At 39.6% G+C, this 71774-nt stretch overlaps 4 protein-coding genes, 1 long non-coding RNA gene and 1 pseudogene across 6 annotated transcripts; 1 reads left to right on the forward strand and 5 right to left on the reverse strand.

The window, feature by feature from the left end:
• Positions 1-20203: 20203 nt before the first annotated feature.
• Positions 20204-21331, reverse strand: LOC103453098 (2-hydroxyisoflavanone dehydratase-like). Its single transcript, XM_008392636.4, has one exon. It carries the CDS (start codon positions 21246-21248, stop codon positions 20265-20267), a length of 984 nt encoding a protein of 327 aa, XP_008390858.1. The 5' UTR covers positions 21249-21331; the 3' UTR covers positions 20204-20264.
• A 955-nt stretch (positions 21332-22286) lies between these two features.
• Positions 22287-28569, reverse strand: LOC103453099 (ARM REPEAT PROTEIN INTERACTING WITH ABF2). 2 transcript variants are annotated; one of them, XM_070810481.1, is made up of 19 exons: positions 28076-28569; positions 27783-27934; positions 27008-27180; positions 26799-26919; positions 26638-26712; positions 26429-26523; positions 26244-26319; positions 25877-25984; positions 25358-25486; positions 25190-25258; positions 24980-25039; positions 24743-24866; positions 24487-24626; positions 23860-23923; positions 23676-23755; positions 23468-23532; positions 23265-23382; positions 23030-23154; positions 22287-22847 (listed from the first exon to the last, which is right to left on the reverse strand). In XM_070810481.1, the coding sequence occupies exons 1-19, from the start codon at positions 28554-28556 to the stop codon at positions 22754-22756; spliced, it is 2349 nt and encodes a 782-aa protein (XP_070666582.1). In that variant the 5' UTR covers positions 28557-28569; the 3' UTR covers positions 22287-22753. The 2 variants fall into 2 exon arrangements, with proteins under 2 accessions (XP_070666582.1, XP_008390859.2); XM_008392637.4 differs by having other exon boundaries at positions 27777-27934.
• A 4618-nt stretch (positions 28570-33187) lies between these two features.
• Positions 33188-37739, forward strand: LOC103424051 (putative leucine-rich repeat receptor-like serine/threonine-protein kinase At2g14440; annotated as a pseudogene).
• A 631-nt stretch (positions 37740-38370) lies between these two features.
• On the reverse strand, positions 38371-39516 carry LOC103424035 (uncharacterized). The gene has a single exon (XM_008362099.4). It carries the CDS (start codon positions 39197-39199, stop codon positions 38621-38623), a length of 579 nt encoding a protein of 192 aa, XP_008360321.3. The 5' UTR covers positions 39200-39516; the 3' UTR covers positions 38371-38620.
• Positions 39517-62078: 22562 nt separating this feature from the next.
• Positions 62079-64451, reverse strand: LOC139190751 (uncharacterized). The gene is made up of 4 exons (XR_011575119.1): positions 64245-64451; positions 63988-64109; positions 63168-63226; positions 62079-62305 (listed from the first exon to the last, which is right to left on the reverse strand). It is a non-coding gene; the product is annotated as an uncharacterized lncRNA (long non-coding RNA).
• Positions 64452-70151: 5700 nt separating this feature from the next.
• Positions 70152-71749, reverse strand: LOC103453100 (probable membrane-associated kinase regulator 1). Its single transcript, XM_008392639.4, has one exon. It carries the CDS (start codon positions 71568-71570, stop codon positions 70365-70367), a length of 1206 nt encoding a protein of 401 aa, XP_008390861.3. The 5' UTR covers positions 71571-71749; the 3' UTR covers positions 70152-70364.
• Positions 71750-71774: the final 25 nt, after the last annotated feature.

Consider the following 71774-nt stretch of genomic DNA (forward strand, 5'->3'; position numbering starts at 1 on the left):
GGAACAACGTACATCTGACCGTGGATCTGCAAGAAATGTAAATAACACAAGATGTATCGTGGTTCACCCCAAGGTTTGGGCTACGTCCACACTGATATTGTATTTCTCTGAGATGTTGAAGAGATTGAGAGGGGGAGAGCAGAGGGAGCTTCTCTACCAGAGTGAGAGCTTTGAGAGGGTGAGGGTGTGGCCTAAGAAATGGCATCCCCTAATTATGAGGGTGAGAAGTCATTTTATAGAATAAAGGATCCTCACTTATTACATATTTTCCCCTTCCTTTATTACATAATTACATTTAAGTCCCCTGAGTATTTATACGAGGTCTAAATACGGAGGCCCTAAGTATGGTATAAACAGTAGTCCTCAAAATCTTCAGTCAAGAGAGTCTTTTGGCCGGAGACTTGAAATTCAGTCCATGTGTGGGCTGAAGTAACTAGATGTCGTCTAGAACTGATACTAGATATGAGGCGGTGCCCAATCTGAAATGATGTTCAACTAGAAGTAGCACATGTTACGAGGTTGCTCGGTTTGTGGCTTATGTTGCCCTGGTTGGCTCGGCTTGTGGCGTCGAAGGTGAGGGAGTCCTTTTTATAGAATAAGGGCTCGCACCTCAATACATAAATGATGGGCTAGAGTTGATGCTCACGACGAGGCGGTTGCTCAGCTGGCGACGATGCTCTCTAATGATGGTGAGGGAGTCCCTTTTATAAAATAAGGGCTCGCTCCTCAATACATAAATAATGGGCTAAGTCCCCCAAGTGTTTTTTTTAGGCCTAGTTGAGGCCCAATATATGGTGTATAGTGTAATCCCCCAAGTCTTTGGTCAATAGAGTATGTTGGTTGGAGACTTCAAATTGAATCCATGTATGGGTCGAAGTGGCAGTTGTTTATAGGCGGTATTTGTATACCCTGCATTGAAGCTTTGTAGGTGAAGCTTTGCAAGTGAAGCTTTGAAGCTGGAGCTCTGTAAATGAAGCTTTTGAAGCTAGAGCTTTTGTAAATGAAGTTTTTGAAGCTAGAGCTTTGTAAATGAAGCTTTCGAAGCTGATTGACATGAGTGATGTTCATGAATGTTTATGTTGATTGACATGAGTGATGCTCATGGATGTTGACATGAGTGATGCTCATGAATGTTGACATGATTGATGTTCATAAATGTTTATGTATGATTGATATGAGTGATGCTCATGAATATTTATGTATGATTGACATGAGTAGTGCTCATGTATAATTTTGAGTACTGGGCATACTTTTGATCACCTGGTTGGTGGTAATAGCGGCAGGTTGCCGAATAATTTTGGAGTACTGGGCGTACTTTTGGTCACCTAGTTGGTGATAATAGCGGCGAGGTGCCGAATAATTTTTTGGAGTACTGTGTGTACTTTTGGTCACCTGGTTGGTGCTATTTTGGGTATATAGGCCTTTGCCTTCCACATAACATGCCATCCCATTTATTTTGGGCTTTGCCTTTTTTTTTTTACCCTCTAATGGGGTTTATACAGATGTCTCCGACAGATAAGAATTTTGGTGGGATGTTTATTCCTTGCTTTTGCTCTCCTCCCCGCTCATTCTCTGATCAACCATGTTGCTTTGTAAGGTATCTTTTGCTTGCTTTTGCTTTCCCACTGCGCCTCTCTCTTTTGCTTTGTCTCTGCGCTACTGTCCATTTGTAAAAAGCATCTTTGGAGGTCATCACTCATGAGCTCCGCAACTACTTCTTTGGAGGTCATCAACCCACCTTTTCAGGCCACAAGTGACAGGGGAATTGATATTGGAACAAACATCTTTGGGGATACCTGTAGGGTCTGGAAAATATATATTGCAGATAAATGGTGAGAGGAGAGGATCAGGTGCAGATTCCTGTGTATATGACTTTTTATTTTTCAGCAGTGCCTTCCCAAGCATTGCTGAACTACCAGGCCACAAACCACATTTTACGGTACATCATGCAAGCTCCAGGCACTACTTTCGGAGGATCCTTCTTCATATCAGGGGCACAACCGTACCACTGACCCTTGTACCAAACCAAATGGGGAAGCTTTGGGGCATTCAAGCCCCCATCGAGCAAATTTATATAAAGCCCAATAACATCACCTTCCTTGTACCCTTCCTCCCCATACTTCTCCCTCAAATCCTTATGCACCTTACTCCCGTCAGTTTTGTCAAGGAACCGCGTGACTGGAGTGATCAACACGGTGTCGTCCCCGGGGGCATTGTGGTTGTTGTTATTGCCCTTGCTCTTCTTTTTCCCCTTGCGGGTCGACTTAGTGACCCACACATTGTTGTTCTTCTTCGATTTCTTCGAATCGGCGGCCATTGGGGCGGCGGCGACAGCGATTCCCTTGGAGATGGGCAGGGGCGGTGGGGTTTGATCCTGGTCGGGAAAGGGCTCCGCAGTGAGGGAAGATAGCTGCTTTTGCTTCTTGGGAGGCGGGTCGTCGTCGATGTCGATTTCTTAGGATTTAACGGACTCGGAGAGAGATTCGGAGGCTTCGGTTTTGGTTTTACTACCGTTTTACGGGTCGTTGGAAGGTAAGGTTTCAGAAGTTGAAATAGGGGAAGTAGAAGTTGACGTTCTCGACGGAGCCATGGTGGAGGAAGAGGGCTATGAGGAAGAAGACGACGACCCATAAATCAAGAAGCTTTCTTGGAGCCATGGATGGGGAGATTTCGAATTCAAATGGATGAAAACTAATGGGTTTTGGATTTTTTTTGCAAAAGCAGAGGACTTGCAAATTATGATTGAGAACATGGGGGGGAGAGAGAGAGCTGATGAGTGTTTGAGATTTGGATCTTTTCTGTTTATGGGTTTTTTGTGATTTTGCAGATTCACGGTGGAGGTAAAAAAATGAAAGAGAACCGACACAACTTTTCGTATCGATTCCCACAGACGGCGCCAAATGTTGATGCACAAAACCGGAGGGGTCTTGGAACAACGTAAATCCGACCGTGAATCTACAAAAAAGTAAATAACACAAGATGTATCGTGGTTCACCCCAAGGTTTGGGCTACGTCCACACTGATATTGTATTTCTGATAGGAGAGGGAGAGCTTTGTAATGTGAGAGCTTTGAGAGGATGAAGGGGCCTTCAGAATTGGTCTCCCCTAATTGTGAGGGTGATGAGTCATTTTATAGAATAAGGGCTCATCACTTATTACATATTTGCCCCTTCCTTTATTACATAATTACATTTAAGTCCCCCGAGTATTTGTACGAGATCTAAATATGGAGGCCCTAAATATGGTATAAACAGACATCTTAAGGATTATATGGTTTTTCAAAAGGTTTTCACAAAACTTAATGAGTCTTGCATGTTCACATTCGATCTGGACGCCATGAACGGGTTACATGTTAGATATACGTTCTATGTTGGAGGTTCCAAGTAGGATATACTGTAGGAAAACCTAACCTTCAAATATGCATTTGTAAGTCATAAGTAATTGGAAGAATCACGTAGGATTGTTAAGGTGATGGCGGAACCCTAGTGCTCAAATTTATTTTCAAAACTATTTTCTTTTGTTTTCTTTACTTTCTCAATTTTATTTAATTATTTTTAATTAAATTCGTTTTTAATATTTTAGGTCATAAATCAACATCTTCCAAACTTTGTTTTTAAATAATTAATTAAGATTTGGTTTTAACATAAATTATTCATTCAATCACTGTGGAGAACGATCTTACTTGAGCTTCTATACTACGACAACCTTGTACTCTTACAAGTATTTTTAAGTGTTTTTATCCCTACTTTTACACGTGGTAAAAATTCCTATATCATAGACCAAGATGGGACGCTTTTGGGTTTGGTTTTGAGGGAGGTTTGGGAGGTAAAGGCGAGCGGAGATATTGGGGTTGTCTAAGATGGTGATATCTTTGGAGGAGACACCAGTATGCGGGTTTTGAGTTGGAGATGGGGGCACGTATGGAGAGCCCAAAAGGTGTTCCACCGAGCCATCTTTGTTGATTCTGATCATAGGAAGGAACTCTGAGGCTATTTCTTTGGTGTTGGAAGACATTGGAGAGACTTACATAAAGGAGGAGGATTCTCTACTCTCCTATTCCCATCCCCTTCCCTCCTCTCCTCTCACACATTGATTATTGTCTTATTATCTCTATAAAAGAAATCAATATAAGATGTTGACGTGGCTTAACCGTGACCGTTCAAATAGGAGGGGATGGAAGGGTAGAGAGATTAGGAGGGTAGAGAATCCTCCTCCTTAGGTAAAAGGTACATAAAATATTTCTCAAACTTCTTTAGACAAAACTCTGTTTTTTCCTCTTTTTGGATGGTAATTATTTATCAGAACATGAAGTGTGAATCAAACCCATGTGGCTAGGTGATAGGTGTGGGTTTATTGATAAATTTTAGTTTTATTGTTAATTTTATCATGTACTTGATGGTAATTATACAATAGTGTAAAAAAGACAATTCACGTTTAAAATTTAAGTAGGTGTAAAGAAAGGTTATATGGTTCAAATAAAATTTCCTATCTATAAAAAGTTTGGAATTGAAGTGTGAGCTAATAAAAAAGGATGCCTTTTTTTTTTTGTGGTAACTGGAAGTGCATTATCCGGGCTAATAAAAGGAGATGCCTTCTTTGACACTTCATCATTCAAACAGAATCATGTTCTTCCATTTTCAATTCAAACATTGTCTCTGCAGCAGGTGCACCAAAGACATTCGTTTAGGCAGATGTGGTTGCGTCAGTTTCTTAGAACATCCTTTCAAAAGAAATGTCAAATGTAAAATACTAAAACAATATTTGATGGCTTATGTGGTAATTTAATATTTGTAAAATTTTTTGCTCAACCCGATATGTTAAATAAAAATGTCATTCTATAATTTTTTTTGCATTTTTTTGTAGGTTCAATTATTAAGACAATCAATCAAATACTAAGAACACATATCAACATTTGTTATAAATTGCATCACACCTATTAAAACATTATTAAATCAATTTTATAGCAACTGTCCGAATTTGATGCCAAAAGGTTTGCCTTCAATTGACCCAATTCCATGTAAGAAACTAAAGGCAATGTTGGGAAGTTTGCTATCATTTTGTACTGTTGCATGTATATGTGTCAGTTTTAATACATCTTCTCTAGAGATGTTCATAGGCGTCGAGTTGGCCATTTTGTATTCAAATTCAAATAATCCTCCTGACATAATAATATGAACTAATAACAAAGCTAAGACCAAGATGACCTATTTATAATGTTTTGACCTTGGTAAGTACACTAACATTCTTGAGGTTTATCGAGGTTTCACAAAACCCCTCACGTTTGAGACATTATACAAAGACCTCCTTAGGCTTTAATTCTCTTCCATATAACTTCTTGAGTCAAAATTTTGCTTATAAATTTAGTAATTTACCCTTATTAATTACTTGAAACTAATAAAGAAAAACTTTATAATTATATAAAAAATTATAAATCATTAAACACTTAGGACAAGAAGAAGACCATGTGGACAAAAACAAATTAAGAAAAAAAAATTTTAATTATTACTTTGAGAATAATATTTTATTAAAAAAAGAAGTTGTTCATCTTCTTCTTCCCTTCCCACCCGATTGAGCAACCACCTCCATTTCCATCTCCTCATTTCTCCATCACCACAACCCATTCAAACTTTGAACAAAAAAAAAAAACGATCTCGGATCTCCAACCATGTGTAAACTATTTATAATTTTACACAAAGAAAATCGAGATTAGCAATAATAATGAAGAAAAAATTAGTCCCTCAAATATTATGTGGGTGACACATCGGATCGACGGTGTGAAAAAAACATTGTACAAGGTCAATGAAGCAAGTTAATGCATAAGAGCGGGAGAAAAAGACAAATTCGCACCAACAGTGTTTGCGGTGGCGGGTAACCTCTCTTAAAACCACTCCAAATTTCTCGTTTCTTCCAAACAAAAATACCCTAAGAGCAGTTCCACCGTTTCTAAGGCCCCATAGGGCTATCCACTATGCTATCCACACAGTGAACAGTAATTGTCTTTTGCATCTCCACCCCTACACTAAATAGCTCTGGCAATAGACAATAAAATATTAGTTTTTTTTTAAATAATACAAAATAATTTTATTTATAATTTCGGATAGGATTTTTAATCGGTCTCGTTGTACCACTTTCTATTAAAAAAATAATTAATTAAATATTAAAAAAAACAAAAAACCAAAAACCAAAATAAACACCCACACCCATATTTTCAACCCGTGTCGCCCCCCCCCAACGCACCCAAACCCTCCTCGCCTTTCTTCCTCCATCTTCACCACCCCACCGCCGCCTCTCTTCCCCCATCTTCACCATCCCACCCACCTCAGCCTCCATCAACGGTCCCGATCTTCCTCGCTCCCTAACCAAACTCTCCATCTCTCTCTCTCTCTCTCTAAAAAACAAATCCCAAATTATGCGATCTGGGCATTCCAGTGGAAGGAGGGGGATCGCGAGTGCGTGAGGGTGAAGGCGGTGTGGGGTGCGGCGGCAGTTGCGATGGATGAGGGATTGGATCTCTGCCATTTGTCTATGGGTGTTCATTAGTCTCGGCAATGAACTCCGGCAAGAGCCGGTGAATTCGAAGCCTGCTGAGTTTTACAATTTTTTTATTTTTTTTAATTTTACTTTTTTTTATTAAAATTATATATTTTTATTAATTTTATATTGTGGTTGACGTCGCCCTTTTGTCATCCCATGTCACGTTGCCTTCGGGCTCTCGGGCTGGCAAGAAAAGAAATTCAAGCGTTTAAACATTTTCTTAATATTCTCAGGCTTGGTCTCGAGCTAGAAATAAAAGCAATGATCCTCTTCTTCCACTACAAATAGCTCCACTTCTCCTTTCCACCCACTTTCCTTCACCAAATTGTAGTACCAAACACCTTGATCCCTCAACACATCCTTTTTTAGCAAAACACACGAGCAGCTGAGAGCACGCAAGTCCAGCAAAGCTTGGTGCACCCTCACCCACCGGATTCACCATTGGATTGTCAATACCTCTGGGAGCCGATGGACACATAAATGTCCCAAATCATATAAGGCATAGTCTTTTTAGAGTTTTCACCTTTGGGTTCTCCCCCAATTGGCTTAGAACTAAAAAAATAAAAGGGACAAATACGCACCCAAAATTTTCACACCACAATGCAAGCTCTCAACTCCTGTTTTCATAGCTAGGTTATGTGCAATATTTCCACCTGCACAGTCACCACCTATATATGTAAAGTCTATCAAAATCTCCATAGCAACAGAAAAATGAAGAATGCCATCCACATGAAATTCAATTCCTTGATTACATAATGCAACTGAAAGAGAGTACAATGTGGATGCAAATTTCTTCCTCCTTGATCTTGGACAAAATTGCACCTACAAAACAATTAACACCTTTGGTTAAGGCCAAAAGCCTCACGCACCCATGATGAATGGGAGGGGGCTTTGGTCGAAGAACCTCCAATGATAAAGTTAGAATTTAGAGAGAAAAGTGTTTAGATAGTTTTTGGAGTTTTGCAAGAGTGTGGACCTAGGTTTTTAGAGAAAATGGGGTTCAATATATAGAGCATGGCCGGCCCTCTTGGGAGAGAGAGTGGCCGGCCTTTTGGGTAATGTTTTAGTGTAATGGGTGATTTATTTGGCAATTAATGGATTAATTAGGTAATTAATCCATTAATTGGCCAATTAACTCAATTTATATGGAATGTTTTGAAGGCTATGGAATAATTACCTTGTAGGGAATATAAGATGAGGATGGATGAAATAATTTTGAATTTGTTACCTTTTTTGGGCACTTTTGACTTGATTGAGGGATGATTGTCCACTGCTCGCACGTAGGAAATCTGATGTGCCTTAAGGGTAATTTTGTCATTTTTACCCAAAAATCCACATGTCGCCTTGTGATTATTTTTGGCTCCACAAACGCACCCACACCTGTTGGGCTGCTTGCAGGAAATGGCAGCAGGTGTAGAGATCTCTTGCTTTAGGAAACATAGGATTGCTTCCTATTTTGATGTAAATTCCCTATTTAATTGGAAATTAGATCTTTCTAGAAAAGGGAAATAAATTTCTCTCAAAGCCTATTTAAGTCCACCTTAAGTGGATTATTAAATCAACTTTGGAGAACGATTTATTCTACCTTACAAGAGAGAGAAAGCTTAGAGAATATTTGTTCCCCCTCCTCTAGCAATCTTCTACATCTTGCCCGTGCAAAAGATCGTCTTTCGTTGCTTTCTTCGTCTTCTCCGCGCCGCACCGAAGTACGAAAAATTTAATTTTCCTTGTCTTCTTCTTGGATAGGGCTGTCTCGGGACAATTGTCGAGGTGGTGCGGCACGCTGTCTGGTAGGGGCCAGGAGTTGGCTCGACATGGACCAATGAGGTGTTGTAGCAGGGACCATTGCTTGGGCCGCTTGGCTTGGCTAGTGCCAAGGGTAGCTTGCACGGCTGGGTCGCGGATTGAGGTGCTAGGGCGCAGTGCTATACAATCGCATGGTTCTTGTCATTTGGGCTTTTGGTCCTGACGCAGGCCAGGCTGGTAATTGAGATAAATGAAAAGGTTGCGGGCCTCATGGGCTGCTAAAATGCTGGGCATACAGGCCTTCTGCCTGCTGATCTGAGAGAAAAAATAAGGGAAAAGCCAGTATGGGTTGAGCTTCCCTGTTGAGTACTGTGAATGGCATTAACTGCTTAGTTTTCTTCACCAGGAGAAAGGTGGGCTGCTCCCAAGAGAGAAGGTAAAAATGATCGAGGCGGATTCATTGGCTCGTCTGAACGTTGTCGTGGAGCTTATTATGAATGAAGGTGGAAAGAAAAGTTCTTCTCTGCCTGCTCAAGAGATTCCGGTTGAGAAAACTGAAGACTTCATTCGCTAATTGTGAGGGTCCGCCTGCTGCCGAGAGTCCTGTGATTGACATGACTTCTTCCAATGGGAAAAAAATGAGGCTGCTAGATCTGAGTATGTGACGCCTGCCATGTCGAGAATGGCTTGTACAATTGTTGATAGTATTGCTTAGCATAAAGGTCATATTATGTCCCCAGTGCCAAAGTCTGTACCAAGACGTCTGTTGGGAACTAAGTCTAGTTCACCTTTGAAGAGGCTTTCTATTAGGAAGAGCGATAAGGTGGACTCTGCTACTAAAGCAGCGTTAAGGCCCACTCCCTTTGCTGCTGAGATTGATTCGCCTGCTAGGAAAGAAGTGACTGCTCGCATGGGTAGCTGTGAGAAATCCACTAAGCCTGCTTCTGGGGAGGCTACTGAGATTTGTGTGCTCTTGAAACCAGGTCTGCTTGAAGACATGGACACTTGTGCCAAGTTTGTTGATGGAGTTTAGAAATGCTTGTTTGCCTAAATTCCTTTGCGAAGCATATAACCCAATATAGAACGACTGCTCTGTTTGCTATGATGCAGATATAGCAAGGTTTCCAAGGAGGTGGCGAAGACTATGGCAACTGAAGCTTATTCCTCGACCGAGGAGATCAAGAGGCTGGATTCTGAGCTCGTTGTTCTGCCCCCCCCACTTCTCTGCAGCTTAGATTCAAGATCTCGAGTTTGCAGTTTTTGAGCTTCGTTTCGTTGCTTATGCAAAGGATGAAGAGTTGATTGTTGCTTATAATTAAGTGATCCACTTCAAGAGAATCGTCGATAGGCTTGAACCCCCAAGTGTTGGAACTTCAAGGTGTACTGAAGATTAACGAAAGTCTAAAGAAGGAAGTGGATGAGCTGCAGTGCGTCTGTGTTGGTTTGCTTTTACTTTTGAGGTTTCCATTGGTGACGTAGTTGAAGAAGTTGGTGCCTAGGCTGGGGTAGCCGAGGGTGAAGTGCTAGATGATGCCACTGCTAAGAATGTCATGCATGCTGAAGGTGTGGCGATCAAGTACTCGTGGGATGTCCAAGCTGCTGAATTGTAGTCTTCTAGGTAGCCTTTAGGATTTTCTTTGTTTTTCCTTGTAGCTCTTGTTTTGCTTGAACTCCTTAGGCCTTTACTAGTTGTTTATAAACATGCTTCCTTTGCTTTTCTTCATCTTCACTTCTTTTGTTCATGCCCTAACCTTTAGACTTTATAGACCAGTGGCAGGTGTGCTACTTTTCTATAAGCAGACAGGCTCGCGTAGCCTATGCAGCCGTAGGTGTTGGTGTAGAACTTTGCAAAGTTGTTAGCCATAAGGTTGGCAGCCTGATGCCTTACTTACAGAAGTAAACAAGTCTACGTAACCACTAGGCTGTTAACCTTGGCTTTCTCCAATTCCATAGGTTGCGTAACAAGTATCACAACACTTTAGAACTTGGTGTAAGTTGTTCTGCGCTTGGCAGAGGTGAAGCTTATCCACTATGTAGCATGTCGGCAGTGGATAAAGCTTCATATATGCACGCTAACTTGTTTAACCTTTCATAAGAATGTGCGGTTGTATAAGTCTAGCGTGGTTTTACTGCTCAAAAGGCAAGCTGTAGGCAGTCTTTCAGAAACCGTAGGCTACCTTAGTGCACTCGGTAGCAGCTTTAGGGTTCCAGGGCAGCCGTCTGTAGGGCGTACTGCGTAATGTGCCCCTTCTGTCTCTAGGGCCCGGTTCCCAACGGATTAGGCCAAGAGACCCAAAACCCTTCAGTTAGCTAAGCCTTGAAAAAGACCATTGTGGCTACTTCTAGGAATCCCGGTGTTTGTACCATACTTAGGGCCTCTGTATTTAGACCTCATATAAATACTCAAGGGACTCAAATGTAATTATGTAAACAATGAAGGGGCAAATATGTAATAAGTGATGAGCCCTTATTCTATAAAAGGACTCCTAACTCTCCTCATTTAGAGAGGCCAAAATCTTAAGCCATGTGGCATCCCAATAAGCATCCGATGAGGCAGGATTGCCCTGGTCAGTTGTATTAAGGTAACATTTCACCAGCTTACATTGGAACTAGATGTGGTATATCCGGGGACTTCCTCTTATCACGACTAATTACACAACTAAGCCGAAAAGAGATATCTGATTGGAGAGTCAATGTGGGACCTTAAAGCAGGTGAGAATCCGGTTTGGTAGTAGTTTACCAACTTTGAATTGGAATCTTAAATAGCAGACGATCTGCTACCCTATTTCCTTGAAAGAAGGTGCCCCTTTTGAGATAAGCAGGTGGGTTGGGCCAAAGGGCAAAGGATCAAGCGCAGAAAGAGCACAGAAAGTAGGCTAGAGAGCACACTGCCTCTAGCCTTCTTGTATATTCATCATTCAGAGTGAAACAATATCAACATCAGTGTGGACGTAGCCCAAACATTGGGGTGAACCACGATAAATCTTGTGTTCTTTACTTTCTTGCAGATTCATGGTCGGATTTACGTTGTTTCAACATCCCTCCGGTTTTGTGCATCAATATTTGGCGTCGTCTGTGGGAATCCACACAAAAAGCTATGTCAGTTCTTTTTCATTTTTTCACCTGCACTGTGAATCTGCAAAAAACCCAAAATACACCGAAAAGCGTCTCACCATTTTCTTTAAGAAGCAGAATCAGTACCTCCGGTCTGATTCCTTCTTCTCCAAGATCCACTAGCTAAACTTTCATACACACTTTAAACCTCCAACTTCAACCCCCCTCTATTCTCTATTCTCTATTCTCTATTCTTTCTCTCTCTACCTTACTCTCTGTAACTCTGCTTTCTCTTTCTACCACACTATCTGTCTCAAAGTGTCCTTAAAATGTTTGGAAACTCGCTCGCTGGCGGCTCACTCATTCATATTGCCTCCTTAAGTTTCGTTGGTTCATTCCTTTCGTGCGTTTGGCTATGACGGATGAGATTATGGTGGGGTCCGCTGATTTGCCTATGAAGAGGCCCAGGGAGGACGAAGAAAACGGTGCGGAAGCTGCTACTTCAGTCGTGTCTATGGAGACTGACGGTGGCAATGAGCTGAATTCTGTCTCCGCTGTTATTCCTAGATGGTTATCTGAGATTAGCCTAATGTGGCCAGACTCCAGACATTGTTCAGAAGACCAGAGGAATAAGAACAAGCCAACTAGGTTTTCTCCAAACCCTCCAAAGAACCCTGTGTCATGGGCTAAAAGGGTATTTTCTGACGCCATTGATGGGTGTTATGAGAAATGGGCTTTTACCATGACTAATGGATTTGAGGTTGATGTGGGTAAAGTAGCAGGCTTGAGTTCTCCATTAGCCAAGAATGAGGTTTCTTCTATTCCTCTATCGCCAAAGCCAGCAGCTCAGTTGGAGAAGAAGAACACTCAGGCCTCTGAGCATGCTGCTGCTTCTCATTCTTACAAGTCCATTGATCTTACTCTCCTCCACTTCACCACCGACTGTCTCTCTCTTCAGCGTCGGCAGCAGCGGCGCTACCACCTCTAAATTTTCTGCCTTTCAACCGAGGCCGGCCAAGCTCTCTTGTCTTCGTCTGAGCTCACTCCACCGCAACCCTCTCAGAGTTTCGATTGGTGGAAATAAGGAGTTCGTGGTGATGAAGGGTAAGAGGAGGGGATCGAGGGGATCGAGTGCGATGTGTTACACTTACGCTGCACTTTTCTCTGTCAACACCCTCCAGTTTATCTCCACCATTTCTACTACGGTTCTGTTGCTTGCAAAAAGGACTGCTGTTCAGAAATCATTTCTTGTTCCCTTATTTCTTCTACAAGCGCCGACTGCCGTCATCTCATGGATTAAGGGTGAATATGGTATCTGGGCTGCATTCCTAGCCCTTCTTGTCCGTCCCTTCTTCTTTATTCCTAGTTTTATTCAATTTACCAGTAGGGATCAACCAATTTCTCGTAATCCACCATTTTTCTCGTAATCTACCCACCGTTGAGGACGAAAGGGGTTTGGATCAGGTGCATGCAAGCACAAGTGGGTTGATGACCTCCAAAGAAGTGGTTGTGGAGCTCATGAGTGATGACCTCCAAAGATGCTTTTTACAAATGGACAACAGAGTAGAGACGGAGACAGAGAGAGAGGCGCAGTGGAAAGAGAAAAGAAAAAGCAAAATGATGTCTGGAAATAGAGTGGGAAACAAAAGCATAAAACAGAAAGAAAGCATAAAGTAAAAGCAGAAAGTAAAAGCAGAAAGCAAAAGAAGATAAAAAGAAGCAGACATAATTGCAGTGGTGATGGCATGCAGAAAAGGGAATTATGGGCGTGACCCATTGAGCAGAGGGTCGGATTTATTTTTTAATGATGTGATTTATTTTTCTTATCTTTCAGAGACATCTGTATAACCCCATCAGAGGGTAATCATAAAAATAAATAAATAAATAAATAAATAAAAAATGGCAAGCCCAAAATAATGGGCTGGAATGTTATGTGGATGGCGAATGCCCATATGCCCAAAAGAGCCAGGCCCTCTATTATCACCAACCAGGTGATCAAAAGTACGTTCAGTACCACAAAAAATTATTCGGCAGCCTGCCACTATTATCACCAACCAGGTGATCAAAAGTACTTTCAGTACTCCAAAATTATTTGGCAGCTTGCCGCTATTATCACCAACCAGGTGATCACAAGTACGTCCAGTACTACAAAAAATTATTCGGCAGCCTGCCGCTATTATCACCAACCAAGTAATCAAAAGTACGTCCAGCACTCCAAAATTATTCGGCAACCTGCCGCTATTATCACCAACCAGGTGATCAAAAGTACATCCAGTACTCCAAAAATTATTCGGCATCCTGCCACTATTATCACCAACTAGGTGATCAAAAGTACGTCCAGTACTCCAAAATTATACATGAGCATCACTCATGTCAATCATACATAAATATTCATGAGCATCACTCATGTCAATTCTACATAAACATTCATGAGCATCACTCATGTCAATCCTACATAAACATTCATGACCATCATTCATGTCAACATTCATGAGTATCACTCATGTCAACATTCATGAGCATCACTCATGTCAATCAGCTTCGAAAGCTTCATTTATAGAGCTTCAGCTTTGAGAGCTCCAGCTTCAAAAGCTTCATTTACAAAAGATCCAGCTTCAAAGCTTCACTTGAAAAGCTTCACTTACAAACCTTCAGTGCAGGGTATACAAATACCGCATCCGAACAACCGCCACTTCGGCCCATACATGGATTCAATTTGAAGTCTCCAACCAACAGACTCTATTGACTGAAGACTTGGAGGACTACACTATGTACCATATATTGGGCTTCCGCAACTGGGCCTCATGAAAAATACTCGGGGGACTTAACCCATTATTCATGTATTGAGGAGCGAGCCCTTATTCTATAAAAGGGACTCCCTCACCATCATTAGAGAGCATCGCCGCCTGCTGAGCAATCGCCTCGCCGTGAGCATCACTTCTAACCCATCACTTATGTATTGAGGAGCGATCCCTTATTCTATAAAAGGGACTCACTTATCATCATTAGAGAGCATCGCCGCCTGCTGAACAATCGCCTCACCGCGAGCATCAACTCTAGTCCATCATTCATGTATTAAGGAACGAGCCCTTATTCTATAAAAATGAATCCCTCACCTTCAACCGCACAAGCCGAGCCAACCGAGGCAACATAAGCCACAAACCGGGCAGCCTCGTAACATGTGCTACTTCTAGTTGAGCATCATTTTAGATTAAGCACCGCCTCATATCGAGTATCAGTTCTAGACGACATCTAGTTACTTCGGCCTACATATGGACTGAATTTCAAGTCTTCATCCAAAAGACTCTCTTGACTGAAGACTTGGGGGACTACTGTTTGTACCATACTTAGGACCTCTGTATTTAGACCTCATATAAATACTCGGGGGACTCAAATGTAATTATTTAATAAATGAAGGGGCAAATATGTAATAAGTAAGGAGCCCTTATTCTATAAAATGACTCCTCACTCTCCTCATTTGGAGAGGCCAAAATCTTAGGCCATGGGAAGAGAGCACATAGAAAATAGGCTAGAGAGCACACTGCCTCTAGCCTTCTTGTATATTCATCATTCAGAGTGAAACAATATCAACATCAGTGTGGACGTAGCCCAAACATTGGGGTGAACCACGATACATCTTGTGTTCTTTACTTTCTTGCAGATTCACGATCAGATTTACGTTGTTCCAAGACCCCTCCGGTTTTGTGCATCAACACCCGGTACAAGCCATCGTGCATCTAGTTATACTAGAGCAGCCAAACTTATCCACGTCTGGATATTCAGAGTGTAGAGTTTATCCTCCCGTCTTATAAAGCTGACCCATGTAGGTGTTGGGGAATTGGTTTACCCTCTCGCACTGAATAGCGTGGTTGGTCCATCGGGGGGCGCAATTCCTGTGATGAGTCCCTAAGAAAGGCATGGTCTTTTTTTGAAATGCATGAGTGATCAGTTGTTGTAAGCATGCAGCAGAGCCAAATTGTGATTAATTCTAAATTCCTAATTGAAAAACGAGTGGAACGAACGAGAACTTAGTTGTAAGGTAAGAACTGCATAACAACCGGATAGTCCTTGGCTTGTGAGGTGGTGCCCGTCGAGCTGCTTGAGTCTTCGGGCTCTGATGTAGCGGGAGGTCACATATAGTACTTCCTCATATTGTAAGCGCTCCACTACTTTTTGATCTTTTTATCGTTTCATGGTGGCGAGGGTGTAATTACTCTTGTCGTCTACTCTGCTGATCTTGTACGGATCTTTCCAGATGAGATCCATCTTTTTGGAGCATTCTTTGTGGGCAATGATGAATGCCTTTCTTAGGACTAGATATTCGGGCTGGAACTGCTGGATCTTGGCCCTTTTGTTGTAGTTGGAAATGAGTTGTTGCTGGTAGGCTACAATGCAGGTGATGGTCTGCTCGCGCTTCTCCTCTATTAGATCTAGGCTTGTGGCCATCTCTTTACCGTTCCGCTCAATACTTAGTAGTAGAGCGGTGATACTTAGTTTGATGACATTGGGTTGAATGATTGCTTTTGAGCCAAATACTAAAGCGAAATGAGTCTCACTGGTTGCTCGTCTTTTGGTGGTGCGATATGCCCATAAACATCCGAGGAGTTCATCTGGCCATTTTCCCTTCTTGTTGGTGAGGGATTTCTTGAGGCAGTCAAGGATCATCTTGTTGGATGTTTCGGTCCGCCACTGCCTTAAGGATATCTTGGCATGGACATGTGCTGCTTGATGCCATATCTTGGCCCATGAATTACGAGCTGTTATCGGTGACGATGAACTGAGGGATTCCAAATCGGCAAATGATGTTCCTCCATATGAAGTGCTCTATGTCTGTCTGAGTCGTGGTTATCATGGGCTCTGCTTCTACCCTTTTGGTGAAGTAGTCGGTTGCCATAATCATCATGCCTCTGCCCCTAGTAGCAGGCGGCATAGGTCCTACCAGGTTGATTGCCCACTACATGAACATCTAAAGACTCGTCTGTGGGTGTAGCTCACTGGCAGACAGTGCTGATACCGACTTGTAGCGTTGGCAACAGTCGTTGTACTAACTCCTTAGCATCTTGGTGCATGGTAGGCTAGTAGTCGACTGAGTTAAGAGCCTTCTGTGCTAAGGATCGACCTTTAGAGTGATTTCCACAAACGCCTTCGTGAATTGAGCTTAGAACCTTCAAGTCATCGGGAAGCGCTAGGCAACGGAGATGTGGTCCGGTGTAGGATTTTCGGATGAGAATATCGTTCCACATGTAGTAACGTGTTACCTTGATTTGGAGCTTCCTAGACTCCAATCTTTTCGTGTGGAATGTGCCAATGACCAAGTAGTCTACGATGGAATCTTGTCAGTTTGGAGTTGTACTAACCTGTGACACATCGGCTGCTGGCTTCGCCTTTATGCTTGGCTCGTCTAAATACTCCACTGAAATAGAGCATTTGAGTTAGTGGTCAAGGACGAAGCCTAAGCCGGCTAGTGTGTCCACGTGAGCGTTGTCTGCCTGTGGAACTTGAGTGAGGGTGTAAATCTAAAATGCTGCAAGCAGTCTGGCTAGTGATTAGCTGGGAATCATAATGAATTGCAAGCTTTTTCACTGCCAAGTCTTTTACCATTCGGAAGCCTACTAGTAGGGTCTCGTATTCTGCTTCGTTGTTAGATACTTTGAAACCTAATGGACTACACCTACTTTTGAACCTTTGTAGTTGGATGCGCTGTAGACATGCAAATGCCAGAAGTCTCCATCGAGTGGAACAGTCACGGCTAGGGCGTGCTTGACTACCTCAGGGGCGTCGTTGGGCCACTCTGTTTCGTCATAAATGCATGGTAAGGAGTCATGGAGCTAGGGCCATGTTACACGCAACAGGAGATGCTCAACTGCCGGTATTGGACCACTCTAGAGTGGAATTATAGAGCAAGGGTCGGCTGGGATCGTGTGACATGTAGCAAGAAGTGGTGCTAAACTGTCGGTACATGTTACTCCTATGTAGAATTTTTTGGGGCAACAAGGACAAAACTTACTTTCGAGTGTGTCATTCCAGTATTTGTCTGCCCTTGGCATATCTTTTGGGCTGAGTTGTTGCGTTCGTAAAAAAACTTTACATTTACCAAGGTCTTACGCCTTTATCGTCACGTGTCTGGATTGGGCAAAATAGTGCGTCATGAGGATGACTACATGCGTTTGAAGGTAAAATTTGAGCTTCCAGGTTACAATAACTATCGCCAAAGTTAGCTTTTGAATTTTTAATAGCATCGAGGAGAGCTTTTAAACTGTAGAATAGAAGTAGTCAGGCCCCCAACTCTTCTCGCATGATGGTAGAGCTTATTACTACTTTAGATACCGTCAAACATGTGAATAAGTCATCCGCTGCTTCCGGTTTGGATAGTAAAGAGGTGATGTCGAGTACTTCTTCAAGTCATTGAATGTGCATTGGCGAGCCTCGTCCCAAAGGGCATGATTCTGTACCAGAGCGAAAGAGTCTGCCATAGTTAGATCTTCTTTCATGATCAATTTTCCAAATAGCAGGTGGTATGCTGGAAGTCCTTTTTGGAAGGTTGCTCTAGCTATCGAGTCGTTGCATCCAACTATCCTTGCCTTCTCTGCTTGAACCTCTTCACATAGTCGCGAAGCGACTCCTTTGGGTTCTTGTTGACGTTGAACAAATGGTTGGACTTCTTTTTGATCGAGCAATAGGATGAATATTCTTTGGTGAAAACCAAAGAAAGTTCGTTGAAACTCCGGGTGAATTATGGGGCAGGGTGTAGAACCAATCTTACGCCTCGCCTTGTAGAATGGTGGTGAATATCTTGCACATGAGATCATCGTTGTTTCGATAGAGGATCATTACGCTTAGGTAGTGCTTTAAGTGTATCTTCGGGTCTTCATCCACTTTGAAAGATATGAAATGTGGCATGCTGAACTCATGTGGAGGCTCTGCCTGCTTGATCTCGTCTGTGAAGGGTGACCTCCTTATGTTGGTCATGTTCCGTCATATTGCCTCGTCGGTGACCTCGTTGCGTTGGAAATTATGCAATCTATTGGTCAAGAGTCTCTCTACTTCTTCTTGAATTTACCTTTGTTAGGGTAGCGGAACTCTCGGTTGCCCTCAGCTGTAACTTGCTGGTCTAGGTTGCTCTTCCATGTGCTTGGCTCATCTATGCCCCGGATGCGGTGCATGTGGTGTGTTCCTAATAGGCTAGCGAGTTATTCGCAGGCTGCCTATTGAACTTAAGCCGGATTGAGTGATTGCTTCTCTCCGTCCGTCATGCTACCTACTCCACGTGAGGTGGATGATGCTCTTTGCGTGCTTAGCCGCGAATGAACACTTCACCTAGAAGGTTGCTTATGTTAACTATCAGAGTGTGACCCTAACCGCAAATGTATGCTCGTACATAGGCCTAGTCGATAATGCACGCTCCTCTGCGCGCTAAGACGAGAGTAAACGCTATCTTGGGGGCCCAATTGGGAGTGTACACTGCCCAAACACTCGGTTCGTGGCTGGTCGAGTGGCTGCTTACCGGGATACTGCTGGAGAGGTTCTTTGTCTGCCCTTGTCCTACTTCGAGACACATCGTCTGAGGCACATTGCATCTCGATGAGCTGCAAAAGCTGGTTCACCAAAGTCGTCTACGGTGATAGGGCGCTCGTCAACTTTATGACTTGTTGAGACAAGTGTTGTTCTCTATTTAGATTGGAATAGCTTGGAATGAATGCATCTCCTTAAGCAGTGGGAGTGTGGTAAACTCCGGGTGCGAGATTTGAGTTGGGAAATGTCAAATCGGTAGAAAAATGTGGTGAAAATGCTCCCGGTTCGATCGTTTGTCCAAAAATTTAGAGCTGGGACAGTTGAACTAATCTTGAATCGATTTAGGCTGTTTGGAAGGCCACGAGAGTGGGCTGCTTGGAGTGTGATGCACATGAGTGCAAGGCTTGGGCTCGGCTTGGCAAAGCGTTTAGTTCGCGTTGGGCTTGGAGTGACATGGCTTGGGTCGTGGCCTTGGTGCCGTGAGCCTTGGATGGCACATCTCGGGCTGTGGTAGTGATGCCATAGACCTCGCCATGGGTAGTGGTGACCGTGGTGGCCACCGCGGTGGTTACCATGGTGGAGCCCCGTAGCGATGGTGCCGCTCCTATAATCACATTTTGCCTCATGGATCGTCGTGGTCCCATTTCTTGAATATTGGAATTTTCATTTGTGGATTTTACGTTTTATCAAAGAATCTTTGCAAATAAAAAATTCTAATAATAAGAAAGTACGAAAAATCTACAAATGGACAAGAAAATAGAAAAACCTTTTGATGCGGGAGTCTTCTATGAGTGTGTGACTCTTCTCTCAATGAAAGCACCAATTTGTAGATGCAAATTTCTTCCTCCTTGATCTTGGACAAAATTGCACCTACAAAACAATTAACACCTTTGATTAAGGCCAAAAGCTTCACGCACCCATGAGGTAAGACTGCACCACCCTTTGATAACCTTGTAATCGTCAACATAAAAATCCTAGTATGAGTCACCCCCAAACACCAAGCTTCCTCCTCATAGTCATTTGCTAAGAGCAGAAACCACAAAACCACCACCTCAAATTTGACAATTGTCGCAGCTTTAAGATCCAAGATCCAAGATCCAAGATTTAGTAGTAAGTCATGAATCCAAGATCCAATATTTATTGGGGTGTGCTATCCACACATCCCTTTTTACTTCTCTCACACTCCTTATTAATTTCTATTCTTTGGTCTTCTTCAACTCATCCGATCTAACGACCGAATATTAAAAGAGTGTGAGAGAAGTAAAAAAAGGTATGTGGATATCACATTCCTATTTATTATATATTAATATTAATCAAATACTTAAAAAACACAACAATATTGAGACAACCAATAAAATACTTGAAAAACACAACAATATTTATTAAAAACTTATTTTATAAATTTGATCATACTATTACTAGACAAGAAAAGAAGCCAAGCGTTTTATCATTTTCTTAACATTCTCAGTTTCACTCTCACAGAAGATGTGATAGCAATGGTCCTCTCCTTCAACTTCAAACAGCTCCACTTCTCCTTTCCATCCACTCTCCTTCACCAAATCGTAATACCAAACACCTCGGTCCCTCAGCTCATCTTTTCCAGCAACACACACGAGCAGCCGAGAGCACGCAAGTCCAGCCAGGCTCGGTTTTCCCTCACCCGCCGGATTTAACATCGGATTGTCGACCCCACCGGGAGCTGATGGATAAACAAAGTCCCAAATCAAATAAGGGACAGCTTTCTCAAAGTCTTCACCTTTAGGCTCTGACCCAATTGGCTTGGAACTCCAAAAATAAGGGTGGGATAAAAATGCACCCAAAATTTTGACACCACCACACAAGCTCTCAACTCCTGCCTTGATAGCCATATTATGTGCAATGTTTCCACCTGCACTATCACCACCAATGTAAAGCCTATCAAAATCTCCATACCTGACTAACCATGGCTCTTTGTCACCGCCTGAGTCATTGTTGCTTGAGTGAGAAGCAACCCATCGAAGACCATCCCAACAATCTTCATAAGCAATAGGAAGTGGGTTCTCCGGGGCGAGCCTGTAGTCAACAGAGATGGCTAGGACTCGGGCTTCTGAGACCAAGCGGTTGAGATAGTGGGTGTCAAGAAATGAGAAGGCGGATTCAATGCAAAACCCACCACCATGGAAGTAGACCAAGATGGGAAGCTTTTGGGATTGGTTTTGAGAGAGGTTTGGGAGGTAAAGGCGTGCGGAGATATTGGGGTTGTCTGAGATGGTGATATCTTTGGAGGAGACACCAGTTTCAGGGTTTTGATTTGGAGATGGGGGCACGTATGGATAGTCCAAAAGGCGTTCCACCGAGCCATCCTTGTAGAATCTGATGAAGGGAAGGAACTCCGAGGCTATTTCTTTGGTGCTGGAAGACATTGCAGAGACTTTGGTAGAAGATACGGAAAAAGTATGGAATTGAAGTGTGAATCATGGAATTCCGAGGCTTTTAAAAGAGATGCCTTTGATTTAAAAATTGTGGATCATTGCCATTTTCAATTAAAATATTGTGGGCACTTTGAGCCCGCAAACTACTTCTAAATTTGTAAATATTGGAGTAGGTGCACCTAAAACATTTGATTATGTTTAGATGTGGTTTCGCCAGCTTGTTAGAACATATTTTCAAAAGAACCGTCAAACATAAAACGTCAATATAATATTTGATGATTTTGGTAATGATTTGAAATTTTGTATAATCTTTTGCTCCACTCCACTTGATATGTTAAACAAAATTGTCATTCTATTATTATTTTTCCATTTCTTTATGGGTTTAATTATTGAGACAACCAATCAAATATTTGGAACACGCAGCAACACCTGTTATATATTGCATCACACACAGCAACATTTGTGGGTTTAATTATTGAGACAACCAATCAAATACTTAGACCACACATCAACATTTGTTATACTTGGAATAAACGATATTATCTAGACTAAGGGAGGTGGGAGAGTCGACTAAACCTAACACTGGGCTACCTATAACAATATGGTTCAAATTCACATTTGACGATAATCAAACCTAAAACATTTCACTTACAAGTAAAGAGGCATCACACCTATTAAAACATTATTAAATCAATTTGATAGGAGCTGTCAAATTTGACGTCATAAGACTTTCTCGTCAATTAACTCAACCCCACATAAGAAATTAAAGACAAGGTTGGATGGAGTTTGTTGCTATTTTTTATTGTTGTATGTTTATGCAACAATTTTGATATCTCCTTTAGAGATGTTTTGAGGCAGCTAGTTGGCCGTTTTGTATTCAAATTCAAATGCTCCTCCTTACATAATAATATGAATTAATAACAAGGCTAAGACCAAGATGACCTATTTATAATGTTTTTAAACCTAGTAGCCTTAGGTATCTAAATAAGAAAGGAAATAGAAAAATAGAAAAATAGAAAAATAGAAAAATAACAAAATATGAAAATTGTACTATAATAATATAATCCCGTTTTCATCAATTACAGGCTTCATTCGGCCAAATTCTGTTCGAATCCATATATTACAGCTATAAAGTGTTAATAGTAAACAACTCACCAGCAATTTTAATAACTTTTAGATGATTTTGGATTCAGCCTATTTCATTTCCTATACGAACAGAGTTTCAATCATTCTAGCTTCGACTGCACTGCTACATCCAACGGCTCAGAAACTTTTGAGATTGTTGAAGAGACCATGCGGGCGAAGATCATAAATATTCCGAGAAATGTCAGAATTGTACTACAAAGGTGGCGTCGTTTTTACAAGTAATCATGACCGATTGTAAGCAAACTACAATCAAAGAATTAGAGAAATCTCACGGCTCGACAACAGCAAGAGCATCTAGTACCGTTTTCTGTACATCGGGGTGTTAGAACTCAAGGGTTGAAGGCAGCGACTTATAGCCGCAAGCTATGTGGGTTAGGCTTCGTAAGCGCTTTAGTAAAGTAAGTGCTGATCTCGGGTAATATACGCATGATCAGATGAGAGTGCCTGCAGTGTTGCAGCATCGACACAATTTCAGTAGATGAAAACAAAAATGAGGATTCGGCCAAAAGAAGCAAAGGCGATGCCAATTTTCGCTAAGAAAAAACAAGACTAAATCTAGGAACTCAGGCGGACTATACGTAATTAATCTCTTTGAATACGAACGAACAGTTGGAGGGAGCACATACCCTGGTCTGGCACTCAATTTTTCGAACTGCTCCAAGATAAACAAAATGCATGTGTGCCTTAATGACATTCCATGGAAGGCTTCTGAAAGTTCATACATGTTTGAAACGTTCTCCAACGATATGTCCTAAGTCAAAAAAGAGTAGAATTGTAATTAGGTGGCTGCCTTTTTCAACTCAGAGCAAGACATGAGCAGAGAGAGAGAGAGAGAGAGAGAGAGAGAGTCTGTCAGGTCACCTGTGCTATTGTGTACTCGCAAAGCCGCTTGAGTCCCTCCAAAAGATACTGATCTGCAGCTCTGAGGAGATCTTGAGCAATATCAAGAGTAATGTCGACTGATCCAGTGTATATAAATCTGTGTAAAGTCGGAAGTTTCTGAGTTATCAAAGCTTGCCCGACAGCTTTTTTGAAAGACAAAGAAAACACAATCTTCACTTTACCTCATCATCAACTCGAAAACTTCCCATCTAATATTTGGTATCTCTATGTCCCTCGCATCCTTCTCCTGTAATAGGTTATCTGGAAATTATAAAGATATTGCACACTACCGAACATGAAGACAACATTTTTACTCTATTACTTGCACTACAGTGTTTAATTGTAGGTAAATTGTGATCTAGGATGAAATCACTATATGCAGATACCCACCCGGTAACCACCATCAAACATTGCACGGAACGCATCTGAAGAAGCAAGCAGGCAAATTCTGTGAGCATAGAACCGTTTACCTGCAATTGGTCAGTAAACAATCAAATGTTTAAAGAGGTCATTTATGTTAACAATACAATCACCCATGCTAATTAAATATTCTGTTAGCATAAGAGATTTAAACCTTCAACTAAGAAAATAACATCGGACAGCGTAGGATTGTTTACATACTGTTCCCCCAGATACACCTGCACGAAGATTTATCCACCATCACACGAAATTCATGCCAAATAAATACTTTAATGCTTAAGATGACAGTACTTTTAATTGCAAGAAAGCAACCATTGAATAGGAATTTAGAATTCAATTCTTTCTGGAAAATTCTTTTAGATTGCAATCGGTATGTGAACTTAAAAAGAAAAGATTCCACTTTGACAACTTACGCTTTGATACGTTTTGTTATATTTTAATCGGTACTTCAAATGCATCAGAAAACACTATTTGAATTGTATTCTTTTAAGGACAGAGAATCTTACAGTACTATCATATAGTATAAGCAAAGTGTTGTATAACATGCCTTAAGAAGGAAATTTCAAAAAGTTCAGGAACTGTTTAGAGAAGTGAAATGATAATGAGCTGTGTGGTTATCTTCCCTTTTGTTTTCGAGGTCCAAAATGGCCAACAAAAATGTGAATAAATTGGAAAACAAAAAATATATATTTTGCTACCAGACTTTATATTATGTTCAAAAACTTAAAGAATTCATTCCGCAAGCATGAAAAAACCAGCAGTTATTGAACAACACCCCAACCTGTGGTGTTGGAGATGGGGGAGCTGCATCCACAGGAGAAAGAGTCATGGCTTTGTTAGCCAACTTATATAAAGCCGTAGCACCATCAAGTTGCTGTTTATGGGTACTGGAACCAAGAAGCCCAAGAAGCAACTCCAGACCTGCTTAATAATATCAATATCAGAAAATCCAAAACGAGCAGAAGTATATAAAGAATATAAGTTCCTATGCAAAAGCAACCATAAAAAATATGATATAAACAGAGGATGTGACATGCCATTGTTGTCAATGAATATTGTTCTCAGATCATCTGGTGAACAAAGATGAGCAAAAGCCAAAGCAACTCGTCTTTGGACTGCCCTCTCTGCTACACGCATCAAATATAGCAAATGGGACAAAACCTACATTAAGAAAATAAGAAATTACAATCTACTGGATTTAATACTTAAAGCATACAAAATGCTAGAAATTACAAAATAAAATAAAAACTAAAAATAGACATGACAATGCTCACTCGTCCACGAATCTTCTCCTCTAATCTTTTCAATGTTTTGGTCACACAATCCTTTGTTGCCTGATAATATGACTCGTCAATTCTTGCAGGTTACAATTATAATATGAAGCAAAGAGAGAAGAAAAATGGAAGAACTGAAAACATCCATTGTATATCTAAGGAACTACAAATATAAATTAAATCTTTAGTGAGAGCGAGAGAGAGAGATACTTGAAAAATAAATTCTCCATCTTGCAGCTTCTGAACACCTCCAATCCTAATATAATCGGAGACATTATCCTAGCAGGGAAAACGAATCAATAAATTACATCACAGTAAAATGATGTTAAATGTCTACCTTGACACAATTTTCATGAAAATTCATTAATTATACCATACCTCGTTATCTGCAAGACCATAAAGAGTAAATGCAGCATTATGTTGTAAAGAACCATTTTTCGAATCAAGAAGCTTCAGCAATGGCACTAAAGCACCATTATGTGCAATACCAGCTTGGTTGTTTGTGTCCTGAATTAGCAAAAACTTGAATCATTATTACCAAAGAGCATATCACATAGCACCAAAAGACAGAAAAAGCATTATTTCAATAATACATGAAAATTAATTCATCAGATCTCTGTCAGGAAACCTGAGACTAGTAATGATATTAGTGACTAAAAGAAACTCCTCAGGAGTTGAATTCTAGAACTACTGCTCAACTGTCAAAACATATGACCCACAAATTCATCTTCATTTCTAGCGGAACATGAAATAAGTCCATCAATGGTTAAGTAAATTCTCAGCACAAAATCAAAATCCATCCTTGAATGGCAGAATACATCCACTGAGATAAAGACAATATTGACCAAAGAAATGTAATTTACACAAAAGAAACAACATATGTGAAGAAATAATAACCTGTGCGAGTCTCCCCAACGCAAAAGCTGACATCTCCCTTAGTTGTACGTCAGGGGACTGAAGCATTTCAATCAGAGGCTGAATAGCACCCCTCTGTACAATGTGAACCTACAAAAAACCTGACTATTTCAGTGGAAGGGCAAGGGCAATGTCCCCAAAAGCAAGGAATCAATATGGAAGGAACAAAGCTCTATCTACAAGGATAAAGCAAAGATTGCAAGTAATAGGATCATTATTTGAACAAAGAAAAAGAAGCTTAATGGTGTTTTGATTCCTAACATTTTTGTGGTGCCAAACGCAAAACATGGGTGAGAAATTGACTCAAATCATGGAAAAATATTGAAAGAAAGAAATATAGTTAACCCACCTTGCAATCTGAATCAGTTGCAGCAAATTGTCCAATTAATAAAGCTGCCTCTCTTTGGCTCTCAGAGCAGCAGGAACTGTAACCCAATATAAAAGATTTCAGAAACCTCTTCAATGTAAAAAAAAATGGATAAGACACAAGAAAAGTTTAGCTATATCACGTGACATGACACTACTGGGACACACCTAAGCAATCCAATAACAGGTTGTAAAGCTCCCGCAAGAAGAACTTCTTTCTTTATGTTCGGAGATGAGTGTACCAGATTTCCAATAACACCAACCTGCATCACATTATAAATAATCTGATGATGAGAAACATGAAGTGCGACAACCTAATTCTGACCAACATAAGTCCAAAAGTGCATAATATAAATTCAAGTAAAATAAGATCCTACTGCTTCGTAATGTATTGCAGCATCCTCAGACCGAAGCATTAGAATGAGAGTAGGAAGCGCATTGCATTCAACAATCTGCAAAGCCATAAATTGACACCATCAGGTTCCTCTTCAAACCAACCTTTTCCCATAAGCAACTTAAAAAAAGAAAGATCTATGACCTGATTCTTATTCTCGTCATTTTTAAATGCCAGAGTTCGTAGTGCTCCAGCAGCTGCTCTTTGCACCTTGGTATCAGCAAATTCAAGCAACTCAACTAGAGGTGGAATTCCACCTTCCATTCTGTATAAGCAGTCCTGATGATCATTAGAATAGTGTTGCTACCATCAAAATTTTCATTTGAAAGAAGGTACTTCAGACATAAGCGAACCTGACACGGGTTTTAATGCTGCTATTCTCATGAGCAAGGTTGGTGATGGCATCAGCAGCTCTACGAATGACGCTATACAGAGCCCGAGATACAGGACTATCCTTGTGCCTCTTTAACAAATCCACAAGATGAGCCAATGCACCAGTGTCAACAATGAGTTGTTGATGCTCAGGCTGTTGACACATAAGACAGCAAGAAAGAAGAGGTTCAGCAATTACACGTACTGTCAGTGTGATGGTGAATTATATCCTATCCAAGAGTGTCTCATATAAATATCCGCGCAACATATAGAGGGTCAAGAGTAATACTGGATACACCAAGAATCAAAAGCAAGCAGACATATTGGCAACCATGACACGCCGACTTGCTATAACATACCAGCAACTAAGAAACTACCAAACACCCCGACAAAAAATAATCGCAGTAAACCTCCTTACATGTACCACAGACAAAAAATATAACTTTTACCGCAACACGCAATCTATTGGGAAATCTTAGATTCATAGTTCATAAAGCCGCACTGTCTGTGTGCTTTTTGGGAGAGAATATTATTTCGGATTTTCGAATTGTAATTTCCCCAACACTAATTGTACTTGTATACAAAAGTTTGAATTTTTGCAACTTCAGTTAGTATCCAAACCAACTAAACATAAATTCCAATTCTTGAACCTCTGTGAGTAAATTACACGCTCAAAAGGAAAGTTCCAAGTCCACAGAAAATTTGACCACAGTGGACTGAAATTTTGAAAAACAGTAAGAGTAAAGTGACCTTAACTGCGAGAAGGCCCAGGGCAAAGGCACTTCCCTTCTCGACCTCGTGTTCGAACGGCTTCGAACTCCGGTCGCCGTCGCTTAACGGCGGCGCTTGAAGATGCTTTACCAGAGACGGAACCGCGCCGCCTTCGACGATCACGTTCACTACCTCCTCTGCTCCAACACAAACACACAAAATCGTCAATTCCGAACAATTCAAGAACCTCGAAAACTCCATAACCGATGAGAAATAAGGAAAGAAAATGAAATTGAGGCGAGATCGGAGGGTTATTTGGGGATTTTGTTTTAACTAACCGTTCTTGGCGATCTCGGCGAGAACGTGCGTGGCGCGCTTGGCCGAAGCTCGATCGGCTTCGCTCCAAGAGAAGGTGGAGTTGAGGACCTTCACCTGCTCGCTGACCTCGCTCAGAAGCGCCTTTCTTGCTTCGCCGGACTTCACCGAGATCTCCCGCTCGCCACCGGTTTCCTCCTCCAGCTTCCGCTTCTGCCCCTTCCGCTCCGGACGGCTCTGATCCTGGCCCCTCTGCAATTCCATCAACGGCGACGGAAGCGAAGCAGAAGAAGAAGAAGCAGCTATCCGAATTGGAAAAACAAACTTTGGATTTGAACAGGTAAGAGACAGAGAAACAGACAAGTGAGAGGGGAAGATCCAAGGGTATTTTCGGAATTTCAGGATTAACAAAAAAAGAAGTAAAAGCTTTTTCTTTTCTGTTTTGTTGCTTTTTCCTTTTCTTTTCTTTTCCGGTGAGCTGTGTCGGGTCAAAACCGGCCACATGATTTCCGGTAAATCTACATATCCATTTATTTAATATTTTTTAGTAAATATGAAATATTTAACGTGCGCTCCCGTTGGAGAAAGTACAGAGTGGGACGGCGATATCAGCTAACGTGCGCGTGGTGCGTTATGGATGGGCCCGCCAGAATCCAGGGACCCGCCAACTGCCATGCTAGAGCCGTCGTGCTTGCTGGTAGTTGACGAAGTGGGACGGACTTTCGTTCGAGTTGTTGGATCGGGTCGACCCGAATGTGAATAAACGAGCACGGGAAAGTAGGGGTGGGTTCGGTTTAAATCGGTTTGGTTTTTTGCCAAAATCGAAACCAAACTGAAATTTCGGTTCGGTTCGGTTCGGTTCAATTTTTTTTCGGTTTTTTTCGGTTCGGTTTTTTTTCGGTTCGGTTTTTTCCGGTTCGGTTTCGGTTCGGTTTCGGTTTTTTGTTTTTATTTTTTTTCAAAAAATGAAAAACATTGAAATTTTAAATTTTAACATATCCAACACAATCATAACATAAACATTCTAACTAGAATCAAAGACAATGAAAATAAACATTTAAAGTTGAACTAAAATCATCAATCAAGTCTTTCAAAGTCCAAACTAACAACCTCATAACACAAAAATCACACAAAAATCGTACAAATGACTTAGAAAAGTTAAATTGTATGATGTTGTTCAAAGATCAGTGTTGTTTGCTTGTAACTGCATGTTGACAACTTGATTAGTAAAGATAATGCGTGGGTGGATTTATTTAGTGTGTGTTGGATTCTTTTCCATCACAAATTACCCAAGTAATCTACCCGAAATAAATGTTTATGGATTATGTTACATGTTATATGAGAGTAGATTTGGAAAAGAAAGCTGGCGCAGAAGTAGACAGTGCTATGGAGATGGATGTAGGTACTTCGGGAAGAGGTTTAGTTCCGGAACCTTATATGGGGGAGAAATAATAGGTTAGGGTTTAGAGTTTTTATAGGCCTTTTTTTAATATTTTGAGCTTAAAGTTTGGCAACACATTGGGTTAGCACATTTTAACTTACAAATTGGGTTTAGAAAATAATACCCAAAACAAATAATTAAATAAAAAAATTAATTTAATTAATTCGGTTCGGTTCGGTTCGGTTCAGTTTCTAGATCACTAAAACCGAACCGAACCAAAAGAATTCGGTTCGGTTCGGTTTTTTCAATTCGGTTCTGTTTTTTCGTTCGGTTCGGTTTTTTCTGTTTCGGTTCGGTTTGGTTTTCGGTTTTTTTCGGTTTTCGATTTTTTGAACCCACCCCTACGGGAAAGTAGCACTCTGAAAGTAACGTCTTGGGAAAAAACACAAGGTCTCACACATTTGCCATCCACCCGACCAACCAAAACGACGGGGAAGGTTTCAGAACACCATTGCCATTCGAGTCTCTAATACAAGGTCATTGACTCAACTATGATTACGAGTTTGAATTCGCTGTTACTGTGACAATTCGATTCACTTATATAAATTTATGTTACAAAATCACAATGATAGTAAAAATGTTCTTACTCTAATACACTTTCATTTCATACAATCAAAATCACAATGATAGTAAAGATGTTCTTACTCTAATACACTTTCATTTCATACAATCACGGTGACAGGGAACTTCTTCTCTTAAAAAAAAGTGTTTTTTGACACACGATATACTGATTACGATGGTTTTAGTTTTCATGTAGCGTATCACTTGTGTTTTGATTAGGGCTGGGCACGGGCCGGGCCGGGCCCAATTTTGAAGGGACCGGACCGAACCTAGGTTCAAATGAAACGGGCCGGGCCGGGCCGGGGATTACATTTTGTAATATAGGAACCGGACATTACCCGGCCCGGTTGAAACGGGCCGATTCGGGCCGGGTCCACGGGTCCCTTTTTTTTTTTTTTTTTGGGTTTGAAAAAAAAAATTGTACAGATTGCAATCTGCACAGATTGCACAGATTTGCAAATGGGCATAAAGAGTGAACAATTAAACAGAGTGAACACAAGCAGGCAGCACAATTAAACAGAGTGAACACACAACACACAAATTGTTGACCGACAAAAGACCAAAAAGGCTGAGAAGTTTTCATTGCTGTTGGTAAGTCAATGCCATCGTCTGAAACTTTATCACTACCCTGAGGGGGTTCCCTTCCCAGGACCAAAAATCAGGACCTGGAGTCCTGGTTCCTGAAATTTCCGATTGAGGCACTGGCACAACTACACTCTAATCTGTGCTCCTGCTGAAATTAAAATTTTTTGATAACGAAATGCTCAAATTACTGACATGCTAGTTATAAGAAACAAAAACAAAAAGTATTCAATTCAATTTGATCACAAAATTCAGATGCTCATCCACTACCTTCTGAAAAAATACCAAATCAGCATGCCATTACTTACCACCCCACCATAACTTAAAGTTCTACCCCGTATATGTTACAAATTCACAACTCTAACTTTTACAAAGCCATTTACAATTTGATATAATGCGATCTCCGTGAAACAATTAGGCCATTTACATTTTACAATTTGATATAATGCGATCTCCGTGAAACAATAATCCCATCAGCATCCAAAACATATGCAGGATATCAAACTCTAACTTTTTTGTTCTTGGAAATTCTGGATTTCAATTAACAAATAAAACTATACATATCTTTATCTTCATTACCCCAAATTAAAATCCCATATTTAAACAAACAATCAGAAATTCAAATTGCCTAATTAAAAATCAAACACAATGTCCAAATCTTTACCCGGTCCCTTTCCTCCTTCGAAACCTCCAGAATCTTTTGGAACTCCTCGCTCCTCTTCTTCTCCAATTCCTCAACAGGCTCCACACTCTGATCATCAACATCGATTTTTGCAGAGTCGAGGGAAGATAACTGTCGAGGGACTGAGGTCTGACCGTCTGAGAGTTTGAGAGACAGTAAAAGTGAGAGTCGGGAATCGGGATGAGAGTCGACCAATATGTTTGATTTCAAGTTAAGAAAAATAAATAAAATCAAAGTTTTAGCTAGGATTCTGAGTGAGCAGAGGCAGAACCGAACAAGCGCCGCGGAATCGGCCGATTCGAACAAGATTGGGTGGTCAGTGCTGCGCAATCTTCGTCTTCTCCGATGGTGAGGTGATGTGGTGTCGTGACTGTCGTCGTTGTCGAGGGGGAGACGAGTGTGAGTCTCGGCGGCCCTGTTTGGGATTTCGAAGAATGAAATTTGGGGGTGGGTTTTGGAGAGTGGGATGGAATCGATGGATAATGGTTTAGGTTTAGAGATTGTATATAGTTAGAAACGGGCCATCCGGGGCCCCGTTATTTCAAATCCTAGAACTCGGCCCGCCCCTTAAATCCTAATCGACCCGCCCCGCCCCGCCCCGTTTCTATTCTCAAAAAATTGGAACCGCCCCGTACCCGCCCCGAACCTGAATTACCCGCCCCTACCCGCGGTTCCTGTACCCGTTTGCCCACCCCTAGTTTTGATCCCAATAACAAATTTATCTTGCTGGTAAGTCAAAAATTGAGGTCCACCAAATTTTCATTTTCCGAGAGAAAACAATAGTTGCAGAATGCAACCGTAGAGGATTAGAGAATCCGATGATGATTACATGGACCAACACAACCAAGTTTCGGGCCCATTTTTAGAAGTGTCACGCTTTACTTTGGGCTTACTCTACCACTAGGCCCATTTGTTGTCCCAATACTGTTTTTTCAGCTTTAAAAAGGTCGGTGCTTTCTGTTTCTTTCTGTTTATGGAATGCAACTGTTCAAAGGCAAATTAAAAATGAGTGTGCAAAAATTATTCTTGTATTTAACTAATCATGCGTACAAATAGAATGATAGAAGTTTATGGCTCAATTGGTTAAGATAACATTTTCTTTAAATTGTATCGGTAATTTTTGAGATAAAATATCACATCTGGAAGTCCATGAGAATGGGGCTCAACCATGTATTCAACTTAAGGGTTAAGTTGTGAATAATATTAATATAATTCGAGCAACTGGTGATGATCTAAGATTACATGGGTCCAAAATGTGATATTGGAGAGCCAGTATCAACTCGTGACAAATGAAACATCATCATCAATCACATATAATCGATTGGCTAATAGATGGAGGATAGGGAGGATAGATGAAATACAGTTGTCCAAACTCGGAGAATTGCTTGTTCATAACATTATGTATTAAGTGCATCAAGATCCTTTTGAGATAACATGTCAACTACGTTACGCTTAAAGTTACAAAAGTTTTGAGGGCCAAGCATTTGTTGGATCTAAATTATTACAAAAATTTATACAACTTTGTATTTTTGTAACGTTAAATGATTATACACAAATCAGTTATTTATGTCCTTTGAACTTTCATAAACCTAATTTAGCTGCTAATTTACCTTAAGCTGATTTAATTTCATTAATCTTCAATTTGCGTTCGGCTCTGCAGTTTACTATTGGGCTTTGGTTTGAGTTGGTCTAATTTTGCTGGCTTCACTTGTTTACGGTTTATAAGTGGTACCCCACAAACCAACCTACCCCACCAAATTCTGATTAAAATTAGTTACTTTAGCAGTTAAACTACCAACTCTGACCCACCCAGCCCTCGTTTTCCCGTGCTTACCCAATCGAAATACCTTTCGTCTCCCCTAACTCCACCTTCTAGACTGTCGACTCCACCTCAACTCTCTCTCTCTCTCCCTCTCTCTCTCCCTATCTCTCTCCTCTTATTCCTTCCTTGCTTAACTCACTCACCCAACCAAAACCCTTCCATTCTCTCTCTCCTCACCCTCTCATGCCTCTCCCTCCTCCCCCTCCTCCTCCTCTCCCTCTCCCTCTCCCTCTCTATCTCCCTCCCCTCCCCAAAGGTAAGCCCTTTAGCAATTGCATTCCTCAAAGTTTAATTTGGAAATGTCAAGTCCTGTATAGTAATTATATAATATAATATTTATTTTCTATTTGCCAATTGATTTTCGGGTTCGATGCTGGCGTTTGAATTTCAAATTTTTTAAATTTTTGAACAGGTACTCTAATCAACTGCGGCGCCGCCGTCAAATCCAAAATCGATGGCCGCGAATGGCTACCAGATACCGACTTTGTATCCGGTGGGACCTCGCTGAACTTAACGACCCCGAGCCTCGTCCCCATCCTCTCCACCGCCCGATTGTTCCTGAACTATCCCTACCGTAAGTTCTGCTACACCGTCCAGGTCTACCGCAATGCAAAGTACATGGTCCGAACCACCTACTACTACAACAGCAGCGACTCGCCGTCAGTGTTCGACCAGATTGTGGACGGCACTTTCTGGGCCGTCATTAACACGACCGAGAACTACTCTAACAACATGTCGTCATACTACGAGGGGTCTTTCTCGTCCAGGGCAAGACCATGAACGTGTGCCTCGGGTAGAACAATTACACCGAATCCGACCCGTTTATATCCGCCCTAGAGTTTGTGATACTCGAAGACTCGCTTTACAACTCCACCAACTTTAAGTCGTACGGCCTTAGCTTGGTCGCCCGAAATGGATTTGGGTACACCGGACCCATCATTCGGTACGTGCCCTTCTCTTTGTTTTAACTTGTAGAATCCGTAAATTCAGTGACTTTGAAGTCAAAATTTGAGTTTGTTTAGAATCCAAAATTGGGTTATCATTGTAGATGCAAATTTTCGCCTTCTTCAGTCTTGACAAAAATGCATCTGCAAACCAATCTACACTTTTGATCAAAGACCTAAGCCTCACGCACGCATGAGATAGGGGGTTAGGTCAGCGGATCTCCGATGCCCTCACGCGCCCACGAGGGGGGGTTAGGTCAACGGATCTCTAATGCTAAGTTAGTTTCTCTGAGAGAGTAAAGTGTTTAAAGTTTTTTAGGGTTGCAAAAGCTCTAATGGTAGAATACCGGGTTTTTATAGGGCTAGGGTCAGCCATATAGTGTTTAATGGAGAGATATTCTCTAAATATTCCCAATATATTAAATAGGAAATAATATCTTGAGATAATGGTGTGATTATTCGTAATTTATTTAAATTATGACTACTTAGTTGATTTGAGTCAATCTTAAATTAGGAATGTATTAAAGATAAGATTTGGGTAATTAATCAGACCTTCAAGGGTGTGAGCTGCGCGTAGGAGCATCTGGAAAGCCTGCCCATTTATTGAGCGCAATCTTGTCTTTAGGGCAATCTTGTCTTTTTGAATAAAAGTTTACATGTCGCCTCTAGAATATTTGGAGTTATTTTAGGCTCCACAGTCATCAGATAACAGATTAGGAATTCGATCAGCTTTGGATGCCATTTGGAGGGCACAATCCGATGAATGATTTTTTACCACCCCAATGATTGCAAGTTTAAATTTCGAATTTTGTGTAGTTTATAGATTAATTGGCTTTCATCTAACGACAATCAATGCGATGATAAGCAAAAATGCACCATTATCTTTTGTTTACGTTCAAAATTTTGTGTATTCAGTGACTTTGAGGTCAAATTTGTAAAGATTTTAGAAACTGGAATTCGGTTATTTTTAGATACCCTGATGACCAATTTGATCGTTTTTGGGCGCCATTTGAAGAGCATAATCCGCTGATTCCGATCAATGTGAGCAACTCAAATGCGTCTGTTTCTGGCATGTGGAATATGCCCCCTTCGAAAGTTTTTAAAAGCGAATTGACGACAAGGCAAGCTGAGGCCATGGAGTTGGATTGGCCTCCTGGGTCGGTTCCTGAATCGAATTATTACATAGCTCTATACTTTGCATCAGGGGATTCCTCGGGTTCAAGGGTGATCAACATTAGCATCAATGGTGTACTGTATTACAAGGATTTGGATGTGAAGCCAGGAGGGCTTGTTGTATATGCGACGCAGTGGCCACTTTTTGGTTTTACTAGGATTACTATGACCCTTTTTGGGAGGTTAAGCGGTGGTGCTCTGATTAATGCTGACGGGTTGTTTGATGTTCTGCCCCTTGGAGGAACAACTCTTACTCGAGATGGTATGCTTATCTTTTGATGTTATTGGGATTATATTTTAGTTTTGAACTAACCCATGTTAGAAATTTGTACATAAGCCCACTCAAATTGCAAAGTTTAGATGCCATTTGTACATAGGCTTGATGCAAGACTTGATGGTGTTCATTTTAGTGATATCAATTCTGAATTTGTAATGGGAGTGGCCATTTTCTTTTCACAGTTATTGCTTTGCAAAGAGTAAAACAAAGTCTTCAGAACCCTCTACCTGACTAGAGTGGTGATCCTTGTTTGCCCCGTTAGTACTCGTGGACAGGCATTACATGCTCTCCAGGCCCTCGGGTTCGAGTGGTCTCTTTGTGAGTTGAAATTGTCGTAATCATTAGAAGTCTGCTTCCCTTTCTTTTTTTCATCTCAACATGGCCAAAACTTACATCTATTTCCTCATGCTTTCAGAAATCTGACGAGTATGGGCATTTCAGGATCGCTATCACCTAGCATTGCCAATATGACCGCATTGTCTAATATGTAGATTTCTGAAAATTTAATTGTATTTAGTTTGTTCACAAGTGTTTGTTGAATGCCTGATTGACGATTTAGCACTTCTGATAGCTTGCTTGGGAAGAATAAATTTACAGGGCCTATTCCCGATCTAAGTTCATTGAAGTTACTGGAGAAACTGTAAGTTGTGACAATTTACTTCCCATGTTTTGCCTCTGCCTCTTGATCATTTTATTTTTAAACTTGCAATGAAACACATTGTGGCATATGGAAGCATTGGCCACTATAAATGGAATTCTGGAAGTCAATGGCCTGAAACTGTACTGGTGTGATTAAGTGATTAATTATCTATTTTAGCGGTTTTGTGATACTTTCACATTGCATTGATTGTCTCATCTGAAAATTCTGAGTCTCCTTGTTGCATGAAATGGCTTTCTCTAATCCAATTTTTCTTTTTCCCTCATTTAAGGCACTTGGAAGATAATCATTTTAGTGGAAATATCCCTTCATCGCTCAGGAGCATTGATAGCTTGCATGAACTGTAAGTGATGTCAAACAGTCAAAGCCGGTTCTTTGTTCTTTCTTGGTATCAATTTGAGATTTTTACTCACAGTTTCTAAAATGTCTATTTGTATAGAAAATGGATGAGAAGAATTTGGTTCTCAAACAATTTTATGTTCTATACTGTTTAATTGTGGAAATGTTAGCATTTTAATTTATTTGTCGAAAAAAGTTAATTGTCACTGATTTGTGAACTTTATGGATTAGAGTTCAAGTTATGGTATAACCCCAGTATTGATACCTCTCGATTCTCTTGTTGTTGGAAACACCTACTTTTTAAAGCATTTGAATCTGAATGGTTGCTACAAAAATTTGCACGTTCAGGGTGCTGTATATTACAAACAAATACTTCAGGGCGTCCACATGTTCTGTCTGTTTTGTTGGTCAGAAGAAAATACCATTAGAAGTCTATCATGGTCTAAACCTTGTGATTCGACAAAGGATTCTCACCAATTTCAGAAATATATGCACGCACGACACATTGATCTTAGTATATAAGACTAATATGTTATGAACTTATGCGGGCATATTGTTATGGTTTCAGATGTAGATATTTATCTGACTGATACCTTGTTTTCAATTCTTATGGAAGATATTCTACATCTTTTTTTTTCTTCTTGTTGGATAATTCAGGTTTTATGCCGATTTTAAGCTCACAATGCTGTTAGATGACAGCACAACTGGGCAAACTATCTTTTTTTTTTCCCTTTCTTTCGTCTTGCACATGCGTTGATTCTGCCGTGAGACTTGATGTTTCCAAGTCCTAACTTGCTTCCACGTCTCTTTCAGTTTCTTACAAAACAATAATTTGACTGGTGAAGTTCCTGATAGCCTTGTTGGAAAATCTGGTATGGACCTAAGGTAGTTGAAATTTCACTGGTCTTACCACTCAAACCTTACGTTGCACCTTAAGCTGATTGTTTTTCCTTGCGTTTCAGGACGTCTGGAAATTCTTTTTCAGCGCCGCCGCCTACTTGAACAGCTAGTATTATGCATTCAAAGGTAAATATTTTTTCCAAGAAACTTGATCCAAACTCTAAACATAAAGAGCTCTCCAAAATTTGGACTGCAAATTTTCCCTTTGCCAGCTCTTTGGATCTGTAGTCCAAAGCTCTCGTGCCTATGTTTCTTTAGCTTTGGTGGAGTTTGAGATCTTCAGTGAAATTTTACCCTACATTTTTGTACCCGATTGTTCATATACAGCCACGTTGATTTGTCGTGTTCTTTATGTAATTAGTCGATGTTGTTAAGTTGTCCATATTAATTTTTCTTGTTCTTTAATACACATTTTCCTTTATCTACAGTGTATTGTTTGTAAATCTTATTTGAAGTGATTGGTGTTGATCTGTTTTTACTTAGGTCTATGGTTGACATTCTACCTCAATTTCTTCTTATGGTTCTAGTCAAATGTCCCTATTACATTTACAGATGTGCGCGTTAGGCCAATTGGCAATATGTCCATCTCCTGCACCTAAGTTTGAATCTCCCTCCCCGTAAATTAAAATCAGAATTTGAATCCCTATTACATTCAAACCATGTTCAAAGAGAATCCTACCAATGTGGTCCTCTTCCGTTTCTTCATATGCTAAAAATAATTCAAATATTCATTGGTGGTTAAGGCCAAAAATCAGATTCCAAGTGCTGCAATGGCTCACATGTTGGACCGACTGAGTCACAGATGTGCAATGTCTTCTCCCTTTCCTACCCACTTATTTGGGAGAGCCAGTTGGCAGATAATGTATGTACTTTTTGGACAATACATTAAGGCAAATAAATAAATAAATCAGACAAATTTTGGTTAATATTGTGGCAAAATACTAGAAAAGTTAGCATTTACATTATGATTATTCAAATCCAACATAAGTAACACTCTGAACATGAGACAGAAATTTTAAATGAAATAAAAAAAAATATTGCGAAAATTGCGAACATCTTGGAAGAGGATTTTCTAGTATGCACCGGGATCCTTGGTTGTTGGATTCTTAGCTGGTGCATGTTGTACAGTACTGGAGCATGGTAAAATTCTCGTATTGGACAATTAATCCTGCAGATCAGACCAACATCTCTACCTCCCTAGCACTCTTCCTTTTCTGAGAGGAAACAAAGGTGGCAAGGCATTACTCTTCACTTGTGTGCAAATTGGCACATTTACCATTGGCCTTATTCTTATGCTTGCTGATCTTGTTCTTTCCAACCCTTTTTTTATCTTCTTCATATACTTCTCTTTGTTCCCTTCCTTCTCTTGATCCGTCCTTGTAGCTACATCCGCCAACGAGTTCAAGGAAGAAGAGGAAGACGAGGATGAGGAAGACGGGGACAATGATGAAGCGCGTTGTTTCTTCAGTCTTAGTAGCTCCTTCCACAAAACTGTGCACTTAGGTGGCCTCGGAGATGGATCATCGTCCACAAACCAACTCCATCGGCTCTCCTCCTTGTTCACCACCTCCTCATTCTCATCTCCCTCGACATCCTTGGTCTTGAGGTTAAGCTTCGCGAGCTGTTCGGCGTGCTGCTTTTGCCAAAAGGGTAGGAGCTTCCCATCGAAAAATAGCTCATCTGCAAACAACATGGCATGGCTGCTCGCATTGCTCGAGAGAAACTCAAAATCCGGGTTACATACCTTTTGGTGATCACCACACTCCATTTTTTTATCTTATACTTCGCCGTGCGAATTCGGGGTGATGGAGATGAAGTTCTCATCGTCGAGAAACTCGATCGAGAATGAAATCCACGGACTCAAAATCGAGTCGACAGATATAGGGGTTGCCAGAACAATTTCTAGGGACCCCATTTTTGTGGTAGTGAAAGAGTGTTTTTTGAGCAAATGCATGAGGGTATGTAATATATAAAGGGAAGGAAGAGATGCTTTATTAATGTTAATGTTTGAGTAAATTGTTAATCTGTGTGATTTGTGATTGCTAATTGGGTTAGTAATCATGGTTTCGACGGTGAGATTATAAAAGTTAGGTGGTCTGGCGGAGGCGAAACATGAAAGCTCAAGTGGTGTTTAGAATATAGAAGCAGGCACATGGACAACTTCACCTTTTTGGGAACTTAATAAAAACAACAAAGTTTAACCGTAGTTTATTATGCAATTCTAACTAGTGTTTTCTTTCTTGTTCTTCTAAAACCCAAATATGATTAGAAAAAGTAAAAAGTAACTTCTTGGGTAAGCGTTTAACCTACAATATTATAAAGAAAAGAAATGATTTTTGCACTTCCGTTTTTTCCGTCTACACTCTTTCTTTTGTTTTGAACTATGAATTTTCTTTTGGTTTATTTAATTCGGCGGCTGGAAAAAAAGAGGGGAGTGTTGGAAATTATTTCCCTATAAAGTATACACTGTGACATTGATGAGTTGGGCAATTCATTATGCTAAACATATAATTTCGATTCATAATCTCACAATATAACATATCAGATGTCAGAATTGTAATTCTAAATTATTTTCATGCTTTGTCTTGTATTATTTTCTAGCTTGTAGACTGGGGTAAATCTTGAACTTTGCAAGATACATGTGATTATCTTTGAGTTTGAGAGGGGGATCTTTTGCTTTCCAAATTATAAAAACAAAACATTTGGTTTAGGAAACTTTAATTAGGATTATCTCATAGATTAGTGGCAATTAATCTAATGAGTTTGGATTAGTCAAGGAGAGGGGTCCCAAGCATGTGGTCACATGAGAGTTATTTCCTTCCATGTGAAATTCTGAATCATAGATACATTTTATGACCAAAATACCCTTCTATTGGTTTTGGCCTTTCCTGGTATTTCATGTGAATTGCCCATCTTGGGTTGGTTTTCCAGTAATTTTGAAAGGCTTATGAAGTGGTAGATATCATGCCCAATAGCTTAATAAGCTTCCCTTAAGATTTGGGTAGTTATGGTTAATCACGATAGCTAATGAACATTTGAGGGTAAATCTTATTTGAGAAATGCTAGGGAGATTCTTTCAATAGTGGGACTATTCATAGACTCTCTACTACCTCATGTTTTTTGTACAATGATTTATAATATTGATCTGAAAATTGCTGTTAAATTATGAGGTGACAAAAAATCTATAAAATGTTTCAATTTGAGAAAGTCTCTGTAACATTTCTAACATTTCTCATCTTATTATTATTATTATTATTATTATTATTATTATTAAGGGTAATTAAATATTGCAGATGTTGAGTGGTCCACCCTCTGTCCTCTCTTTGTATAATTTCTTGTTTGGTGTGTCTTTGTTGTATGACTTTTAAGGGGGGCAATAATGTGTCCAGAGTGCTTACTTAATCTAATAAACAACATTAACCATCATGTGATGCCCAAATTATTCTTGGTTTTAGCAGTCATCAATTAATGCTAGCATTTTCATTACAAACCACTCTTGGTGAAAGTGTAAACAAAGAGAACTAAGTGTGTGGATTACAATTAAGATTAAACAAGTATGATTATGTGTAGAAAATGTAAGACAAATAGCACAATTTTTTGGAATGAATTCCTCGAATACGGTTATTTAAAGTATCCCTTAATTAAAGCTCCCTCATATTTTCATAATAGGTTGATTACCAAAGCACATATAAGTTTGACCTTACTCAAGCTTTATCCTAACTTTAGGAATTAGCCTAAGTTTGACCTTTCTCAAGATTTTTTCAGGAAGCACTTTGAATTCTAATAAAAATTTCAACATGTTTCTACTAAAACCTCTTTTAGTAAAAGTGTTTATGATTAGAAATGCTTCCTACATAAGTAGCTCTAAATAAGCTCAAAATCATAAACAGTTTATGGTGTTAGGCATGTGATATCCTGTCTCAAAATTTATAGTTTATTTATTTTACAGTTTTAGGAAAAACGATTTTAAGGGAGTTTTGACCATTTTAAATTTTACTTTAGTGTTTGAAGGTGGTTTAGAATAGACAGTAGAGATCAATTCTACGAGCGATTAGGCACAAACCGTTCGTGAATCGAAGTTGAAACAAATAAGTTATGAGCATTGAAAGTGAGGGGCATTTTTGCTTTTTTTCTACTTACTATAATAGTAAGTTTCCTGTTTCAGAAATTATGAACCTGCCAAATTTGAAAAGTTACGAAATCAGGAAAGTTAACCCGGAAACCCATAACCTAGCTCAACATGACCTACCGACCCGTTTCCTTTCGAATATTTTGACACAAATTCCAGCTATTTCCAACAAATTAGTCGATGCCACCACCACCAACTTCAAGCTCTCATTTCCCTCTACAAAACTCATCCAAAAATCACTTCGATAGACTACCACACGTGGCGTTACGAGGCCACAAAATTTTATGGATTCTAGCATAAGTTTTTCCTGGTGTTAAGCTCTACATGCTTGTAAAATTTGGTGAAACTTGAAGTGTCACATCCCGGCCCGGGGCGGACCACTTCCCGGGCGCGTTCCACCACCGTAGCACGATATTGTCCACTTTGGGCCCCGACTACGCCCTCACGGTTTTGTTTCTGGGAACTCACGAGCAACTTCCCAGTGGGTCACCATCTTGGGAGTGCTCTGGCCTCCTTCTCGCTTAATTTCGAAGTTCCTACGGAACCCGAAGCCAGTGAGCTCCCAAAATGCCTCGTGCTAGGTAGGGATGGGAATATACATTTAAGGATCACTCCCCTGGGCGAAGTGGGATGTTACATGAAGTTAGTCGAAATTTTGAGTTTTCATTCGCCGGAAACCACCGCTCACGGCATCGTGTGAGAAATTCAAGTGACATGGATTTTGGCCAAAACGATATGCTCAAGGTCTTGAGCCTATATTCAAGGTTTTGTTGAGATTCGATGTGATGGTTCGATTATTCAATTTTTGGGATAATAGTACCGCTGCTTGGTTTTCGTAGTAACAACAATCTAACCGTTGGATCGTCGTTCAATTTTGTTAGTATGCTATTTATTGATTATCAAACCTTTGAAAACTTGTGGAATGAAAATCTAACGTTCAAATCCTCCGGATTTGAGAATCTAGGATTGTTGACCCTAATAGGGCCTACTTTGACTGACAATTGACTTTTTAGTCAACGTGCCTCGAATTATTCTGGTGTCTGACTAAATCCTAAGTTAAGACTTGTGTGTTTTATTGGCCGTTGATCATGTATGAGTGCTTCGATCTTTGTGCTAGTTGGTAGTGGTCTAGACTTCGGGTGAGTTACTTTAATATTATGTAAAAATAAGTATTTTGTCTATGGAAATCCTCATCTTGATATACTTTGTGGATATGACATGGAATAATAAACGTGTATTACCCGGTCATCGATCTGTTTTGTGAAATGATATATATATGTAAAAAGCCTTTAAGGGAAGGGATCCCCATTTTTCAAAAAAAAAAAGGGATATCCTCTTGACCGTTAGATTTGACTTTAATGAAATCATGTGTTTGAGATTCTGTGGCCTGTGATTTAATCTCAACCACATAATTTCATTAAAGCCAAATCTAATGGTTAAGAGGGTGTCACCATTTTTTTTGAAAAATGGGGATCCCTTCCCTTAAAGGGTCTGTATATATGTATATGTATGTGTGTGTGTATGTGTGTGTGTGTGAGTGTGGGTGTGTGTGTGTGTGTGTGTGTGTGTGTGTGTGTGTGTGTGTGTGTGTGTGTGTGTGTGTGTGTGTGTGTGTGTGTGTGTGTGTGTGTGTGTGTGTTTGTGTGTGTGTGTGTATGTATAAGTAAGTCTGGGACATAAACTCTACTCGAGTTGCCATGAGTAAGTCTGGAATCCAATATCTATATATTTCTTTCTATTGTTGCCATAAGTGTGTCTGGAATACGGAACGTTGTGATTTGTGCAGCCCTGGCATTCGTGTCGCGTTTTCCATGTTTGTGTCGTTTTCGTGTCATACTCGATATCTTAATGGGTCATGTCGTGTAACACCCGTTAAAATAAACAGGTAAAATGACCCAATCTGAAATCGACCTGATAATATTAACAAGTAATATGACCCGACCCATTACCCGTTAAGGAAGATATATTTTAAACCAATAAATAATCAAATGAAAAACATAATACTAAATAAGTATATACATACCATATTGTCACATCCAAAATACAAAAACGGATTTTTCTTTTAAGTATATATTTACATACCCAAAATAAGAGCATAATAAAAAAACATTAGAACATTACAAAATATCAAATGTTCAAAAATTTGCAAAATTAAGGACATTGGAACATTAGAACAGTGGAACCTTGCACATTTTTTTAATAGTTTTTTAATTAATGTAGAGTGGAAGAAATATGGAAAAAAAAATATATAAATGCTTGTAATGACAAGCTTTACAACTTTCGTGAAAGGCTTAACTTCGAAATTCACCACTATAATCATATAAATCATAGATGAAAATTTAACCATTGATTGTTGTTTACATTTACGCTTCATTTTTCTTATCAAATTTTGTTTTTTCAGATTTTCCTTTTTTGAAAACATGATCTATTAGAGGATGCAGGAAGATGAACGGTTTGGATCGTTGATATTATGTTCAGAGTTTTACGATTAGTAAAAATATTGCTGGATGTTTATAAAGTTTCTACAAACTATATGACATCAACTCATATTTCAGTTAACTGTAAATATCGAAACGTGATATCAAAGATATGAACCAGTCATCTTCTTACATCCGCCAGATGATCATGTTTTCAAAAAAGAAAATTTTAAAAATGAAATTCAGTAAGAAGAATACAGCATAAATGACAATCGACGGTTAAATGTAAATTTAAGGTTTGTTGATGCATAAAATCAGCGAGGATTTTGGTATAACGGAAAATGTTAAGTTTGTGACCATTGCTAGATTGCTCCGGTCACTAGTGTGGATAAGTAAGTAAATGGATAGGGACAGGGAAGCAAACACAAGATGTACGTGGTTCACCCAGATTGGCTACGTCCACGGAGTAGAGGAGTTCTCATTAATTGTGAAGGGGGAAGTACATAGGTTCAAGCTCTCCTTTAGTGAGTACTAATGAATGATTTAGTACAAATGACATTCAGAAATATTGTGAGAGAATGATCTCTATTTATAAAAGAGAGTTTCTAGTTTCATTCTGACATTGACACGTGTCGTGTTGTGATTGGCTTCTGATGCTAACACGTGTCGCGCTAGGATTGTCTTCTGATGTCGACACGTGTCGCGTTGTGATTGGCCTCCTGGTTGGAGAGAAACTCTTCTGTGTCCTTGACGGTATAACGTTGACTGGTGCTCAGTAGTTTCGGGATTGGTTAAGTATGGTACACATAGTACTCTCCTAAGTTCCTGAGTGAGGGAAGCTTCTCGGTTGGGGACTTACCGAAGTGTGGTATCATTTTCACTTACCTTATATGTCTCATATGTAGATGTGGCATCTTCTCTAGAAGTACTTTTCCTCCATCCAGGAGTGGTATCTTTAACCGATAAAGATGCACAAGGTAATGTATCAATTTCACTTGAAGCTTACTTGTAGTTTTGAGCTTGGTCAAGTGCTATACAAACCCTATAATAGGAGTCCCCCAAGTCGCCGAGCTAGGAGATTTGCCGAATGAGGTAATAGACAAGGTAAGTAATCAAACTTCCAAGCAAGCAACCTAGATCAGAGGTTTGACTTTGGCCTCCGGTTGATTCTTCTCTTTTTTCTTATGTCGTAAACAGCAACAAGGATAAGGAGAAGTAAATGGAGAAGAGATGATGTGAGATACTTTTGCTTTTGAAGAAGTAACTTTCCACAGGCTTATTCTTGAACTGGGCTGAAGGGTTTTCTGGTTTCCTCCAGAGTATAAGGCCGACTCAAGAATTTGAGGGTCAAAACAAGTTCATCAAATCTAGAGTATGTTTGACCCTGATGATATGAGATACTTTTGCTATTGACAAAGTAGTGGATGTGTCGGCACATGTTATGTTACGCTTGTCTCCACATGCTTTCTTGTATCATTCTCATTTGCCCTATCTGCTCCTCAGGCAGATGTGGTATCTTCTCTGAAAACATAAGATGTTGAAGATGAGTACTCGAGATCAATGCCAGGTAAGTAATCAGGCAAAGGGTTCCAGGCAGTCAGTTCCTGACTAGAAGCTTGATTCCAAGTGCTGACTGATTGCTCTCTTTCTCCTTGTCTTGTAGGTAAGAACAAGGCTAAAGGAAAAGATAGGGAAAAAGCATGATATGGGATACTTTTACTTTTGACCCTGATAATATGAGATACTCTTGCTGAGAGTGCCCTCTCAGATGTGAAGAAATGTTGAGCATTTTTTTTATTTGTAGGTCTGCCTGGCTGTGGAGGATAGAGGTCGACATATATAAGAGTCTCCCTAATAACAAGTGTAGTGTTATTCCTTTACCCTTCTTGGTCATAGCAATGTAGTGGGAGCTGCAAGCTTCACGTGTTTTAACTTTGTTAGAGCACTTTGAAAAAGTGGTCTGTGGTATCTGGAAAGCTAATGTTGTGTGTGAAGATTAGACAAGCTTTATATAAGGAAATCTGGTTCTCGAAGTTCGGAGAATGGTGCCTCTTCGATTTTCGAACAAGCAATCTTGTCGGGGATCTGGTTCTCGAGATTCAGAGAACGGTGCATCTTCGATTTTTGAGAAAGCAATCCTGTTGAGAGTCTGACTCTTGAGATTCGTAGAGCAGTGTCTCTTCGATTTTTGAGAAAGTAATCCTGTTGAGAGTCTGGCTCTCGAGATTCGGATGGTGGTGCCTGTTCGATTTTTTAGCAGGTAATCCTGTTGGGAGTCTGGCTCTTGAGATTCGGAGAGCGGTGCCTTTTTTATTTTTGAGAAAGCAATCCTGTTGGAAATCTGACTCTTGAGATTCGGAGAGCAGTGTCTCTTCGATTTTTGAGAAAGTAATCATGTTGGGAGTTTGGCTCTCGAGATTTGGAAGGCGGTGCCTCTTCGATTTTTGAGCAAGCAATCTTGTTGGGAGTGTTTTCTGGAATGTGAGTAAATGTTGGGTATTTTTGCTAGTCTGTCTTGCCACGAAGCACGGAGGTTGACACACATTGGGACTTTTTAGTTATCAAGCAGTGGTGTTGTTCCTTTACCCTTATGGGTAATAGTAGGGTAGCTGGACCTTCAAAATTTATGTGTCTAAACTTTGTCAGAGATCTTTGGCAAAGTTATCTGTGGTACCCGAGAAGCTGATATTACGTGTGAAAAGTGGTGCCTCTTCGATTTTTGAACCAGCGGCCCTGTTGCTCTTTCTTTTATAAGGGCACCAATTATGTGCAAGAAGTACATTCAGAGAGTTATTGTTTGTAGGAATTTTCCCCTTACTTCAGAGATTTATTGCGCCTCATTTCTCCTTCATCATTTCTGAGAATGTCTGGCCCATCCGACTGTCATTTTGACTTGAACTTTGGTGAAGAGGCAGCTATGCCTTCTCAAGACAACATATAACGCCCATCCTTTTTATCCTTTACTGGTCCTCTTACCGTTGGGGACTCTGTGATGAAGAATGATATGACCGCTGCGGTGGTAGCCAAAAACCTTCTCACTCCCAAAGATAACAGACTACTTTCCAAATGGTCTGATGAATTGGCTGTTAAGGATTCTCTGGCTCTCAATGTTCAGTGTGCAGGTTCTGTGTCTAATATGGCCCAACGCCTATTTGCTCGAACCTGCCAAGTTGAATCATTGGCGGTTGAAGTGATAAGTCTCAAACAGGAGATTAGAGGGCTTAAGCATGAGAATAAACAGTTGCACATGCTCGCACATGACTATACTACAAACATGAAGAGGAAGCTCGACCAGCTGCAGGAATCTGATGGTCAGATTTTACTTGATCATCAGAGGTTTGTGGGTTTGTTCTAAAGGCATTTATTGCCTTCGTTTTCTGGGGCTGTACCGCGTAATGAAGCTCCAAATGATCAACCTTCGGTGCCTTCTCATTCTGGGGTTTTGCCTAGTATTAAGGCTCCGAATAATCACCCTCTGGTGCCTCATCTTTCTGGGGCTCTGCCGATTGCTAAGACTTCTCCTGAGGAACCTTTGTGAAGGTTCTCTCTTGTTTGTTTATTTTGATTCATGTATATGTACATATTTGTAACTTATCGGATATATCAATATACAAGTTTTGCTTCATTTCAACGTATTGTGTTAAATACACCAAGGCCTTCTTCACTAAGTTCTTTGAATTTTTCCTTTTGTTGAATCTTGTGTGTTGAAACTTTGTGAGTGAAACATGTAGGTTGAGGTAGTGCTCCCTTAATTTCCTGAGTGAGGAAAACTTCTCGGTTCGAGACTTGAAAAAATCCAAGTCACTGAGTGGTCTTTCTCGGTTGGAGACTTGAAAAAATCCAAGTCACTGAGTGGTCGTGAGACTTCCGAGTATCAAGGTGCAGTAACATATGGTAGGAGTCCCCCAAGTCTCCAATCGAGGGAATTGACGAATGAGGTGTCTTGCTAGTAGCCAAGTTTCCAAAGTAACAAAACTTCACCATTTTTCTTTCTAAGTGGTAGCCCAAAACTCCTCATTCATATATATTTGTTATGAAAGTTGTTAGGCCCAAAGAAGATGAGGCCTAGGCATATTTTTTTTTTTAATTTTCGAATTTTCGAATTTTCGAATTTTCAAATTTTCAAATTTTCAAATTTTTTAATTTCCGAAAAAAAAAATTATATATATATAAAGCTTTATAGGTGAAGCTTTGAGGTTGAAGCTTTGTTGGCTACCATGAATTGATTTTGCTTCACACTATCTTGATCAAGATAGTGTGAAGCTTTTGTGTTGAAGCTTTGTGGGTGAAGCTTTTGTGGGTGAACCTTTTGTGGTGGGTGAAGCTTTTGTGGTGGGGGAAGTTTTTGTGGGTGAAGTTTTTGTGGTGGGGGAAGCTTTGTAGGTGAAGCTTTTATGGGTGAAGCTTTTGTGGTGGGGGAAGCTTTTATGGGTGAAGCTTTTGTGGGTGAAGCTTTTATGGGTGAAGCTTTTGTGGTGGGTGAAGCTTTTGTGGTGGGTGAAGCTTTTGTGGGTGAAGCTTTTGTGGTGAAGTTTTTATGGGTGAAGCTTTTATAGGTGAAGTTATTGTGGGTGAAGCTTTTGTAGGTGAAACTTTTGTGGTGGTGAAGCTTTTATGGGTGAAGCTTTTATGGGTGAAGCTTTTGTAGGTGAAGTTATTGTGGGTGAAGCTTTGGAGTTGAAGCTTTGTAGGTGAAGCTTTGGAGTTGAAGCTTTTGTTGGGTACCATAAATTGATTTTGCTTCACACTATCTTGATCAAGATAGTGTGAAGCTTTGGAGAATTTGTAGTTGTCTTCCATTGATGAAGCTTTTGTTGGTGAAGCTTTTGTGGTGAAGCTTTGTTGGGTACCACGAATTGATTTGGCTTCACACTATCTTGATCAAGATAGTGTGAAGCTTTTGTGAATTTGTAGTTGTCCTCCATTGATGAAGCTTTGTTGAATTTCCCTTTTTTTTTTAGGAAACTAGAAATTTGAAAATGTGGGAGAGACAACATATACAAATTTTGCTTCCACACTGTTGAGTAAGAGATTGTGATGCAAGCCATACCTTGTAGTAGTCGAAGGTTTGGATGAACCATATAAATTGAATTTGCTTCGAATAGTCTTGAATTTGCCTCAAAGGTTTGAGAATTGTAGTTGCCCTCAATTGATAAAGCTTTTGTTGGCACCATAAATTGGTTTTGCTTCACACTGTCTTGATCAAGGGTGTGAAGCTTTTGAGAATTGTGGTTGCCCTTCATTGATGAAGCTCTTGTTGGCACCATAAATTGGTTTTGCTTTACACTGTCTTGATCAAGAGTGTGTGAAGCTTTTGAGAATTGTGGTTAACCTCATTTGATGAAGCTTTTGTTGGCACCATAAATTGGATTTGTTTCACACTGTCTTGATCAAGAGTGTGTGAAGCTTTTGAGAATTGTGGTTGCCCTCTATTGATGAAGCTCTTGTTGGCACCATAAATTGGTTTTGCTTCACACTGTCTTGATCAAGAGTGTGTGAAGCTTTTGAGAATTGTGGTTGAACTCCATTGATGAAGCTCTTTTTGGCACCATAAATTGGTTTTGCTTCACACTATCCTGATCAAGAGTGTGTGAAGCTTTTGAGAATTGTGGTTGAACACCATTGATGAAGCTTTTGTTGGCACCATAAATTGGTTTTGGTTTACATTGTCTTGATCAAGAGTGTGTGAAGCTTTTAAGAATTGTGGTTGCCCTTCATTGATGAAGCTTTTGTTGGCATCATAAATTGGTTTTGCTTCACACTGTCTTGATCAAGAGTGTGTGAAGCTTTTGAGAATTATGGTTGCCCTTCATTGATGAAGCTCTTGTTGGCACTATAAATTGGTTTTGCTTCATACTGTCTTGATCAAGAGTGTGTGAAGCTTTTGAGAATTATGGTTGAACTTCTTTGATGAAGCTCTTGTTGGCACCATAAATTGGTTTTGCTTCACACTGTCTTGATGAAGAGTGCGAAGCTTTCTACAAGTTGTAGTGTTTGCATTGTTACAAATGGGAAATGTCTGAAGCAAATGCAGAAGGGCTGAATAGCTTGATCTTCGTATGCCATGCACTAAAGTTGTTGTTGGCTTGCAATAAGACTTTGTTGGTGACTAAAACTCTTGTTGGGCATAAGTGCTCCCCTAGTTGAGTTGTCAAGCTTGAGGGTTTTTGATTATTTGTGAATGCTAGGATTTCACATGTACAAGTTGTACCACTCATTTTTTGGTAGGTGGAATGAATGGTGAGCTGCTTTCATCACTTAGTTGGTGGTACGAAGGTGAGTTCCTTCATCACCTTTCTTCACATTTCATCACATGGTTGGTGGCATGAGGATGAGTTCCTCCTTCACCTGGTTGGTGGCATGAATGGCAAGTTGCCAAATGATATTAGATAGCGGGTTGTAGATTTCATCACCTGGTTTGTGGCATGAAAAAGGGTACGGGTTGTACATTTCATCACCTGGTTGGTGGCATGAAGATGAGTTCCTTCTTTACCTGGTTGGTGGAATGAGTGGCAAGTTGCCAAATGATATTAGAGTACTAGTTGTACATTTCATCACCTGGTTGGTGGCATGAAGGAGAGTACGGGTTGTACATTTCATCACCTGGTTGGTGGCATGAAGATGAGTTCATTCTGCACCTGGTTGGTGGCATGAGTGGCAAGTTGCCAAATGATATTAGAGTACCAATTGTACATTTCATCATCTGATTAATGGCATGAAGGAGAGTACGGGTTGTACATTTCATCACCTGATTAGTGGCACGAAGATGAGTTCCTTCTTCACCTGGTTGGTGGGATGAGTGGCAAGTTGCCAAATGATATTAGAGTACGGGTTGTACATTTCATCACCTGGTTGGTGGCATGAAGATGAGTTCCTTCTTCACCTGGCTGGTGGCATGAGTGGCAAGTTGCCAAATGATATTAGAGTATGGGTTGTACATTTCATCACCTGGTTAGTGGCATGAAGGAGAGTACGGGTTGTACATTTCATCACCTGGTTGGTGGCATGAAGATGAGTTCCTTCTTCACATTTCATCACCTAGTTAGTGAGAATAAGGGTAAGGTGTCGAGGCACATTGTAACAAGTGTCGAAGACACAAAGTATGTTGAACCCTTTCGAAGCACAGTTGGCTTATGTATGGATGTGTTGGAATGTATGATGTTTATGTATGAATGTGTTGGAATGTATAATGTTTATGTTGATTGATATGAGTGATGTTTATGAATGTTTTGCTATGCATGAAGGGATCCATGCTTTTGATATGTGAACCATGTTGGTTGTAACACTTAGTATCACATACTTTGTGCCAAAGTACGCATGTTAAAACTCTGAGTTGGAGTATAAGGGTAGGTCAGCGCAGACCAATTGTTCCAGAGCTAGGAATGCAAAAGACTCAGAAGAAGTTGTTTGAATTCCCTCTTCTTTAAACATTTGCCGAATGGCTTGTGTGACAAAAGATCTCAAGCGGTTGAGAGTCAAAACATTTGTAATGTGTATGCCTTCTTATAATAGCATTTCCTTCAATACCTAGTCCTCCACTTTGAAAGAGTGAGGCTTGGCCCCATAGTCATAATAGTCAACGGTACGTTCACCCCTGGTTGTCTTGATACGAACTTTTATCCCTCTTGTTGTAATGGGCTTGTTGAGAGTAAAAATCCTTCCTCTTACCAAGAGACAGATACGTTTGGTGACTTAGCGAGTAGCTAAATGAGGCAGAAGATGATGCAATGGGTGTCTGAATGGCTAATATCTTCTCACTTGGTAGAACTTGACTTCCACTTCCCATTTGTTGATAAGGGTTAACCATATGGGGGTTCCCTTGGTATGTCCTTACTTCTGCGGAGGCGTGGTTGTAAGCTTATGCCATCACCTTAGAGTAAGTCTTCCAAGTGTTGGCTTGATCATGTACTTGAAGAAACAATCACGTAGGCCTGCCGTGAAGACCTTGAGGGTGGTTTTGTCATCTGCCTCAGCGCAGCGAGAATACTCATGGTTGAAGCGACCGACATACTCTCGTAGTGACTCGTCCGGCTTCCGACGAATAGTGTACAAGTCATCTGCAAAATGCAAGTGATCGGTCTGGAAGATGTGTTGAGAAACAAACAGTTTCTTCAATTCCTCAAATGAGTCTACTGTCTTAGGTGGAAGACGGCAATACCAGTTTAGAGCTCCGTCAGAGAGGGTGAAGGGGAAGAGAAGACATCGCTCTTCGTCTGTGTGTATCTGATATGTCATGGTGGACTTAATGAGGTTAAGGTGTTCAATTGGGTCATCCCTTCCAGTATAGAGTTGTAAACCAAGTTTTTGTTTTGTCTTCGCTTGAATGGGGGTGTCGAAGATCCTTTTTGTGAGAGGGCCAGGCCTGGGTTGGTTCTAGTCAGGTATCTCGGCCTGACGTTCGGCCTTCAACTTGTTTACTTCCTCAATGAGTTGTAGGATAAGGGGGTCCTAAGTGGAGTCATGTACCATTGGAATTTTCTTTCGTAAGGCTCCATTGCCTCTTGGAAGTAGGAAAGTTTGAGCAAAGGCGTGTGGTTTTTTCTTGGACTCGCCATACTGACTTCTAAGGCGAGTCTGTTGAAATACCTCAGAGTCCTATGTACCTTCATGTTCCTCTGGGACCTGTCGTTCTTTCCTTAGATTGATAGCTGGCCTGGGTCGTGGGAGGGGACCGAGTCTTTCAGAAACCCTTGGGTCATTGATCTTTGAGCATATGTGGAGGGGATTCTCTCAACATTGCTTTAGGAAATCTCAGCAGTCACGATAAACGGCTTTCGATCCTTCTACCCCTTCTGCAATGAGGTGTCTTCCTCCACTTCTTATACTTCGAGTCGAAGCATCTGGTTGAGAGAAGTCTCATGTTGATTAATGTTTTGATGATTAGCTCGCTCCTCATCAAGGATACCCATGTCGAAGGGAGGTGACATTCCTTGTTGGGGGGCACCCAGATAATGGTTGATGTCTATAGGGGCAACGAGCTCGCGTGTTTGAGTACGCCTAGTTTCGTGGAGCGTCTCAAAGAGCTTCTCATACTGCTCCTAGAGGACCTCATTCTTCATTGTTATCTTATTGTTCTGAGCTTCTAGCTCATCGACTTTAGCTTGAAGAACAACCTTCTTTCCTACCTTTTTTCGTTGCTTAGCATTAAGTGCAAGAGGGGCGTCATTTTGTGTGCTGTGGTTTTCTTCGCTCCCCATGTTGGAAAAGGGATGCCTGGTCAAAAGAGAGTGTACGAATGGTGGAAACCAGCTTGGCAAAGCTGAAGAGAGTGGGAATAAGTGTCGATCCCACAGACGGCGCCAAATGTTGATGCACAAAATCAGCGAGGACTTTAGTACAACAGAAAGTGTTAAGTTTGTGACCTTCGCTAGATTGCTCCGGTCACTAGTGTGGATAAGTAAGTAAATGGATAGGGACAGGGAAGCAAACACAAGATGTACGTGGTTCACCCAGATTGGCTACGTCCACGGAGTAGAGGAGTTCTCATTAATTGTGAAGGGTTTACACAAGTACATAGGTTCAAGCTCTCCTTTAGTGAGTACTAGTGAATGATTTAGTATAAATGACATTCGGAAATATTGTGAGAGAATGATCTCTATTTATAGAAGAGAGTTTCTAGTTTCATTCTAACATTAACACGTGTCGTGTTGTGATTGGCTTCTGATGCTGACACGTGTCGCGCTATGATTGGTTTCTGATGTCAACACGTGTTGCGCTGTGATTGGCCTTTTGGTTGGAGAGAAACTCTTGTGGGTACTTGATGGTATAATGTTAACCGGTGCTCAGTAGTTTCGGGATTGGTCAAGTATGGTACAAACAAGGCTTATGGATTATAGTGTTGGATTTCGAAGCTGACCCTTTCATGGAAGTTGTGAAGCTTGTCACTATGAGTGATTGTATATTTTTTTACATTTTTTTACACTTCTACTATAATAATTATTAATTTTATTAATTTTGCCCTCAAATAAAAAACATTATTCATGAGGGTTTGGAGGATTTTAAAAATCTAAATAATGTAAGTGTAACGATTATCTACTCGTGGGGGAATAATGAAGAATCACGAGTGTTTATATGTTCTTTCACATTTTTCATACTTGTATGTATGTCTTCTTAGTTCTTGCCTAAACAAATACTATACTAGTTTATTTTAATTTTGGACAACAACATGTTAAATAAAATTTATTCTAGTTATGATAATAAGGAACTCTCATAATAAAAATAAATAATGACTAAAACTTTTTTTTTTAACTTATATAGAATAATAATACAAAACTATATATTTAATATAGAATATATTGTATATATTAATATGGTTATTGTATTTTATAATAAATTTTTTAGTAATTAAACTTTAAAATTATCAAAATAATTTTTTTCTTAACGGGTTGAAACGGGTTACCCACGTGTTACCCGCGTGTATACCCGTTAACAGGTTCTTAACGGGTCACCTAATAATGATCCGATTAGTTATCATGTTGATCCGAAATTCGTTATTTTCGTGTCGTGTCACCATGTCGCATCAGAAACTGCCGGGTTGTACTAGCCTACTAGCCCTAGTATTTTATTATATATATGAAAGAGTTTGGGTGGATTCAATCAAGATTTGTGAGTAAAGATTGTTTTATATATGCAAAGGATTTTATGATATGTTTTATGACTAAGATTGATTGATTTATAATCATAAATGTTGTATTATTATCATTCACGCGAGTTTCGTAGCTTATTCGAATTTTTGCTTTGCGAGGTGCACCGTTTCCATGATTAATTGGAGAGTACATGTAGTTGTTAGAGATATAGGATATCAAGGGTGCAGCTGGTGTGTGCAGTGTGGTCGAGAATAAGGTTTGTTACCTTTTATTGTAATTTCGTTTCCACTTATTATTTGTGATGTACTTCTAATAAACTCTATGTAATTATCGTACTGTCACGTTCTGCTGCCATATATCGATCATAGGCGTCTCTGGAAATCGAGGCGCGACAATGTACCTCATACGTAATGTTGACGTGACAAGATGACTGGGAAATGATTCTGTAATCAAGGTTAAGGTAAAGAGAAGTGCATGTCATATGACATGTTAACATAATATTTTTTATGTAATGGTTCCCACAATGTTCGTATCTGTATTGAGATGCGCCTCGTGAAATTGAAAGCTAGTGAGTACTATTTACAAACAACTGGTTACTATTATGTTTAGTGTTGTGACAGACGAGAGTAAAAGGCCGTACCCTTCCTATCTGTCAAATACTTGACCCATTGGATTGTATAACTTTGGGGAAAGGGGACCACAAGTTTTGATGTTCTAGACGTACTTATTTTTGTAAGGATTAAAAGTGAAAAAAATACAAGAGTAATTCGTTTGTTTGAGGTTACAAAACATTTTTAATTTTGTCTATTGATTCTTCTTTAGCTTATTAATTCAATTCGAATAGTTAGAAACAGAGGAAAAAACGTCAGAAGTAAAAAAGGGAGTGCAAAAATCACCACCAGAAATAAAAACTCCAAGGCAAAGCAATGTGGCTGGCTAAAGACTCTACAAGAATGGGGGACCATTAATTATTAATTAGCATAAATAGAGATGATGGACCACTGTATTAAGTTAAAGATTAAGAGGAGGTTTACTCTGGTTTCATGCAAAGCCCAGCTGTTAACGTATAGGGAGGATTACAAGACCATTTTAAATACTCCATCATGCAGGTTCAGCACACTCTAGAGAGAGAGAGAGAGAGAGAGAGAGAGAGAGAGAGAGAGAGAGAGAGCTAAGCTCTTTGACCTCGTGTTTGTTTAATTACTTACAGTTGGATACATACACTGTCATTTGTAAGACCCAGGCCAGACACTCAGACAGTATAATAGATAGGCTTGGTGGATTGAATTTGAATCATCATCTTCTGCAAGTGATTGGTTTCTCTAGGTCGTAAAGACAAGATACTTTTAGTGCTTCATAACAGAACTTTTGTTATGTATTCTAAAAAAAAAACTGTGAAGATTGTGAAGCAATATTACACGTCAGAAATCTATTAAACCTAAGGTCACTTACTTAAAAAATACTTATAATTAGAAGTGATTCCTACAAAAACGCTCTCTAACCAGCCTATTTATTAGCATTACAATAGAAATATTTGAGGGCGGAGAAAAATTAGGCAAAAACGGGTAACAAATAGGCCGGGTGAGACCCAGACTAGAGTGTCTCCCCTGCAGTCTAGCATGAGCATTTTCATCGGGCCGTGATTATAGGATTACTTAAAAGGTGGAGTGTTAATTAATCTCTGCATGCAGTATTTCAAGTTTCAACTAGATCTTCTGCTATATATCTTTTCGGATGCTGCACTCCGACGCCTTCAAATTAATTCCACCCACATTTACCAACGAGGAAAGCTTGGCTCCTTAAACGAGTTCATCTTTAAGATAATTTGTGACTGATTCATAAAATTTTGTGTTTGTAATTGGAATCGTTCATGTGATAAACCACTCTGTAAAAAATTAATTTAAAATAAGGTTGTTTAGTCAGTCAACTGTAGTAAATAGATAGAAGGTTCCCGATGCTTTTACCGTATTCGACCCGTTGTTTTTATACAGTTTGATGCCTAAACGATATCATATTTATAAATCATTACAAAGTGTTTTATAATATAAACAACTATGATCATAAGCATGAAATTCTATGAATTGGTAACAAAGTATCTTGAGAAAGAACTCCTCATTTATCGAGTTGTACAGACATAGCGTTTTCTAATTAGTTCTTTTTTTGGACGAGATTCCAATTAGTTCCAAGTATCCTATCATTGCATTGCTTGTAATGAAGTAAGACAACTCACCTAGGTGTTGTACATAATATATTAGATTTCTATTGTTTTTGAGAAAAAAATATATTAATTCAAAGAGAAACTTCGGTAACACTAAATACTTCTAAAATCGTATTAAATTTCTATTTTACATATGCATGCATGTATGTTTTTTTAAGTTTTACTCAGCGATTACGAGGAAACACTCAAGTGGTTGTAATTCTTCTCCTTTTTTTACTAACATTGTTGCACGCACAATGTGTGTTAATATTATTTGAGATGGTGGACTTCTAGAACGTGGATTTTTTTTTTGTTTTTTTTAGTTTTAACCAATTCATTTTGGGGTGTGATATTCACACATCCTATTTTATTTCTCACACATCTTTTTATTTTTCGGCCGTCAGATCGGATGAATCGAAGAAGATCAATGAACATAAATTATCAAGAGGTGTGTGAGAAGTAAAATGGGGTGTGTGGATAGCACACCCCATTTATTTTTTCTATAAATTAAAAAGAAATTAGTCCTTTTGTTGTTTGACATAATTACACATGATTTAATAACGTACAATTTTTTTGTTATGTTATTTGTAGAGATTTTGATTGAGAAATAAGATTTGCTTAATAAATAGTATAAAGAGTGAGAATGTAGGAACAATATGGGGACTAGCACGTATTGATGAAATTTTTTATGTTTGTTTGTGCGATTGGTTTAATCTTGTGTTTTAACTTTGCGTTTATATTATTTCGCCCTTGTTCTTTAGAGGGAACTTAGGACTCAATTTCCTAAAGTATCCAAAATCTAATATTTACTCTAATGCGTCTAGTAATAGTAGTTTCTGATATCTCTGGGTAATGGTATACATGTGGGAGTTTATCATGAATATTGTGGAATTATCTTTTGCATAACGTAAGAGCGAGAAGAGTCCAAGAGTGCAAGGACTTTATTATTTGGCTGGCTGCCATGTATATAAAAGTTGTCAGATAAAGGGCAGAAAAGCACCTAATTAATTAATCAGATGTGGACAGGCAGCCTTGCAATTTATTTGCAATAGGAATTTTACTTAATTAATTTGCATGTGATTGCTTGGGCATATTAGGCATGCAATATGGAGAAGGGAGTCATTTTGATTGGAAGGTATAAAATATCGATGATATCGAAAATATCAGTAATTTAAAAATATGAAAATTTCGATGGAAATATCGAGATATTATCGATATCGATAAAAATTGAATAAAAACCACGGAAATTGTAAGAAAAACTTGGAAATTTTTATTGAAACTTTGCAGGATGTTTATTTAGTCAATTATCTATTAGTTTATCACAAAAAATTGGAAGGAAATACATTGCATGATAGATATAACTTATTTAAGTTGATTATATAGCGAGCTGACAAATATTGTGAGTGTAGAAAATATGTAGTAATTAATGAAAGAAGTTTAAACACACCATAATCATTTATATATAATGAATTAGTACAATATTTTACACTTTATACATTGCATGGTAAGATACATGAGTGACTTAGCAAGGTCTAAAATATCGATGATATCGGAAATATCGGTAGTCCAAAAACACGGAAATTTCGATGAAAATATCGGGATATTATAGATATTTTAGACCATAAGACGCATCATTTAAAGGCGCATGTCTTTTCATTTGAAGTTTGCAGAAGATAAGATCATATTTCAACATAATATTATTTGGAATAATATATATATATATATATATATATATATGGAGTTATCATGTGGAGTTCTGCTACTTGGTAGCCAAACACATATGGAGGGTATAAAATCATAGAGGGTTTGCAACATAGGAAGAACCTTCAACTCAACACACAAGTTAACGTTCTATGATAAATCTTTCACATTTTTGAGAAAAGCACTAACTACTCACTGACGGCCAACGCAAATTCAATCTAGTTAGATAGGTTTGGGTTGGCAATCGACAAACGATGACTGCCTGGTTAGCAAGCGTTTTCTAAAATCAACCAACCAAAGCGACTACCGGATTAGATGGCGTTGGAGTTATAACTAGTTTGGCCTAAAGAGTCTCGGCTGCTTGGTCGTTCAGAAACTAAATTTACATTATCTACGCATCGATCAGCTTGCTAGCTAGACCTACCACTCTCCCCACGTGATCCTTGCAACTTGAAGCCCTTGTACAAATCAACCGATTGGGTTGCACATGCCAATGAATCACCCTTGCTTCTCGTTCCTCATGTAACGACTTCGATCGGTAACCCGACACACGATGTCAGGTCGCTACAACTTCCTGAAATCAATTCCAACTTAAATGGCCTTGATTCTTGAAAACCAAAACTAACAATGATCCAAATTACAACAATTTCCATCGTGGACGAGCTATCTCTCGAAGCAAACACAATCCTTGAAACTTTCAAGTATCTTTATACTCTTGAAGACAACCAGAAAGCATTCAATTTCTTCACCTTCAATGAGACCGCTTGCCTTAATACTTTTTAAGTGAGGAGGTGCTCTACTCACACACCTTAATACCAACTAGAATATATAAATTATTTATTTTATATAAGGATTTGTTTTTTAATTTCTTCATATAGCTCAACATGTTCCCTTCATTTTGTCTAACACTTATCAAATATAAACACTACATAGTCGAGTGAAATGAGGTGAATGGACTTGAAAAATAGGTCTTATTTTTGTCCATATCATTATTTGATGGAAAGACATACGAAACTGGACGTATACGTCTGATTGTAAGACGAATTGAACCTTGGGTGGTTTTTTTTTTTTTTTCATTTTTTTTTAGTAAAGAAACTTTGGGTGGTTAATCGTAAAGTTATTTAGTTTGTGATTGGACAAATTTGGAAAACTTCATATGTCATTTGTGAAACTTTCCTTTCAAATTAATGTAAACCACACATAATTAACTAATATACGCATTTTAGGGCCTCTTAAAATATGGTTCTTCCCTTGCCCTGCCAAAAAGACAATCGCACAATCCGTTGTATTTTACATTCATTATGTATTACAATGTTTGATTGATTTAAAATACTGGTATGCATAAACTTTTTACAAGAGTTGATAGATATTATTCGAACTTGACATACATTGCCTTTCAACCGTCAAGTACTATCAGTACGTGGTGTGAAAGGTGTGGCTAATGTTCATGGGGAGGGCCATGCCATTGCATTATTGCTAGGTCCACATGGAAACAAGTTAGATTCAGAAGAGTCTCATCGATCTGACAAAGACAAACGATCAGGTGCGAATTCATGTGATTTTGTCCATCTCCATCTGTTTTTGTTTTTGAAGAATATTTGCCATAAAAATAAAAAATCTATAAACTTGGTTTTAACTGTAAATGCACATAAAATCTATAAGGGTAATGTTAGAGCAAACAAATTTTTAAAGGGGCTTTTAGATCTAGGTTCAAAAATATAGATGGTTTTTAGGAGTGGGTCCAATTATCTAATTACATGTTTTTATTTCTTTTATACTCATTTTATATTTTTTTAAATATTAAAAATCAATTAAAATATTATAATATCATGCATTTTTCAACTTCAAAAAATCTAATTAATATCTTACAACAACAAAAACTAATATACTAACATAAATTATCTACAAAACATTATACCTTAACTCAAGTAACAAATATATGAATATATATTATACATATAAGCGAGATATGAAACCGAACTAAAAGGTAGGAAAAAACATAATATACCTACAAGCAAGACATATTAATTTGTGACACGTTGATTATAAAAAAGAATCTATCATATAGATACATAAAAATAATTAACCTGTAATATAGGTTGATTATAAAAATTAAAAATAAAATCTATAAACGGGGTTTAAAGCAGGAGGAAGAACAAGGAATAACAAAAAATAAAAATAAATAATCAAATAGATAATTAGGAAGAAATTTGATTTTTATAATAAATTCTCTCATTGCATAGATAATTATTGATAATAAAATAATTAAATTTAAGGAATTTGACTTATTTTAATAAATTGGACTATTCCTACTATTGGCTAAAAAAATTGGACTTATATCAAGTTTTCCCATTTTTAAATCAAATTTTATAACTAAATGATATAGTTGATGATTGAATCATTATATTAGTAAGTGTTGACTAACGTGCTTATTTTTTATTAATGACAAATTATTTAATTTGTAAATTTGATATAAAAATTTGATCTCCTTAATATTATTCAATCCATAAATATCTTTATATGCTAATGTGACATAGAACTTTTTATAAATTGTGCCTCGAACATAATTCATATGGGTAAACTACACTAATCGTCTCTCTAGTAGTTCCCGTTCCATTGCGTTAGCATCGTTAGTCCACGTTTAATTAATGCAAATTATTTTTAGAGGATAGAATTTTAGTGTGTTCGAAACACGGTACTGTATACCGTGTCATAATATAAGTGGTTAAATATTTAAATAAAAATTTCAACCACTTGTATTATGACACTTGGTGTTTGAAACTGTGTCTCAAGCACATTGAAAATTTTTCCTTTTAGAGTTTAGATTTACAATATATAGAGTCCATCAAATAAATTTACAGATCCCATGATAAATCCTAATGACTATCATGCCTTTATTTTTATTCTTTCAAATTATATATGTTGATGTAATGATGAAATATTTTAGGATCATTTTCTTAGAGTTAATTTAAGCATAGTAATTAATTAAAATTTTGTTCTTGTTTCATATTGGCTTCGAAAAACCTCACCACGCAACAACTAAATAAAAAAATAAACAAAAAAGTATTTATTCTCATGACGTTAATATAATGAGTTAAGAGTATGATAGGTTCAAAATTTTCATCATACAAGTTACAACCAAACAAATTCGCGGAATCTCAAAACACGCCGGAAAACAAACTCAACTTACCGGAAATGGTAACCTTACCCATCTGTTTCCAACCAAAATTTAGGGGCCTACTCTGTTGTGTGAAATTTTTGTACTTCTGGAACTAAGATTTGAAAAATGTCATATATTGGAAGTTGGCTTCGCAGCTGCTTCCCGTATTAATATCCACCGTCTTATCCAATCACAACTTCTCAAGCTTTGCACATGGCTGACCTCAACTCAAGCCTCAACAAACCGAAATGACCATGTGCCTAACTTTCTCCCATTTAATTTCGTTATTGTGCAGTTAAATAATTAGTTGTTAGGGAAAAAAATTAGAAAAATATTGAGCATTTGCATGACAATGTGAGTTCAAATTTTGTTAGTGGCTAGTCTAACATCTAATCTAATAAAATCTATCTTTGATAAAAAAAAAATTTGGTGGAGATCGAATATGCACCAGAGTATATAGATGTAATTACTTATGCTATTGCAATAAGCGCCATGTGACACACCCCATCTCGAAGGAGGGCATGCTGGCCGTCACATGAGAGTGACGTAACCATTTACACAGTTCGGAAGCTTTTAAAATACAATTATTAAAATGGAAACCCTCGAGGGTGAGTCCTACTTTTGTGAATTCTGTCAGAATACCGTTGGATTCCTCGTGGCCACCAAAACTCTGCTATCAAGAACCTGGAGGGGCGAAAAACAAAATTGAGTGGGTCAGTAAAACAAATCTTTTCAAAAACATTTCGCCAAAAATAATTCTAACCCCTCACTGTAAAACCTGTATACTTTTCCCAGAAAATAATATAATAACATAATACTTTTCATAAATCTCGAATCATCAATTTTTCTTTAAAACTCGAAAGTATGCCATGTTTTAATTTCGAAAACAAAATAAATGATGCATCAATGTAACAGGTGAAAAGTTGAATTAACCGGAGACCCTGCAGTTGGTCCTGTACGGTTAATTCCATAGCTCAACATCCAATCCAACCGGAGTCACCTCGATGACCTGTACGGCACTACACTGCAGATAAGTCGGAACTACCTGAAGTAGTCTGTACGACATGGATGGTGTAATAATACGCTCTAGTGCTTCTCTCATCAATCATCTGTGCACATAATCTAAGGTCACCCACTAGTCGGAATCACATCTAGTAATCTATACGACTAGCATGTCGGAACCCTCACTTGGTCTGTACGACATCCACCTACTTGGATCCAAGACGAGCGTGCGGTGTGGTGAATAATATAAGCACTAACACCATGATTGCAGGTTATGAGCTATCCACAATATACACATCAACAATGCACATGAATAATATAAAACTCACCTGATACTTACCTGTGCGTCCACAGCACCAATTCACATATATATATGCATCATATATCAATTCATGCTTTTCATATACTTCTATGCATGGCATTCCAAATCATACTTTTCATATAATTCTATCCATGGCATTTTAAATCATGCTTTCATTTAAATTCAATTTCTGGGAAAACTCAATAGTATATAGGTAATACGAAAACAAAACTGCCCACTCACCTGGAGTTCGCCCTACAACTCCCTAGCACAACACATCAAGGCGTCATGACGATCGCCGCCTAGAACAATAATCAAATCCAACCTCAGAAATCATCTCGATAGAATATAACTTATATAAAACACATCACTACGCAGTTCGATCCGAAAGATCTGCAACTCAGATTTTAAATCCATAACTTCCAGAGGCCCACAATATATCTCTAGGACAACATCCTGAAATTTCATTACCATCCAACGGTCGAATCTCCGTCAATTTCCAAAACTAAGTGACGGTTAACATTTTATTTCATGAACTTACAACTCCAATTCCGGAAGATCCGTAACTCGGATTCCCAATCCGTAAGTTCCAATAATCCTCAAATATTACGTATTACAACGTATCAAAGTTTGGTAACGATCCAACGGTCAGATCATCAATTCACATTTTCACCTGATGCGAAAACTATAAAACGTTAATCGAACACCTAACCAACAATCCTTAATAACTTTCTCATACGGTGCTCAATTTGGGTATATGAATATGCCACAGTGATCTACTCGACGTCACGGACGTTGACATATTTTTAAAATAATTTTTTGATGTGGCACGCGCCCCCACGCGCCAGGGCAAGCACGGGGACACGCGCCCCCACGCGCATCATCTTCCTCAGCCAGTCGCCGGACTGGTTTTTTCCCGGTGGCCGGTTTCCGGCCAAACTTCAAATGCCCTATTCTCCTTCGTTTTTCACCCATTTTCTTCGTATAATATATCAAATTGAAGCCCCAAACATGTAGAATCACAATACACTACTTTAAGGCTCTAAAAATCAAGAAATCTCACCGGAAAATTCCCAAGAAATTCGGCCAAAATGGAACCACGTGATCCCGACGTCCAAATCCTTCAAACGAAGTACTCCGAGCCTCCTTAGGACTTCCCTAAGCTCACTACAAGCTTAGAATTCCCTGAAACACGACATTTTACGTGCGCATGAACAGTAACTCAAAAATGGAGGTTCGGATTCAGGGGTTTTTCGAAGGTTCTACGTCCTAAAACTAACACCAATCAACTCAGAACTTCAAGAGGGTGAAGATTCTTACCTTATTTGCTTCGATCCACGAAGTTTTGGGTGGTTTTGGTTGCCGTCCGTACGATGTGGGTGAGAGAGGGGAAGAATCGTGAGGGAGGAGAGAGAGAGTGATACGGGAAGAGGAAGAGAGAGAATAGGGAGTTTTAGGTGTGGGTGGTCCACTCAATCTCCACCATCCATTTCATCCTAACCATACAAAAATGAAAAACCCAAATTTTTTAATCCATATACAACTTTCCAAACTTTAGGAAAATATGCATAATCCATAATGTGTCACACACATACCTTAGCACCCACTAAGGGCAAACCCGTCAATTCACATTCCCGTCAAATGTACCTTCGGGACGGGTTGTGACACCATGCAAAATGGGAACTTGGAGAGAGTTTTGTGTGTAGTGTACAAGGTGTTACACTACATTTTATAATATAAATAGACAACAAAATTAGTATGTATTATTTTATAATATAATTTTAGTGTCATTTCACTTATATTATAATGAGAAATATTATGAGGATTCTATCAAAAGTGAGACTCTTTATAGACTCTTTATAGACTCTACCATCTCACATTTTAATATCAATTCTTGTGTCATCATTATAAAATATTGTGTTAAAAATATAAAGTGACAGAGAGTTTATAAAAAATTCCACTTTTAATAGAATTATTTTCGTATTCTGATACATGATGTACAACTTTATATTAAAGGTACTTTAAAAAATCTCTCTAGAAGAGTGGACTAAGGTGGCTCCAATCCGTGAGATGCTGGATAACCCCAGACCTATAACCATAGGCATGGGTGAGAGACAACATGCTAGTACGGTAAGAAGAGGAAAGAGGTCAAATAATTTACCTTTTACGGCAGTAGAAGGTCAAGGGAATACAAGTAGCGAAGGAAGCAGTCGTGTGGAGTTGAGGACCCAGAAGTTTACACAACAGCCTAGCAGAGGTTAGAGGAGAAGACAGAGGACATTGGAAGATGACTATGAGTCTACATGGTAATTTAAGGAGGGTCACAACTATTTTAATCGATATGCTCTAGTGGATGGTAGTCATGTAGGTCTTTCACAGTCACACTTTACAGTCATGCAGATGCATTAAGGAAGCCCGTCCTCTGTGGTTATTGACGAGATTCGAGAGGAGCTTGGACAGAATCAGGATGAACTGTTAAATATTAGTGGGGGGATTGAAGGTAATCTGTTGAAGCAGTGCGAAGCCCTGTGATATGGAGATAGGTCCATCACCTCAAAAACATAGTAAGAATTTTGAGAGCAGAGAGGAACGCAAACAAAGAATGGCAAGTAAATGGAAGGGTATAAGTATCAGGGAAAGGTGCCTGATGATGGAACGAGCTTTATATGCTGAAGAGGAACTGCTGGAGACTTCGAAAGATTATCAGGAGATGTGGGACTATATGAAGGAAGCATCGAAGGTTGAAAAGGCTAAGCTTCTAGCGCGAAAATAGGGAAAGAGTATTCAAAGTGGTGGCGGCTGGCCTGAAACAACCGCACGATTGCCATGGCACACTTATTTTGGAACTGCCATGGTCTTGGGTCGGACACAGTGGTTCGGCCTCTATATGGGCTCATTAGAAAATATCGACCCTTTATGATCTTTCTGTCGAAAACTAAAATGAAGGATCATAGAATTGATGGGGTTTGTAGAAGAATGGGTTTTTATGGTGGATTTAATGTACCTCATGTTGGTAGGGCTGGTGGTCTTAATCTCTAGTGGGATGATTTATTGGAAGTTGATATCATGTTTTCTTCAAAACACATCATAGATGCTAAAGTTTGGGGAGTAGGAGATACTAGGTGTGTAAGGGTGACTGGAATCTATGGTACATCATATAGGAAGGAGAAGGAAGAATTTTGGGAATGGATGCACTCTCACTTCCAGCCTTTGGACATTCTGTGGCTATGTGAGGGTGATTTTAATGAATTCATTTGAGAGTTTGAAAAATATGGAGGGGCAACAGTTCTATATAACAGGCCCCGATATTTGGCCAATTTTATGGAAGCAATGGAGCTCATGGATCTTAAATTTAATGGACCACAATTTACATCGCGAGGGACTCGAAATGGGGAGTTAGTGGAGGAGGGGATAGATAGGGGGCTTTGTAATCAATTATGGTTGGCTAGGTGGCCAAACACAGCTGTTATATATGCTCCAGTTGTGGCATCAGACCATTCCCCGATTGTAATCCATTCTGAGCCGACTCAGCAAAAAGGTAGTGATGGGTTAGGGAAGGTGATGCCAACACTACTTTCTTCCATCAATCTACATTGCAAAGAAGACGGAGGAATAAAGTTGAGATTATAAAGCGGGATGATGGAGGTTGGGAGGAGAACCTATACCGTGTGTATCAACTATTTGATGAGTATTTTATCAAGTTATTTACATCGTTTGGGTAGAGAGATTGAGAGCAGGTTCTAGAATGTGTTACTCTGATGGTCACTGATGCTATGAATCAAGCGTTGATGATTCCTATCATGGATGAGGAAATCAAAGAGGCTGCTCGGCAAATGGGAGGCTTAAAAGCCCCGGGTCGGAATGGATTTTCAAGTGTTTTTTACCACTCATTTTGGGATAATATTGGCACAGAAGTTAATTAGCTTGTCAAATTTTTTATGACTGGTGATGTGTGTCCTAGGCAGATTAATGCGACTCATATTGTTTTAATACCAAAAGTTCCTAACCCGGAGTTGGTTTATCAATTCAAGCTTATTAGTCTTTGCAATTTTTCATTCAAAGTATTATCTAATGTTTTAACTAATAGACTGAAGCCTCTCATTCCTAGTCTTATTTCTCTCATGCAGAACGTGTTTGTCGGGGACGGCAAATCCAAGGCAACATTAGGATTGTGCATGAGCTTTTCCATTTCCTTAAGCTGAGGAAGGCTAAATGTAAGTTCAAACTTGGTATCAAGCTTGATATGCATAAAGCCTATGATCGTGTTAAATGAGACTTTCTGGATGCAATCATGGCAAAGATGGGGTTTCACCCAGGTTGGCGGAAGCTCATAATGGGGTGTGTGAGTTCGGATAACTTTGTTGTAATCCTTAATGGGCAACCTGGGAATAAATTTGCTCCCTCCCGCGGATTAAGGCAAGGTGACCTGCTCTATCTATATTTGTTTCTACTGGTTAGTGATGGGTTATCAAAGATGATTAGTCGGGCTATTGATACTAAATAGTTGCAGTGGGTAAGGATGAGTGCTCATGGCCCGTCCATATCCCATCTTTTCTTTGCTGATGACACCTTAATCTTTTTTAAGGCGGATACGGTAAATTGCAGATACTTGGGCAGTTTAATTCAGTCTTATTGCTCTTCTTCGGGCTAGGTGGTGAATCTTCAAAAATCGTGTGTATTTTTTAGTGCCAATACCTCACTGGCTATTACAGAAGAGTTGGGGAATGTTCTTGGTATACCGGTGGTTTCTAATCCTAGGAATCCTAGGACTTATTTAGGAATTCCAGCTATATGGAGCTGGTCCAAATATCGTGGGCTCGTTTATGTGAAAGCTCGATTGTTGGGGTTAATTCAAGGGTGGAAGCAGTGCACTCTATCTTAGGCTGGTAGAGAGGTGTTGATTATGGCCATGGCTTAAGCTACCCCACAGTACCCGATGAATCTTTTTAAATTTCCGGATGCAATTTGTAATGAGCTGGATTTTAGTGGAGGCAGAAGCAAGGAGAGCGGAAAATTCATTGGGTTTCAAAACATGTATTGGGACTCCCGAAGCGGGATGAGGGTTTGGGTTTTCGGAACTTCAAAACCTTCAATGATGCTCTTCTTGCTAAGCAATGTTGGAGGTTGATCTCTGAGCCGACTTCATTATGGGTTTCGGTTCTCAAGGCCAGGTATTTCCCACATTGTTCTCTTCTTGATGCTTAGTGTGAAAGCTAGACATCTTGGGCTTGGACTAGCTTATTAGTGGGACGTGATATTCTGTTGCAAGGGGCGCATTGGCAAATCATTGGTGGACGGACTATGAGGCTTTGGGTTGACCGGTGGCTCCCGTCCCTACCTTCAAACCATCATCTTCCGGCTGGTACGGTGCCGATCACCATAGATACCCATGTATGTGGAAACTCTTATTTGTTCATCATCTCGATCATGGGATTTCCATTCCCTACAACCCTTCTTATCTGTGGATGATCTTTATGCTATTCGTGAGACACACATTGAAGATTCGAGGAGTTGTGATAAGTTCATTTGGCCAGCTACCAAGAATGGTAGGTACTCTGTGAAGACTAGATACCACTGGGTGCAATCTCGATCTCGCCTTTTGCCTTTGTAATATCTTGCTTCATCTTGTGTTAACTGAGCTGAGTTTGGAAATTCATATGGCAGCTCCAAACCCCGACAAAGATCTGTAATTTTATGTGGAGGACCCTCCATATGGAGCTTTGTCCACGATGAATGCTTTGTAAGCGGCGTTGCACCCCTCATCCGAATTGTCCAATATGCCATAACCAGGTGGAGTTAATCGAACATTTATTATTACAATGCCCATGGGTGGAATCCATCTGGTTTGGTGGGATTTTAAATCTTAGGATTAACAGGTATGAAGTCTCAAATTAGTTGGAATGGTTATTTTCATTCTCCAATTTGCATGTTGGTTCTAGTGGTGACCAAATGTATTTACTATCGTATGTTGCTTTCACCTGCTGGCATATTTAGAAAGCTAGGTGTATCTTTTTGCATGATCAGAGATAAATCAATCCCTCACAGGTCATATGTGCTATCACTACATCGATTGGAGCCTTCTCTGAAGCTGTCTGCAGGCATTCAGAGCCCCCTAGACCTCTGATGGTGGTTGATCGGTCGTCTCGCTAGTTCCCTCCTACCGCGACATACTCAAAAGTTAATGTCGATGCTACTTGGTCGGCTCGGTTGAGCTCTAGTTTTGTGGGGATTATCATTCGGGATACTGAGGGTTCTTTCGTGGCTACGATACGATATGCTATTAGGGCTCCGTCTATGGGTACTGCTGAAGTTGTGGCAATCCTCAAAGGTTGTGAATTTGGTATGGCAATGAGGCTTACAAAGGTTGTTGAATCCGATTCCCATAACTCTATTAGTTCTCTGTCGGATTCGATCGCGAATGGCAGTTGGGAGGCCTACCCTTCCTTAGTGAATGCTAAACGGTTAGGGGAGGCTTTTCAGGATTGTCGCTGGTCTTGTAACTCCCTATGATGTCCTTTTTTTTCTTTTGCTATGTTGTTTGCTTGCCTCACGGTAAGCTCTCCATGTATATTTGGCTTATTAGCCCAGGTAATGCAATTCCCAGTTTACAGGAAAACAAAAAACAAAAAAAGTTACAAAATATATAAAAGTAAAAAAATCATACACATTTCCAGAAAAAGCTGATCTATAAGCAAAGGGATCGGGATGATCCCTTCCATCAAATCCACCAAATCAATCAATTTTGGCCTTTGAAATTTGATCCAATGGCTACAAATAGGAGGTCCCTTTAAAATTTATAATAACTTTAGCCGTTAGATCAAATTTTAAGAGTTCAAATTAGGTGATTAGGTGGAAGGAATCCAGAGAGCTATAAAAGGTTATGACAACTGAAATAATCCTCACAAACAAACACGGAAAAAGCAAAGCCAAAAGCATAACTTCCATGCTACAATAATTCGCGTCAAATTAACATTTCTGGTTTTTTTTGGGGTCACTAATCGAAAAACCAAAAGCTAACAAACCAAACACAGCCTTAGAAAAACAAGATTATAAGTTTCAAGTTCGAAGGGCAAGTGTGTACTAAACTCATTTTGATCGGTTCCTTAATATTTGGGACCAAAACCAAATGAGTGGGTTCCAAAATACCACCCATCACATGCATCATAGAGAGCAACTTGCATATAAACATATACTACGTAACGTTTTAGTTCAATAACGTAAAGCATGTAAGTTAAATTTACACATGTACTATAGTATTGAATCAAAACACTACTACAATGATAATGATAGTACACTTATTTCACATAAGTCCTCGAATCATCATGCATGCATGCAGCTTTTCAGCTGACCTGCTCTCTCTTGGAAACAAACACAGAGATGCAAACACTTACAATTAACAAAATAATTTATTATTTTACATTTAATTAATTAACTTGGATCTCAAATCTCATGACTGACCATTGTTATAGTGCTCTTGCCATGAACCAAGGAGTTCTTGCAATGAGCAATTGCGCCTTGAATTGCACTCTGAAGCTCCTCCATCGACGATCTGTCGCCGTACGACGACGTGCTACTACTAGCGCCGCCACCACCCGAGCCCGTTAGACCCGAAGTGCGGGAAAGAACCCCAGAGTGGCTCGGGGATCCCCTCATTGAAGAAGGGCAGCTAGAAATGTGCTCTCTTCTTCTTGGGTACCTGAGGTTACCCGAGAAGGAATGAGAAACTAATACATGATTGTTAGAACCACAATCTGTATTATTGTTCCTCGCCGTCGCCACCCCCGTGCATTTGTCGGATGTTTTCGGTGTTGATATTGATGTTGTGGTCATGATCCCCAATCCTCCTCCTCTTCCCCCCATTTGTTGTTGTTGTTGTTGTTGTTTTTGGGAGAGTTTTTCATACAAGGGCTTCACCTTCTTCAAGTACTTACTAATAACCTCCTTGGCAGTAGTGCTCATGCGTTTAGGTTTCACTGCATTGTTAGACCCGAGTCCCGCCGTGGCGGGGTTGGCAGCGTTGTTGTGAGGATCTGTCGTGTTGTTCTTCTGTACTTTCGGCTCCTTCTTAAACACGGAGGAGAATATCGACAAGGAAAAGTACTTCTTCTTCGAAACGCTGTCGTTGGAGTGGACGCTCACGTACTTGTTGTTGTTGTAGTTGAAGGCGCGCTTGAACAACGAGTCCTCGTTGTTTTCCTCGGCGACAGAGCTGTCGCGGCGGGAGGAGTCGCATGACTGGTCGGCCAAGAGTACGAGGTCGCTGGCAAAAGAGGAGGTGGAGTCACGTGACTCGTTGGAGGAGCTGCCGGTGGAGTCACGCGACGTGGTGGTGTCGGAGAAGGTAGAGTAGGATGCGGAGGAGGGGAGGCGGAGGTTGCGGACCATGGAGAGGCGAGGGGAGAGGTGGAGTGGGAGGATCTGGCCTTTGTAGAAGAGCTCGTCGGCGGGGCAGATGGCGTTGGAGGATTTGCGAGGAGAGAGAGAGATGGTGAACTCGAAATCGGAGGAGGAGGAGGAGGAATGGAAGGAGTGGGAGGGTGAGGGTGGTAGTGTTTGTGATTTTTGGTGGAGGTGACGGCGGTGAGGGTGAGGATTGGGTTTGGTCATATCATTGGTCGGATCTTTTCTCGTCCTCGACGACTCCATTTTGGTGTGTTGAGCAAATTAAGCTACTTGATAATGATTTTTGCGCGATGAGGGTTTTTGTGGTCCATCATTTTTTGGAAAGGTGGTGGGTCGTGTTTTGTACGTTAAAATTTGAGTGGATCTGGGTTTTGAAGCTCACATGGGATGATGGGGGGTTTCCAGGAACTGGCTTATCTGCCTTCCCACTTTTCATACATTTTTATT

Source organism: Malus domestica, chromosome 13, assembly GCF_042453785.1.
Source record: "Malus domestica chromosome 13, GDT2T_hap1".
Classification (NCBI taxonomy): Eukaryota; Viridiplantae; Streptophyta; class Magnoliopsida; order Rosales; family Rosaceae; genus Malus; species Malus domestica.

Coding starts and splice junctions, on each gene's coding strand:
- LOC103453098 (XM_008392636.4), bottom strand. CDS start 21,248: ATGTCTTCCAGCACCAAAGAAATAGCCTCGGAGTTCCTTCCCTTCATC.
- LOC103453099 (XM_008392637.4), bottom strand. CDS start 28,556: ATGTGGCCGGTTTTGACCCGACACAGCTCACCGGAAAAGAAAAGAAAA. Junction 27,935..28,075: donor CGCCGAGATCGCCAAGAACG/GTTAGTTAAAAC, acceptor GTGTTGGAGCAG/AGGAGGTAGTGAACGTGATC. Junction 22,848..23,029: donor AAATTGAGTGCCAGACCAGG/GTATGTGCTCCC, acceptor GCAACACTGCAG/GCACTCTCATCTGATCATGC.
- LOC103424035 (XM_008362099.4), bottom strand. CDS start 39,199: ATGGAGTGTGGTGATCACCAAAAGGTATGTAACCCGGATTTTGAGTTT.
- LOC103453100 (XM_008392639.4), bottom strand. CDS start 71,570: ATGGAGTCGTCGAGGACGAGAAAAGATCCGACCAATGATATGACCAAA.